Genomic DNA, 54,275 nt, shown 5'->3' on the forward strand with positions numbered 1-54,275 from the left:
TGTCCATGTGTGCGTGTGCGTGTGTGTATGCATACACTGCTGTTATAGGCAGGTAGTCCCAAAGCCCACAAAGGAGAGAGCCTGGCAAGAAAAAGCTGGTGAAGATGTGTGTGAGGTTTTCAAAGGCTCTTTCAGGTGATTAGCTCTTTGGGGCAGAGAGGAATTTGCTGCTGTTTGGAAAGTGCCCGGTGCACTGTGGGCAGCAGTGCTGTGTCTGTGTGTGTGTTGTACAATTGATGTTATAGGCAAATAAAACTAAAGTGTGTGAAAGAAAGACTGGCAGGAAAAGCTAGTGAAGATCCTCCTCTACACTATGCAGTGCCATTCTGAACAGTCAAAGCGAGGCTACACTTGTCAGAGCACAGTATGTGATGCACCAGCTGCGCTTTTCTTTATTGCTTATCTATCAGCTGGCATATTTCCATCACTGGCATTAGGTTGCCCCAGTAATTGCTGGGAATTAGTAATACCTAGCTCTTATATAGCGAAATTCTACTGCAAATCACCATCACTGAGCTATACAATCCCCTTGCATAGAATCATAGAATATCAGGGTTGGCAGAGACCTCAGGAGGTCATCTCGTCCAATCCCCTGCTCAAAGCAGGACCAATCCCCAACTAAATCATCCCAGCCAGGGCTTTGTCAAGCTTGACCTTAAGATTCCACCACCTCCCTAGGTAACGCATTCCAGTGTTTCACCACCCTCCTAGTGAAAAGTTTATCCTAACGTCCAACCTAAACCTCCCCCACTGCAACTTGAGACCATTACTCCTCGTTCTGTCATCTGGTACCACTGAGAACAGTCTAGATCCATGCTCTTTGGAATCCCCTTTCAGGGAGTTGAAAGCAGCTATTATGAGGTTTCCTCATGCTCTGAGCATCTCCTACCTGATAAGGAGTCCTCGGGGGCAACATGTTAATGGAGCTGATGCAGCTGAACCCAGTTTTCACCAGTCCCTCCCACAGCAAAGTTTCTATGTGAGCAATGTTTTGTTCTGGTGGTGGTTTCTCTCAGACCTGCAGTGAACCACATGAATGGGCATTAGGTCATGAGTCTCCAGACTGTGTTGTCATTGCAGCTAATGCCAAGCAGTGTTCCCAGGGAGAGCAATCCAAAGGCAGGCCGGTTGGATGGTGCTGTGTATGAGGTAGTGGCAGTGTGTTCCTTGGCTGCTGAGGTACATCCGAGGCTTGTCACATGGGTGGGTGGGGGTTGGTAGCAGTTTGGGCAGCTCTGGGCACGTTGGGAGCTGGGAGAGAGCTAAGCCCTGGACAGGGGCAGTAGCTGGAACCTGGGGGAGGTGAGTTTGGCACATCTCCAGGGAACTGAGAGACTTTTCATCAGCTCAGGATGGATTTCATGCGTCAGTTTATGCCAGCATGGGTGGGTGGGGCTCTGAGGCAGGGAGCTGTCTGCAGACTCCATCATGCTCTAGGTCTCTTGTTTTCTCCCCTCATTGGCCAGAGAGGGCAGAGCTGGGACCGGATTTGCTCTCCCAGGAGTTTACAAAACCCCCTTTCACAGGGTGAGAAATGTTCCCAGAAATATCCCTTAGCTTCCTACTGATTATCTTGGAACCAAGCTGCAAAAGGCTCTTGTGCCCTTCTCATCCACATGGGTGGGACTGGCCCCTACAGGCAAGGCTAGTTTGAAGGCTGTTCCCTGAGCAGGCATAGGACACAAGTGAGGACAAGCTAGTCAGGGAAAGGCAACCAGGAGGCTACTCAGTCACTGACAATTTAGATGTTGGGTCAGGTTCTCTCTGAAACTTTCACACACAAAAATCCCCATTGACCAGGACTGAAGCTGAGGCTCTGCAGGCACCAAGGGACTGTGCTGGGAGGGTGAAATGGGGGTGTAAAGTGGGGTCTAGATATACAGCTCTGGTTGTCCTGGGTAGGGAGTGGCAGCTGCACACTCACCACAACACCGTGTCTCTCAGGAGTTACAATACATACATTTTTACAGGCAAGTTCCCAGAAAGTTCCTATACCTGGGAGCTGGTCAATCCCATGATCCTCTCTGCCCCAGCATTCCTGAATGAATCAACTGAAATTCAAGCCTGCTCCAAATCCCCAAGGCCTGCCTGTGGTCCTGGGAAAGGGAGCAGAGCAAGAGCACAGGGAATTTAGGGCTGTCCTCAAGAGCACCATTGGGTGTGAAACCCAAGGCAGTCGTGGGTCTGCATCTCTTTGATGGGACTAGTGACAGGGGACATGTCTGCTGCTGTGTGAAAGATGCAAGCCAGAGGACATGTTTTCAAACAGCAGCCTTTTGCCTCCTGGCCCCCTGTCTAGGAGCTGGACCTTCTTCCGGGGCACAGGACAGTCAGGGAGCCTGCCTTAGCGCTGCTGACCAGGAGCTGCCCGAGGTAAGCACATGCCCCTGCCCCAGCCCTGAGCCCATCCCAACCCAGAGCCCCTTCCTGAACCCCAAGCTCCTCATCCCTGGCCCCACCCCAGAGCCTCACCCCCCCCCTGCACCCCAGCTCAGAGCTCCTTCCATGCCCTGAACTCCTCATCCCTGGGCCCAGCCCAGAGCCTGCACCCCAAGCCCAGAGCCCACCTCCTGCACCCCAACCCCCTGCCTCAACCCACAGACCCCTCCTACACTCCGAATCCCTCAGCCCCACCCCCCAGCCTGGAGCCCTCCCACACCCTGAACCCCTCATTTCTGGCCTCACCCCGGAGCCCGCACCCCCAGTTGGAGCCCTCACCCCCTCCTGTGCCCGAACCTCTTGCCCCAGCCCAGTGAAATGAGTGAGGGTGGGGGAGGGCGAGCCATTGAGGGAGGGGGAATGTGGTGAGTAGGGGTGGGGCCATGGGAAGGGGCGGGGCAGGGGATGGTGCTTCGGGAAGAGGCGGTGCTAGAGTGTTCAGTTGTGTGCAATTAGAAAGTTGGCAACCGTAGCACTGTAGCCAAGTGGCAACTCTTCAAAATGGGACCTAATGCAACCTCCCCACCCCCTGCTTCAGCCCCTACCCCCAGCAGCACCCACCCCTGACAGCAGCAAAGCCAATTTGTGTGTGGGCTGGGTTGGGCTGGGCTGGGCTGAGCGGCCTTTCTCTGGCCCTAGTGAACTTGAGACCTGTATAATGGGAAAACCCCCTCTGATTGGCTGCCTGCCCTACCCTCCCACCTCCTGGGGCACAGCAACCAATCAGAGCTGCTGCAGGAACAGCTCTCTCCCTGCCTCCCTCCCTCTCCCCAGCAGTGCAAAGATACTCTCGTGGGGGGCGGGGGGCAGGAGGAGCAGAGCTTCCCCAGGCTGCTGGGCTCTTTAGCTTCATCCTCCCCCCACCCCTCCCACAAACATGGGTTTGGGTTGCTGAGGGGTGAGGAGGCTAAAGATCCCAGTAGCCCAGGGTGGCTCCACTCCTCCTCCCCTCTCCCCTCCTGTGGACAATAGGGACAAGTTGATGTGTCTGCTCCCTTCCGCCTCCTGCAACAGCCAGCGGGGAAGGGGCATAGGAGGGATGGGGGGGCTGATCTGAAGGGGATGTGGAGGTTGGGGGCAGAATTACTTGCTGGGCAGGGGCTAGGCAGATGGAGGGTGTGAGCTCCAGCAGTGGGGACAGAACTGCCTGCCCCAGTACATTTGGGAGCATTGGCAACACTTATTGTTTCGCACACACACAGTGGGTGAGGTAGTTTGGAAATCAAAAGACCAAAAAACACAATATAATTCAGATAAATTCTCATGATTTGTTGGGGGCTGACTCATGGGTTTTGATCTGTCGAGGCTGGCAATACAGAACAGCCCCCCTCACGCGGGACAGCTCCCAGATATCCACGTCCTGCCTCACTCACACAGAGTCAACCTCTCCTGCACCTGGGGGCCTGGCCAGCCCACCCTGCTGTGCTGGGAATCATGGTGGGCGGGCAGGGGGAGGAGGGGAAGATGGGGGTCGGCCTGAGTATGCCCTCCCTCTAGTAGGGCTGGGCTCTTTCTGCACGGGATATGTGTGTGTGTGTGTGTGTGTGTGTGTGTGTGTGGGTGGGTGGGTGTGGGGTGGGGGGGCTCTGAGTCCCCTAGGCCCGTATGAACTGCTCAGCTCACCAATATGGAGCATTTGCTTGTCATTGCCTAGGAGGCTCATGTGGAAATTGAGTCACTGACATGGGAAGGGATGCACATTGTCACGCTGCAGCTCAGGCACAGAGCCAGGGAAAGAAGTCAGGAGTCCGGGCTCCCAGCTCCATCCCCCTCGCTGTCACCCCTAAGCCCCACTCCTGCTGGGGCCCAATGTGGCTGGGAACCCATGTCACTCACAAACCCATTTTGCAGTCAGGCTCAGCTGGTGGCTTCCATTCCCAACTGGACCCAGTGCAGTTCATTCCCCTGCAAGGTGCCCACAGGGAGTTTCTGCACTCAGTGAGTCCCATGGTGGGGAGGGGAACTGTGCTGACACCATCTCCCCACTCTGGAAGAGTGCAGCTGCCCTATGGCCCTTGCTGGCCCCCATCCCATGCAGCCTGAGCCATAGCCCAGGGCTGGGGCAATGCAGGAAGGTGCTACTCTTCTGCAACTCTCCATCCACACCTAGTACTGTCAATGGGCCATTTAACCCCAGGGACACCATGGACTGAGTGCTCTGCACGTGCAGCCCATGCCTGAGCCCAGGGATGGAGGCACAAGGAGAGTCCACTGGGACAGAGAGAGTAAAATGCATCCTGCACTGAGCCTACAGCCCACTTCTTGCAGCACAGGTCCCTACTGCGGCACTGGGGCATTGGGGTCAGTGCTGACTGTCAAGGGAGAGCGCTCTCCACTGAGTACTATTTTGCTCCCTTGTGTGTGTGTGTATGCACGTGTGGGTGTGTAAGTGTGTGGGTGGTGAGGAGAAGTCAGGGTGGCATCAGGGATGGTTCATGGCAGTGGATGACATGGGTAGCACAAAAAGATCAGGCTGGCAGGTGGGACTTGGGGAAGGATCCTGGCAGTGAGAGACCCTCCTTGATTCAAACTAGATCTGCCTCCCCAGTATCCAATTCCCCTAATTCCAGGGCCATGGCAGCTCCATGAAACCCAGCTGCCCAGTTCCCTGTGCCTCTTCTCCCTGCTGCTGGAGCCCCCAGATTTGCACTCCCCAGCCCATGCTCCAGTGGTCAGAATCCTGGATATTAAGGTGCTGTCTGGGCCGTAGGAGATGGGTGGGATGAGTTCTTGGGCAGCAGGATGCTGATTCACATTGCACTCTGTCATCTGGCTGGTGGTGGGGGTGGGACCCTGCCTCGCACGTTTGGGAAGGGGGCCAGCAGATTCCAAAGCGATGGCATAGAGAAAAATGACCTCACAGTACAACTGGCCTGTGCAGCTGGCAGCAGCAACTGAGAGCCCTACCTATGCTTGGGAGCTGGGTGAGCACATGGCCCCAGCCCCACTTTCATGGGAACAGAGTAGCCGCCCCCATCCTGCACCACTGTCTGGCACAGCTTGGCCTCCTGCTGGGACTGGGCAGGGGTGCTGACAGGTCAGAGGTATATTAATAGTAGGAGAAGGGAGAGGGATCTCCCACACCCTAGCTTCAGGCTCCAAGCAGGCTGGTGCTCTCTGGAAGGGGGGAGCAAATGCAGCCCACCCAGCAGAGCTGGGCATCATGGGACCATAGCGCCTGTGCAGAACTGCCAACAGTGTTATTCTATCCAAATTCTAATAGCCTATTTGCATATATGTAAATAGCTTACATATTACCATAAACTTCACCTTAAAAATAGTTTTAGTGCTGGTGAAAGGCATCAGCATGAGAGTCCTGGTAAACAGAGCCCCGTTTGTATGCAGGAAAACCGTCCCCACATACAGCTCTGCCAGCTGCTCTCAGCATTGGTGTGGTGTGGGGCTGCTGTCACTGGGGTGCACCGGAGCAGCTCGTTCTCTCTAGCCCAGGCAGTTCCTGGTATCTCTGCTGAGTTTGCTTGTTTGTGCAGAGCGAGGATGGGGGTGAATTTGTGAAAAGGGAGCTGAAGATGAGACCCACCAAACAAATTTCACACAGGGGCTACTAATTGGCCATTAGCTGGGAACAGCTGTTAGTGCTGTTGTACGGGGCTAGATTCACACTGGGGAATAGCAGATGAGAGGCTCTGTAGCCTGTTAGAGATGTCCTGGGGCAGTAAGTCCCAGCCGTTGCTAATGTTGCACCTGCCAGAGAGAAGCAGATTTCTGTTTTAAGGGGCAGAGTTAAGGTTCTCCAGCTAACTGAAAATCTTTTCCTAGCCTTTGAGTATTTGACTTTGCAACCTTAATGTTCTTGTAATGTTGTTTATTTGTGTGCAATTTCCTAGGTTCCTTTTGTATACAAAGGTAAACACAAATTCTATTAAATGTAACTATAATGACTTCTTCATTATGCATCATCAGCAGGGTTTGAACACTGAGCCTTCTGCATTGACTGCTATGCTTAAGCTACAGCATTGAGTACATTTACTGGTAGCTGAAGAAGGCTGGGCAGGGGGAACCAGGTGCTGGATCTGGGAGGTTGTTTCGGGGGACGTCCAGCTCAGCTATATCCGCCCTCATATAGTGGCAGTTCCCGGTTGTTCCTGGTGCAGTATCGGTTGCTGCTGCTGCTTTTGCAGTATAGCTGCTTGTCTGGCTCTCGAGAATGTCCATGTTCAGTTATTATTTTTGTAGCGGTTGCTTTTCTGACGAGGAGGTCCTTAAAGGACATTCGGTCACCAATTTCATGATATTTGTTGTTCCTTCAAACATAACAGGAGACCACATGAAGGTTGTCATCTCCTCCCCCAATGCATGGAAGGTGTCAATGTCTCCTCCACAAATGGAAAATTAAAGAATCACTAAATTGTGATTGTGGTGAAGTACAAACTATCCAACACATTATGGACAACTGCCCCATTTGTACTTAGAGTGGTGGCATAAGGGGATCCACGTAGCAACCCCAGAAGTATTAGAATGCCTTTCGAATGCCATAAGAAAGATGATTTTGGTCGCTGCCTATGCTTCCTGAGGAAGGCATGCAAGAGAAGGAAAATGGCGATAGTTAACATGTTATATCTTAGCCAAACACAGCAGAATTTCACAGGGCAAAGAAGAGGCAATGTTGTGGCTCAAGGACTTTTCTGCTGCAGAATATCAAAGCTCAGCAGCACCAAAAAGCAGTAGTAGCAGTGGGGGGACGGACGTGAGAGCTTCTCAAAGAAAGGAATTTTTTATAATGGAAAACTTTTGGCAACCTAAATATAAGGGACACTAACAAACCCCCTATAGTATAATTCCTGCCCTGCCCATGGGCTATCAGCAGGGTTTGAGTGCAGGACCTGTAGATCTATCGCATAGGAGCAATGGCTGGTGAATTGCTGTTATCCAGCCATAGAGGAAGACACAGCACCCACTTTGCTAGTGGGATAGACAACTCTGTGAGACGCCAGAGGAATGTTGGCTGTTAGGATTCCTGGGTTATGCTCCAGAGTAAACAGGCTTCAGAGTGGTAGCCGTGTTAGTCTGTATCAGCAAAAAGAACGAGGAGTACTTGTGGCATCTTAGAGACTAATAAATTAATTTGAGCATGCCCACGAAAGCTTATGCTCAAATAAATTTGTTAGTCTCTAAGGTGCCACAAGTCCTCCTCCTTTCTTTTTGGGTTATGTTCATGATTCTCGGTGCAAAGTGTGGTCTATTGGTTAGAGACAGCATAGTTAAGTACATAGTTTGGACCATTCCTTCTGAAAGGCAGCATGACACACTGGCTGAGACTTGGCTTTGCCGTATCAGAAACCTGGGTTCGTTCTCCAGCTCTGCCTGTACTGACTGTGTCCAATCTCCCAGTTACCTGAGTGGTGAAATGGGTGCATGACAGGACAGGTAGATGTGTGAGGCCTTAGTTGGTGATAACGGTTGTGAAAGCGCACAAATGCTGATTGCAGTCAATAGAAGAACAGGGGCTAAATCTCCCAGCCTGCATCTCAGTGCCTCAGCCCCCAAATACAGCACATGATGTTTCCTCTGAGCTCCGGGAACGCGTGACAAACCCGCTGCATGTATGAATGTCATATGAGATGTATATCATTCAGCAACTCTGCCCCTGGCTGCCACACGCTGGATCACTGCCCTGCCCCTCAGCTTGCCTGGCAGTGCAATGGCAGCTCCATGGAAAGAGGAGGACGTGGGAAAGGAGGGTGAATGGCACCGGGGGTGGGTGCAGAGGCCTCACAGAGCTCCTGATGGACGCTGGAGTGGAGCCCCATCTGACATGGCTTGAAGCACCAAATGAAAATCCCCTCCTTGCTCCCCACTGACAGCATTGCTTGCCCACCAGCCCAGCCCACCGAGCGTGGATCCCGGCTGCTCCGGTCCCAGAGTCCTTGCTGTTTCCCTGCAACCTGGAGTCCCATACAAATCTACCTATCCATCTATCATCTCTTTGTCCATCACTATGGTAGCTGAGCGAGTAATAGGACCCTTTGCAGACAGGCCAAGGACCAAACATGGAAACTGAAGAGTGACTCTAAAGCAGGTACCTCCAGGTGTGGGGAGTGGTGTGCAGAGGGTTTTGTGCCCCCTGCCCTGGAACACACCAGGGTACATTCTCCAGGAGCTGCTGAGCTGGGGTCTCCCCTGCTCTGAGTGGCACCAGCATTGGGCTGGAGCAGTGCATTCCCCATGAGAGTTCCTCTGCTGGTGGGAGCCCTCTGGCCATCAGCCCCAGTGCGCCATGCTTGCACCCAGCCCAAAGTCATGGCTGCAGTGGGCTTTGCAGTACAGAATGCCCTGCATCCAGCTCTGCCCCGCAGTACAGTGACGCTCCCCACCCTGGGTCTGAGTGGGTTGACTGGGGCTGCTTCCCCTCCACAGAAATTGCCAGGAAAGGATTAGCAGTGGGCTGGGTCCCTGCAAGTGGAGGGGATCCTTCAGCCATGGCGGTTGAAGCCAGAGGAAGCTGCTTGTTGGTGGGACATAGACCCAGATGAGGCTATGGCAGCTGCCTTGTCCCTGAGCCAAACACAAAGCGAGAGTCACAGTCTTGATGGGAAGGGAGCAGGACACGGGAAAGCAGGTTGTTAGAAAGTCAGTTATGAAACTGAGAGTCAGGATACCTGGGTTCCAGCTGCAGCTTTGGGAGGGAAGTGGTCTCTAGTGGTTAGAGCAGGAGGCTTGGGAGGCAGGACTGTTCTGTCCCCAGCACTGGGAAGGGACTATTGTTTAGTCGTTAGGGCACCCAGGGGTGGGTGGGAGGGGAAGAGGAGGGGTCAGGACTGCTGGGCTCTATTGCTGGCTTTGTCCCTTAATCTCTGTGTGACTTTGAACAAGTACCCAAGGCCAGTGTTCAACAGTGGCCTCTGATTTGCATCATAAAAATGGAGGCATCCACAATCAGAAGCCACATTGTTCTTAGCCTCTCTGTGCCTCAGTTTCCCCATGTGTATATGATGACTGAGTTGTTAGGGGGCTGGCAGGGCCTGTGTACAATGGGATCATGCAGCCCTAGCAGGGCACCTCCCTATCAGCTACCCCAGCATGTGGCTCTCAGACACCCATCCAGCCAGGCCCAGGATCCCCATCTTTCTGCTGTGGTTGCTCAGGTCCCACCAGCACAGGGGCTCCCTACTTTCCACATTGAAGGCCTTTCCCCATCACATGGGTGGGCCCAGGCAGCCTTCAGGCATGGGATGTGGAGGGGGAGCTGCTCTCATCAGCCCCAGCTGCCACGGGATCTTTGTTGCATCAGCCACCCAATCACAACACCCAGAGCCCTTCTCTTGCCCAGGTGCAGGGGCAAAGCCCTGATCCTGATGGACTGTGCTCCTTTTGCCCTCTGCTCTCCTGACCTGCCTGTGAGGCACAGGGGATGAGGCTGGTTCCCCAAGGGATTGTGGGTCTGTAACAGGCCAGGTGGGTCTCTCCTCACTGCCTTCCCATCAGGCAGGGCACCCAGTGACAGGCCCTTGGTGAAATATCCCTCCCTCTGGGCAGCACACAGAAGGGCTGAGTCCCTGTGCTGGAGAAGAGCAGCCCCAGAGCCCCGGGCACTTGTGCTTGCAGAGGCCACACGGCTCTCCACGGTGAGGGACAGCCTCTGTCTTTCTCCACTGCCCCTTGTCAGTCCCCCAGACAGCGCTGCCTTCCCAGGGATCCCAGAGCAGTGGCAGTGAGAGCTGAGCATGGGCACGTCACCTGTGCTGCTCTGGTCACGTAGAACAGGGAGCAGAGCACTCAACTGCCATGCGAGAGCCACAGGACTTATCCCCATGCCAGAGACGCAGCTGCACATACACAGGCCTCACAGTCACCAGCTAAACAGCACGCAAGCGGCACGGACCATCTGCTCCAAAACACAGGCCCCTGCTCCACGGTCACGTGCTGTGATCTGGGTCACGTCAGTGTCATCACTGGGAGCAGACTCTCTCTCTTCCCACAAGTCCATGATGAGGAGAAAACAGCTAAGTCCCGGCCAAGGAGACAACCTCTACACAGGGGTCAGCTGGCTGCAGCTATGGGGCATACCCCTGGGTAGGTCAGTGCAGCTGCCATTGTGGATTTTCATCTTCCCCTGTGGCACCAGCAGATGCAACGGTCACTGTGAATTGGCTGGGCCCACGAGGCCCCACTGTGATAGAATCGTAGAATCACAGAATATCAGGGTTGGAAGGGACCTCAGGAGGTCATCTAGTCCAACCCCCTGCTCAAAGCAGGACCAATCCCCAACTAAATCATCCCAGCCAGGGCTTTGTCAAGCCTGACCTTAAAAATATCTAAGGAAGGAGATTCCACCACCTCCCTAGGTAACGCATTCCAGTGTTTCACCATCCTCCTAGTGAAAAAGTTTTTCCTAATATCCAACCTAAACCTCCCCCACTGCAACTTAAGACCATTGCTCCTTGTTCTGTCATCAGCTACCACTGAGAAAAGGCCCCTGCCACTTTCAGCCCCTGGGGCTCCCCAAGGCAGATAACTGTAACTGAAGGGACTTTTGCTGCTCAGCAGCCATGGTGCCGTTCTGGAGAGTGGTGCTGTGCTCTTCCACAGGGGGTGTGGCTCCAGAAGGCCCCTTCCTTGGGCACTGTCCCACTGATCACTGCCTCTGCAAGCATCACTGAGGGCAGGGGGCAGGGCAGGGTGGGGGTTTGAGGAGCTGAGGCGGTGCTGATGGGAGCTGATGTGGTGTCCAGTGATTACTCAGGCCTGGTCTAACTACACAGTTAGGTCAGTTTAACTACATCACTCAGGGCCCTGAAAAATTTCACGCCCTGGGTGATGTAATTAAGCCAACCTGAGCCCTGGTGTAGACACCACTTTGCTGACCGAAAGAATTCTTCCATTGACTTAGCTACTGCCTCTCGGAGAGGTGGATTTACTACAGCGAGGGAAGAATCCCTCCTGTCTCTGTAATAAGTGTCCCCATTACTGGGCTACAACGGTGCCTGTAAGAGCTCTGCTTTGTTCTGTGTCAGGTTCCAACTTGCAACTGGCTGTGCACAGCAAGCGCTTCACAGCGCCTTGCCAGGAAAGCTCAACCCTTAAAGGCACAGTCCCCAATTCCACTGATCGAGCCCCAAACCCCAGGTACCCTCCCAACCCTGAGCATCCCTGAGGTTCATGGGATTAAGACTCCGTGGGCAGCAGTAGCCCCATTCCAAGCACTGTGAGGGCAGAGGACCCAGTATCACCCTCCTTTGCATGTGCCCTATCAGATAGATAACACACCAGGCACCTCCCCTCTGCTGTCACCTTCAAAGCAGAAGCAGCAAGTCCCCCAGGGCCAGAAATATGGGGAGGGGGCGGAGCGTCACGCTCAGCCCCGTAATGCCTGAAAGCCCCTCCAGCTGCACAGCGCAGACTGAGCTGAACCCTGCAGCAGCAACAGGAGAAGCAGGACAGCCTGCAGCAGTCAATCCTGAGCTGCTGGAGAAGGTGAGAGCCTTGGGGCAGGCGGGGGAGTGGGGGTCATGCAGTCCAGTCACTGTCAAAGAGAAAGGATAGGCACACAAAGAGGCATGACTAGGTATCCCCAAAACCAGCACCAGAAAGCAGGGGTAATGCACGGCACAACATGGAGCCCAGCACTTCCAGACATCTAGCAGCCAGTGCCATCTGATCAACAGTGAGACTGTTACACAGTTCTGCTTGGTGAGATTGTTACGTGGCTTTATCCGGTGAGATCACTATGCAGTTCTGCCTGGTGAGATAATTTAACAGCTCTGTCCTGGTGAAATTGTTATACAGTTCTGTCCTGGAGAGATCGTTAGATAGTTTTGTCGGGTAAGATTGTTACATAGTTTTATCCGGTGAGATTGTTATACTGCTCTGTCTGGGTGAAAATGTTACACAGCTTTGTCCCAGTGAGATCATTACATGGTTCTGCCCAGGGAGATTAAGAACTGGTTCGCTGACTGATCTTAAAAAACCAAAGACAGATTATTAGGCCAGAAGAGACCACTGTGATCATTTAGTCAGATCCCCCTAGAACTTCCCTGAATTAGTTCCTGTTTGAACTACAGCATGTCTTTGAAAAAATCTTTCAATCTTGATTTTAAAATTTCTAGTGTTGGAGAATCCACCATGACCCTTCTGAAATTATTCCAGTGATTAACTACCCTCATTTTTAAAAAAGTACACCTTATTTTGAGTCCGAATTTGTTGGATCTTTTTATGCCTTTGTCAGCTAAATTGAAGAACTCATTATCAAATAGGTTTCAGAGTAACAGCCGTGTTAGTCTGTATTCGCAAAAAGAAAAGGAGTACTTGTGGCACCTTAGAGACTAACCAATTTATTTGAGCATCAAATAGTTCACCATTGAGGGACTTACAGCCTATAATTAAGTCACCCTTAACTTTCTCTTTGATAAACTAAATAGACTGAGTTCTTTAAGTATATCACTATAAGGCATGTATTCTAATCCTTTTATTATCGTCGATCTTCTCTGAGCCCTCTACAATATATCAGCATACTTCTTGAACTGTGGACACCAGAACTGGAAATGGTAGCCCAGTAGCGGTCAGCCCTGTGCCAAACACAGAAGTAATATAGCCTCTCTACTCTGCTCTAGATTCCCTTGTTTATACAGCCAAGGACTGAATTAGCCCTTTAGGGCACAGTGTTGCACTGGGAGCTCATGTTCAGTTGATTATCCACCATGACCCCTAAGTTTTTTTCAGAGTCACTGTTTCCCAGGATAGAGTCCCCCATCCTGTAAGTATGACCTACATTCTTCATTCCTAGATGTATGACTTTACATTTGGCCATATTAAAACACTTATTGTTTGCTTGTTTACCAAGCGATCCAGATCACTCTGTTTCACTGACCTGTCTTTTCATTTACCACTCCCCCAATCTTTGGGTCATCTGCAATCTTTATCAGTAATACTTTGAAGTTTTCTTGCAGGTCACTGATAAAAATGATAAATAGCATAAGGTCAAGAAGTGATCCTTACAGGATCTCACTGCAAATGACCCTCTCGATAATGACTCCCCCTTTATTATTATTTTTTGAGACATATCAGTTAGCCAGTTTTTAATCCATTTAATGTGTGCCATATTGAATTTGTATCAATGTCATGTTGAATTTGTATGAATAGTTATCAGTGGGGAACCATCATGGAATGGGGGTGTTTCTAGTAGGGTTCCACCGGAATTGGTACTCGGCCTGACACTATTCAATATTTTTATCAATGATCTGGAAGTAAATATAAAATCACTGCTAATAAAATTTGTGAGTGACACAAGGATTGGCAGAGTGATAAATAAAGACAAGCACAGGGCAGTGATTACAGAGCAATCTGAATGGCTTGATAAGTTGGGCCAATTCAAACAAAATGTTTTTTAATATAGAGCTGGGCAAAACAATTTTGGTGAGTGGTACATTCACCAAAAAAAAAAATGCATTTTGGGGACATCAAAACTATTTGGGAATTTAGGTTGAAGTTGGCCAGAAAAGAAAATTTTTCATTTTGATGTTTCATTCTGAAACAGCATTTTCTTTTAAATTTAGCTATTTAAAAAACACCACCAAAAAGGATGAAACACCTCTAAAAATGATCCATAACAAAATGAAAAAAAATCACTTTGGGTCAAAATAAATGTTTAGCTCAAATGAAAATGATTTTTTTTCATTTATTTTTGTTTTGATGGGAAAAACCAAAAACTCCTCAGTTTTGGTTCAAACTGAACAGATAGTTTTTTAGGATTTTCACAGTTTGGCTCCTGAACCCCAGAATTAATTATTCACTCAGCTCCATTTTAATGCAGCCAAATGCAAAGTTATACACCTAGGAACAAGGAATGCAGGCCATACCTACAGAATTGGGGAGTGTATCCTGAAAAGCAGTGACTCTTAAAATGATTTAGGGGATCATAATGGACAAGTAACTCAGCATGAGCTCCCAATGCAATGCTGTCGGAGAAAGGGCTAATGAAATCCTTGGATGTATAAATAAGGCAGTAGGGTGTAGGAATAGGGAGGTGACTTGTATCTGGCATTGGTGAGACCAATACAGAAATACTGTGTCCAATTCTGGTTTCAACATTTTAAAAAGGATGTTGAAAAACTGGAGAGGGTAAAAGAGCCACAAAAATGATTTGTGGACTGGAGAAAATGCCTTAGACCTGCTCTACACTAGAAAATTAGGTTGGTTTAACTATGTTGGTCAGTGGTGTGAAAAATCCACACCCCTGAGTGGCATTGTTAAGCCGACCTAAGTCCCTATATAGACAGTGCTAGGTCAATGGAAGAAATCTTCTCTCAACCTAGCTGTTGCCTCTCTGGGAGGTGGATTATGTAAATTAATGGGAGAGCCTCCCCTGTCAGCTTTGGTAGTGTCTACAGCTGTACTGTTTTAAGTGTAGATAAGCCTTTAGAGTGAAAGACTTAAAGAACCCAATCTGTTTAATTTATCAAAAGGAAGACCAGGAAGAGAGTTGATTACAGTGTACAAACACCTTCATGGAGAGAAAACATAGGATACTAAAGGATTTGTTAATCTAGCATAGAAAGGCATCACAAGAACTAGCTCCTGGAAGCTGAAGCCAGACAAATTTAAACTGGAAATAAGACACAATTTTTTAACAGTGAGGGTGATTAACTATTGGACCAAACAACAAAGGGAAGTGGTGGAGTCTCCATCTCTTGAAGTCTTTAGATCAAGACTGTACACATTTCTGGACAAACGCACCATATCACCTGTGGGTGAACACTTTTCACAAAAGGATCACTCCATATCTGATCTTTTGGTCCTTGTCCTCAAAGGAAACCTGCACAACACCTTCACAAGATGAGCCTGGGAACTTAAATTCATAACTTTGTTAGACACTAAAAATCATGATTTTAATAAAGACACTGGATTTATGGCTCATTACAACAGTGGATTTATGCCCCTCTCCTTTTTTGTCATATTACTGCAGGAGTGTTTAATGGGCCCCTTTACCTTGAATGGTCCTTTAGAATACGTGTTAACTACTTATGCTAAACAATTTGTTCCACTTTGTATATAGCTGTAACACTCTGAGGCCTGGTCTACACCATAAAATTAGGTTGTTTTAACTATGTTGCATAGGGCTGAAAAGCCACACCCCATGGCAGTGTGGTTAAGCCAACCTAACCCTCACTGTAGACCACACTAGGCTGACAGAAAAATTTGTCCTTTGACCTAGCTACCACCTCTTGGGGAGGTGGATTATTTGTGTTGATGGGAGAGCCCCGCCCCTCCATTGGCATGGGTGGCGTCTACACTGAAGTGCTACAGTGGTGTGGCTGCAGCTGTGTCGCTGTAGCATTTTAAGTTTAGACCTAGACAGTGTACCTTTCCCAGACCTGAAGGAGAGCTTTTTGTGCCTCAAAACCTTGTCTCTCTGATCAGCAGAAGTTGGTCCAACAACAGATATTACCTTACCCACCTTGTCTCTCTGGAAGATATGCTTTAGCCAGACAAGTTATAGAGCTCGATACACAGGTAACTGTGTGAAAGTGTGAAATTCTATGGCCTGTGTCAAGGTTCCTCCCCCACTCTGAACTCTAGGGTACAGATGTGGGGACCTGCATGAAAACCTCCTAAGCTTACTTTTACCAGCTTAGGTTAAAACTTCCCCAAGGTACAAATTAATTTTATCTTTTGTCCTTGGAATATCCACTGCCACCACCAAACTCTAACTGGGTTTACTGGGAAGCGTAGTTTGGACACGTCTTTCCCCCCAAAATCCTCCCAACCCTTGCACCCCACTTTCTGGGAAAGGTTTGGTAAAAATCCTCACCAATTTGCATAGGTTACCACAGACCCAAACCCTTGGATCTGAGAACAATGAAAAAGCATTCAGTTTTCTTACAAGAAGACTTTTAATAGAAATAGAAGTAAATAGGAGTAAAGGAATCACCTCTGTAAAATCAGGATGGTAGATACCTTACAGGGTAATTAGATTCAAAACATAGAGAATCCCTCTAGGCAAAACCTTAAGTTACAAAAAAGACACACAGACAGGAATAGTCATTCTATTCAGCACAATTCTTTTCTCAGCCATTTAAAGAAATCATAATCTAACACATACCTAGCTAGATTACTTACTAAAGTTCTAAGACTCCATTCCTGGTCTATCCGCGGCAAAAGCAGCATACCGACAGACACAGACCCTTTGTTTCTCTCCCTCCTCCCAGCTTTTGAAAGTATCTTGTCTCCTCATTGGTCATTTTGGTCAGGTGCCGGCGAGGTTACCTTTAGCTTCTTAACCCTTTACAGGTGAGAGGATTTTTCCTCTGGCCAGGAGGGATTTTAAAGGGGTTTACCCTTCCCTTTATATTTATGACATGCGGCCCAAATCTCAGCCAGAGTGAAACACTGGCTGGGATTTCTCCCTGGAGCTCTAGGAAAAACAGAGTTAATAAGACAAATGCATCTCTAAATATACTACCAAGTACATAAAGACTAACAATATTTTCCACATCTCAAGGACGATTTGAACCAATTGATTCTGGGAAACCTTCACGGGAGAGTGCATCAGCCACTCTGTTAGAAGCTCCTGAGATGTCAAAATCAAAATCTTGGAGAGCTAAACTCCACCGAAGAAGTTTTTTGTTATTTTCTTTGATGGTGTGAAGCCACTTCAGTGCAGCATGGTCGGTTTACAGGTGGAAATGCGGTCCCCAAACATATGGGCGTAACTGTTCCAGAGCGTAGACAATGGCGTAACATTCTTTTTTATTGACTGACCAGTTGCTTTCCCTCTCAGACAGTTTTTTTGCTGAGAAACACTACAGGGTGGAATTCTTGATCAGGTCCTTTCTGCATTAAAACTGCTCCCACACCACGCTTGGAACATCTGTGGTTACTAGGAACGGTTTGTCAAAGTCTGGGGCCCTTAGTACAGGGTCAGACATGAGTGTCGCTTTAAGCTTGTTAAAGGCCTTCTGACACTTTTCGGTCCACTGAATGGCATTTGGCTGTTTCTTTTTGGTTAGGTCTGTCAGTGGGGCTGTGATTTGGCTGTATTGCGGTACAAATTGTCTGTAATAACCGGACAAGCCTAAGAAGGATTGAACCTGTTTCTTTGACTTTGGGACAGGCGACTTTTGGATAGCATCCACTTTGGCCTGTAGGGGGCTGATAGTTCCTTGAACCACCTGGTGTCCAAGGTAAGTCACTCTGTTTAGGCCTATTTGACACTTCTTAGCCTTAACAGTTAGTCCTGCCTCCCTTATGCGCTCAAGGACTTTTTTTAGATGTTCCAGGTGTTCTGCCCAGGAATCCAAAAATATGGCCACATCATCAAGGTAGGCGACTGCATATTCTCCAAATCCTGCTAGGAGACCATCTACAAGTCTTTGGAAGGTGGCGGGGGCATTTTGCAGCCCAAAAGGGAGGACATTAAATTCATACAGCCCGAGATGTGTGGTGAAGGCTGACCTATCCTTGGCAGATTCATCTAGCGGTACCTGCCAGTACCCCTTGGTTAAGTCCAAGGTAGAAATGAACTGGGCCCGTCCCAGTTTCTCTAATAATTCATCTGTGCGTGGCATTGGATAGTTGGCTGGGCGAGTTACAGCATTTAGCTTATGGTAGTCCATGCAAAAACGTATCTCCCCATCTGGTTTGGGAACTAGAACCACTGGAGATGCCCATGCACTTTCAGAGGGGCGGATTACACCCATCTGTAACATATCCTGGATCTCCCGTTCTATAGCAGTTTTAGCTTGAGGAGACACCCCGTAAGGTTGGGCTTTAATTGGGCGAGCATTACCTGTGTCAATGGAGTGGTATGCCCGTTCAGTCAGTCCTGGGGTGGCTGAGAACGTTGGCGCGTAGCTAGTGCACAGCTCCTGGATCTGCTGTCGCTGCATACGTCCAAGGGTCATGGAGAGGTTCACCTCTTCCACACCACCAGCACTTTTCCCTTCATAGTAGACACCTTCAGGCCACTCAGCGTCGTCTCCTCCCTGGGCTGTAAACTGACAAACCTTTAATTCTCTGGAATAAAAGGGCTTTAGAGAATTAATATGGTACACCTTAGGCTTTCGGTTGGAGGTGGGGAATGCTATGAGATAATTAACAGCTCCCAGGAGCTCCTGGACCATTAATGGCCCTTCCCACGATGCTTCCATTTTATCGGCCTGGAGCGCCTTTAAGACCATGACCTGGTCTCCTACTTTGAAGGAACGCTCTCTGGCATGTTTATCATACCAGGCTTTTTGCTCTTTTCGAGCATCCTGTAGATTTTATTTAGCAAGGGCTAAAGAGGTTCAGAGGGTGTTTTGTTGGTTGGTTACAAAGTCCAGAATGTTAGTTCCTGGAGAAGGTGTAAATCCCTCCCATTGCTGCTTCACCAACTGTAATGGCCCCTTAACCTCATGGCCATATACAAGTTCAAATGGGGAAATCCCTAAACTGGGGTGTGGTACAGCTCTGTAGGCAAAGAGCAACTGCTGCAACACTAGGTCCCAATCATTGGAGTGCTCATTTATGAATTTACATATCATGGCCCCCAAAGTTCCATTAAACTTCTCCACCATGCCATTTGTTTGATGGTGGTAAGGAGTGGCAACCAAGTGATTTACCCCCATGAGCTTCCCAAAAGTTTTCCATGGTTTCTGCCAGGAAGTTAGTCCCTGCATCTGTGAGGATGTCGGAGGGCCAACCTACCCTGGCAAAAATGTCTGCTAGTGCCTGGCACACACTTTTAGCCCTGGTGTTGCTTAGAGCTACTGCTTCTGGCCATCGGATGGCAGTCAGTATGTACTGCTTTTCTCTGGGTGTCTTTTTCGGAAGAGGACCCAGAATATCCACAGCTACTTGCTGAAATGGAACTTCAATGATGGGGAGTGGCTGGAGAGGGGCTTTGACCTGGTCTTGGGGTTTTCCCACTCTTTGGCATATTTCAGAAGACCGGACATAGGTAGAAACATCCTTGCCCATTCCCTCCCAGTGGAATGACTCCCCCAAACGGTCTTTGGTCCTGTTCACCCTAGCATGGCCACTAGGGTGATCGTGGGCTAAGCTCAAGAGCTTGGCCCGGTATTTAGTTGGAACCACCAACTGTCTCTGAGGATGCCAGTCTTCCTGGTGTCCACCAGAAAGAGTGTCCTTGTATAAAAGTCCTCTTTCTACAACAAACCTGGATTGATTAGAAGAGCTGAGAGGCGGTGGGTTGCTCCGTGCTGCCATCCAAGCTCTCTGGAGGCTTTCATCTGCTTCCTGTTCGGTCTGGAACTGTTCCCTTGATGCTGGAGACATCAGTTCCTTATTGGATTGTGGACCTATGCTTGGTCCCTCTGGAAGTGATGTAGGGGATGGGGCTGTTTCCGTTGACTGTGAACCGCTTTCCGCTGGTGCACTATGTTGGGATTCAGGCTCCGGCTGAGCCTCTTGTGTAGGGTTATGGGCTGCTGCCGGTTCTGGTTCGGTGGGGCCCTCTGGTGTTGGGGTTGCAAGTACTGGATTCAGTGCTGGCAATGGGTGCTGGTTGTTCCGCTGGTTCCGGTTCTGGGACTGGTTCCATCTGGGTCTCTGGGACTGGATCCACTACTGCTGTTGCAGACCTTGGACTGGGATCCAGGTCCATCACCTCTGACAGGGTCCTGATAGAAGTTTCCGGAACAGAGCTAGGCCTCATGGCTTGTTTAGCCTGGCTACGGGTGACTATTCCCACCCTCTTGGCCCACTTCACATGATTGGCCAAGTCTTCCCCCGACAGCATGGGGATGGGATAATCATCATAGACTGCAAAAGTCCACGTTCCTGACCAGCCCTGGTACTGGACAGGCAACTTGGCTGTAAGCAAATTGAAAGAGTTGGACTTGAAGGGTTGAATCGTCACTTGGATCTCTGGGTTGATTAAATTGGGGTCCACCAAGGAAGCATGGATAGCTGACACTTGTGCTCCAGTGTCCCTCCACGCAGTGACCTTCTTCCCGCCCACACTCACAGTTTCCCTCCGCTCCAAGGGTATCTGGGAGGTATCTGGGCCTGCGGACCTCTGGTGTGATCCCGGTGCAATGAACTGTAATCTGTTGGGGTTCTTGGGGCAGTTGGCCTTTACATGCCCCAGCTCGTTACATTTAAAACATCGTCCAGCTGACGGGTGCCTGGGGTGAGGTGGGTTGCTGGAGAACGGGGTGGTGGGACGATAAGGTGTCTGGAGGGTTCTTTGGGAGGTAGTTGGGGCCTTGGGTGGCCCCCGGTAATGGGGTGTGGTCTGGGGTTGTCTCTTCTGGTCTCCGCTCCAACTGCGACCAGTTTTCTTCTTCTCTGCCACCTCCACCCATCTGGCTCCAATCTCTCCTGCCTCGATTACAGTTTTGGGCTTCCCATCTAGGATGTATCTTTCTATTTCCTCAGGAACACCCTCTAAGAATTGTTCCATTTGCATTAGGAAGGGCAAATTTACTGGAGATTCAACACTTGCTCCTGATATCCAGGCATCCCAATGTTTCACAATGTGGTAGGCGTGTCGGGTAAATGACACATCTGGTTTCCACCTTAGGGCTCTGAACCTCCGACGAGAATGCTCGGGTGTAATCCCCATTCTGACTCTTTCCTTGGATTTAAAGAGTTCATACTTGTTCATGTGTTCTTTAGACATTTCAGCTGCCACCTCAGGTAAGGGTCCACTGAGCTGTGGCCTCAGCTCTACCATGTATTGGTCAATAGAGATGTTGTACCCAAGGCAGGCCCTTTCGAAGTTTTCTAAGAAGACCTCAGTATTATCGCCTGCCTTGTAGGTGGGGAATTTCTGGGATGGGGAGTGGTACCTGGAGAAGGATTGCTAGGGTTTGTTGGTATATTCTGCTGAGCCTTTACTTTCTCCATCTCCAATGCATGCTTCCTCTCTTTTTCCCTTTTCTCCTCCACATGCTTCCTCTCTTTTTCCTTTTCCTCCTTCTCCAGCCGCATAAGTTCTATCTGTCTTTCATGTTCCCTTTGTTTTTCCTCAGCCTGAAATCTGGGTAATTCCAGCTTTTGTCAAGCCGTAGATTTTGTCATCCTAACCTCTCTGTTTTTAACTAACTTTACAAGCGAGGTTTAGAAATAAACAAACAAAACTTGGCTGTAAAATTTTGCTGTGCTGGAATAGAATACCTATTCTCTGATAGTGATTGTCAGCCTACAGAAAAAGACAATTCCCATTGTCTCTGGTCTGGCCCCAAATCAAAGCAAAAAACCTCCAACTACTTGGAAACCTGCTTACCAGCAGCCTAAAGGAAAAAAAATTCCTTTTCAAACCAGTGCTCCTTGTAAAAAATTCAAAATCCTAAAAAAAAAAAAAAAGCCCCTGCCACTTTTGTCTCCAGGCAAATGGGTAGAACACCCCCTATTTACTTTTAGGGGGAAAAAAAACTTCTGGTTTACCAAGACTGTGAATTTCCCTGCAGAAGGTTAAGTACCCTGCCTCCAGGCAAAGAAAACCTGCAATTCACAAAGATAATCCCCTTTTATCTCTGCTCTGGCCCCAAAGCAGAGAAAAAACAAGCTGCTTTCCAGCAGCTCCAAAGGAAAAAAAAATTTCCTTTTTAAAATCTGTATTTCTAGTTCAAAAAAATCTCAAATTGATCTCAAAATGACTTCAGGTTAATCCCACCACTCTGCCACCATGTCAAGGTTCCTCCCCCACTCTGAACTCTAGGGTACAGATGTGGGGACCTGCATTAAAACCTCCTAAGCTTACTTTTACCAGCTTAGGTTAAAACTTCCCCAAGGTACAAATTAATTTTATCCTTTGTCCTTGGAATATCCACTGCCACCACCAAACTCTAACTGGGTTTACTGGGAAGCGTAGTTTGGACACGTCTTTCCCCCCAAAATCCTCCCAACCCTTGCACCCCACTTCCTGGGAAAGGTTTGGTAAAAATCCTCACCAATTTGCATAGGTTACCACAGACCCAAACCCTTGGATCTGAGAACCATGAAAAAGCATTCAGTTTTCTTACAAGAAGACTTTTAATAGAAATAGAAGTAAATAGAAGTAAAGGAATCACCTCCGTAAAATCAGGATGGTAGATACCTTATAGGGTAATTAGATTTAAAACATAGAGAATCCCTCTAGGCAAAACCTTAAGTTACAAAAAAGACACACAGGCAGAAATAGTCATTCTATTCAGCACAATTCTTTTCTCAGCCATTTAAAGAAATCATAATCTAACACATACCTAGCTAGATTACTTACTAAAGTTCTAAGACTCCATTCCTGGTCTATCCCCAGCAAAAGCAGCATACAGACAGACACAGATCCTTTGTTTCTCTCCCTCCTCCCAGCTTTTGAAAGTATCTTGTCTCCTCATTGGTCATTTTGGTCAGGTGCCAGCGAGGTTACCTTTAGCTTCTTAACCCTTTACAGGTTTGAGGATTTTTCCTCTGGCCAGGAGGAATTTTAAAGGGGTTTACCCTTCCCTTTATATTTATGACAGCCTGTGATACACAGGAAGTTAGACTACATGGACCCTTCTGGCTTTAAAATCTATGGGTCTATGAATGTACGGTTACATAATTCTGTCTCAGTGAGATCATTACATGGCTCTGTCTAACTTTGGCTCCTGGAATGCATGGAGTGCCCCTTTTTTGACACTCATGTGCCAATCAGCTTAGTAAAAGTACCAGTTATCAACCCAGGAGACAATGTTACCCACCCAGGAGTAGATCCCTCTGGTGATAACTGTGGGATGAGGATGCTGGCTGAGACTTTGTACTCCCATGGCCTCTCTCCTCTGCACAGATGTTCAGGAGCATTTTCTAAGAATGGGGGATTTTCCTGGAGGGACCTTGGCTTGCATTTTATGTCCTCCCTCTTCTTCCCAACCACTGCTACACCAGCTGGTGCTCTCCAGAAAAGTCTGGCACCAAACACATGTGTGGGCCCCCATGGGGAATGATTGTAAAAGACAGGAGGGGAGGTCGGTCCCCGGAGCAAGGCAGGGGCCGGGGCAAGCACAACGGAGCAGGAGGGGGTGGACAGGATCGTCCCCAGGGCGGCACATAACCGGTACCTACCTCTGTCTGCTGGAGCTGGGTCTTTGGGAGCCAGTTCTCTCTCTCTCCAGCTGAGCTGCAGCTCCTCCAGGCAGCAGCAACTGCTCTTCCTACCCTCCTGACGGGGAGGCTGACTGCGGTTACTCCTGTAGTCAGATTTTTAGTGTCTGGTCAGCAGTACTGTCAGGACATTGCCAGGTCTGCTTTTTGACTGGACTTTCCAGGCGAAAATCAGACACCTGGCAACAGGGGCACCAGAAAGTGGGTGGGGCAGGGGGCCATGGCCCCATCACTTTTAGCCCTCCCACTTTTTTCCTGCCGTAAGGATGCAATGCGGGGCCGGAGAAGAGAGAGCGGTGGGCAGGGCCTTGGGGGAAGAGGCCAAGCGAGGGCCAGGCTTTAGGGCGGAGTGGGGGTGGAGCATAGGCAGGGCCACAGGGAGTGGAATGGAGCAGGGGGATGGGGCCACAGTCTGGGCGCGGGTGGTCCCCCCAACTTTGAGGGAGCTTCCAGTGCTGCTGCCTGGCAACCATAATGGGCCCCTTCAACGGTGCCATTGGTGCTACTGTAAACCTGGTGCTGCTCTCCAAATAAGTCAGAGGTGTAGATCTGTAGGTGCATGGAGTGTGGGATGTACTCAGGACCTACAGTAACTAACAATAACCAATAATAATCATTCATCCTACAGCACCTGTTTTTTGTTCAGGAAGGAGCTGAATTGCAGCTGCCTATCAGGTGATTCAGCATATGCAGTTACTGCATTTAATACAGTTCCAAGGACAACACAGCCAGACCATCTCCTATCCTCATGTACTACCTCAACCCCTAACCTGCCCAAGGAAGAGAGGTGGGCTAGATCGCAGGAGTGTGGTTCCCAAACACCCTGTTCTAACCCACTAGATCACACTCCTCTCCCAAAGCTGGGGATAGGAGCCTGACTCCCAGCTCTTGTGCTCTAATCACACAGCCTTCCAGGTAAGCATTAGCTGTATTGCCGATAACAATAATAGCATTGATAGTAATCAGCTGAAAAGAGAGAGATGCAGTGTATGGGCAGGAAAGGGCACGTGACCTGCCAGGCTGTGGGGAAAGCAGACTGTTCTACCCCAGAGGCATGCGGAGGGCAGGGAGAAGCAGAGGGGCAGTGTCATCTCCTGTGTGGGAGGTGGGTGCACCAGGGATATGGATGACTTATGTTCCCTGATCGATCCATTTTCCAGAGATGATCATAATCATTTTAATTCCCACACTCTGCACCCAGCCCCTATGCCCATCCTCACCAATGGGCTCAGACCTGTCAGTGAGGGCTCCTCACCTGGGCAAGGGCTGCAGCTGACCCTGAAAGCAAGCGGTGCTGAGTCTCAGCCCATATGACAGGCTTTGGTGGGTTCTGGGAGTCTTGGCTCCTTCTCTCAATTCTGGGTAAATGCGGGGTAGGGGGGATATGAGTTTTTTGCACTCCTGACTGGGGCCAGGTTTCCAGAGATTCCCTTATCTGTGCTCACTGAGAAGCTAGCCCCAACTGGGGAGGCTGAGCCCCATCACATCTGGCCCTGAGCACTTGTGCAAATCTGGTCCTTAGAGCTTTCCCTAGCTGTAGCAATTTCATGGCTAAATCACTAGATTCCAGAGTTCTGGTCTAATTTAGCAACAGCAGAGGGTGCGGGGAGGAAGGAGGAGGCACAAGCTTTGGCTTCTGATTTAGATGAAGCGATGTAAACCCAAGGGAAAAGGCTACAAACCTGTTATTCTTGCTCATTCTCCCAACGCTGCACCTGCCTGTATAGCAGCATGATGCCGCTCACTCAATAGAGTCAGAGTTTTTCAGGGCAAAGGTCCTAGCAGGCCCGTGGGGCTCTGACCTCTTGTGTCTGGCTTAGACACTTGGGGCAAGGTGTTCTGACCTACCAGTCCAGTGTGTACCACAGTCCAGCCAAGTGACTAGTGCTGCTACCTAAGGCTGGGACCCTGTTAGCTCGAGCTATAGAGGATGGTCTGTGCTGCTGACTCAGGAACGTTGCCCACTGAGGTGCTGTGACTGGGGGTCATTATAGAGACCAGAGGGTGCTCTGGGCTGGGCTGTAGGGGACAGAGGGACTGGATCCTGCCCCCAGAGCTCTGTGGATGGTGAGCAGCTTAGAAGCACTGAAATCCCAGGATAGAGCAGGATCAGAGCGAGGGGCCTGACAGGAAAGCAGAGCCTAGAGACAATCGCCACAAACCGCATAGGGCAGACTCAGGCCCCATGGCACTGCACCAGCTCCCGAGAGAGGACTTGGAGCAGGGGAGGGAGGAAGGGGGTAGAGTCACACACAGCTCTACACCCAATGTGCCCGGAACCAGCTGTGTGTCCAGCTCTCTGGGAAACTTGGCATGAGAGTGAGTTGCGTCACTTAACCCTCTGATGTCATTTGACACTGGATAGCTAGCTAGATAAGATTAGATTAGATGATAGATCGGTGAAGAGCATCTAATCACTATACAATGATATCCAAACTTCAGATCACACAAGTCAGAAATAATCAGTTGAGAGTTTGGTTTCAATGGACTTGAGGGGCTAGGCTCTGTCCTGATTCCCACCACTGTAAATCCAGAATGACCCCATCCACCCAGTGTGGTTTGCCCTAGTGTCACTATGAGTCTGGCTGCTGGCATCAGGCTGGCAGAAACCAGTGAAGTTCAGGGTGACAGCATGGGACAGATAGACGCTGTAGGGGCCCTAGGGTAGAGCAGAACCAGGGCTTAGCTGCGATGACTAAAAAGAGGGAGCTGGACATGGACAGACCCAATGGCTCTCTGGAACCTGCCCTGCTCAATGTTGCCACCTGGGCCTCCCCATAGGGCCTGGCCAGGCTAAGCAGTACCAGGTGAAGGCACCCCTAATCAAAAGGGATCAATTTCTGGTCTCTGAGAGTGGGAGGGTCTAATGAGTTGGGCATTGCCCCCTAACCCCACCCCCACTCCCTGTAAAATGTGTCTGAGATGCTCAGGCTCCAGGGGACCTTGCCAGGCTCTGAGTCAGAAGGAAAGTGCAGTGCTTCTAAGTGCGCTCTGCCCGCTCCAAGCCTGGAGGCACCAGGGACCCTGAATGGCGCAGCTGGCAGGGAGGGACGAGTGTGGAGCTGCAGGTCAGGGTGGTGCCACGACCGTCCCAGCTGGGCAGGAGGGTGCTCTGTTCAGTGCACAGATGGGGCTGGCTGCCTGGGGATGTTTGGAGCTGCCGCGCCCAGCCAGTGTCCCCAGGAGAGCTGGGGGACATTTTTGTACCAAAAACTTTTTCAGCGAAAAATGCAGATTCAGCGACACTGAAACATTTTGCGAATTCATGTCAGTTTCACCGAGTTCTTTGTTTTGAAAAAACAAACAAAAAAACCTGAACAAATGTAAATGTTTCGATTTTTCTTTGAGTTTGAAATTGCCAGCGACCCAAAAAACATCACTTCTTCCCCCAGCACTAGTCCCAGGCACCCCTGAGTGTGTCCTGAGCAGCAAGGGAGCAGTCACTGGATCCAAGTGCGGATGCCTCAGGAGCCATGTCAGGGCAGGCGGCCAAGCCTCACAGCCAGAGGCTGTGCAGTGGCAAGGGTTTACAGATTTCTCAGGTGTACTGAGGAGTCAGGCCTTGCCCCTTTACACACTGCGCCTCTGGCAGGATCCCTGCAGGGCTTGGGCTGGCAGCACATGAGAGGCACTGTGTAGGGCTGGTGTGCCTTTGGCTCTTACACAGCATCTGCAATAGGAAGGATCCACATGGGCAGGGTTTGGGGTATTTTTCCCAAATACTATACACAGCATGCAAGATCTAGCCACATCCACACACTGCTGCTCTGGTGGGGGTTTGGTGGCTTCTGAACACAGAACACAGTGAGTGCCCTCTCCATGGGATAATCTGTCCACTCCCCCATTAGGTGGGATCTGGTCTCTCCAGAAGCACTTAGAAGGGCTGCTGGAAGGGCTTTAACTCAGCTCCAAGCCTTATTCTGAGCCAGAGGGACCCTGCATCTGGGATGGGGAATGAGGCTGGCACATTTGAGCCTCTTGCCATGTGCAGCGGTGATGGCCCAGACCTCACAAGGAGCTGATCCTGGCCCCCACCCACCGAGTTGGGCTGGGGAGGCTTGGGAGGGCTGTTCCTGGCAGCAGTCCCTCCTCCCACTCGAGGCAGCATCTCATTGGCCTGTATGAGATGAATGGGAGTCTCAGCTGCGTTCCCTCTGGACAGTGCCATTCCACCCCGCACTAACCAGCCCCTCGCCCAGGACAAACAAAGGCGGATCAGGTCACCAAGCCAGTTCTCCCCTCGCCTGTCACTTTGTGCCTGCAGTGCAGGAGGCTGCTGGGCAGACAGGGCACCATCACCTGGGTGCTGGGCTAGGCACCCTTCTCAGCAAGCCCCCATGCTCCTGTAGAGCACTTAGGGATGGGGCGGTGTATAGGGTGCCAGGTCTGGCTCTCTCTGTCCAGTGAGAGCTGCCCCTGGCTCAGCCTGTGGTGTCTCTGCAGGACTCAGTGATGGCCCAGTGCCCAGGAGCAGCGGCATTGGCCATGCTGGATGAGATGCTGGAGATCACGGCCCAGAGCCTGGTGCACGCCGAGGTGGCTGAGCACTACCAGGTCATCCGGGAGCTGGGCAGGGGCAAGTATGGCCATGTGGTGCTGGTGAAACACAGGCAGAGAGGTAAGGAGCTGCCCTCACCTTGGACCTGCACACCACCTCACCTCTGCTCCCCCCGCCCCTCAGCTCCTCTCTCCCACTGCCCCGGGTCAGGCCAATGGTCCCATCTCACCTGGAATCCTCCCTCTAACTGCCCCGGATTAGATCAAATGGGTCCATCTAGTCTGGTATCCCCCACCCCCTGCTGTCCCAGGTCAGACCCTGCCCACCCAGCATGCAGCTGGCTGGCCCAATCTCAGGATGGCTAGGAATGGCCATTCCTCTTAACCAGCTCCTACAGTGCACCCCTGCCCTCAGGATCTGGCTAGAGATCCCCCTGTGGCAGTGAGTTCCACAGTTCCATGTCCCGTGTCTGCCCAATGCCCTGCCTGTCTGTCTGGCCATGGTGTGAGCTGCTTTTCAAGGGGAACCTAACCTCTCTCCCGCATCCTCAGGGACCCCCATGGCTCTCAAGCTGCTGCCCAAAGCTCACACCAAGCTGCACACCTTCCTGTATGAGTACTGTGTGGCACTCTCCCTCGCCACCCACCCTGCTATCATCGGCATGTTTGGCATTGCCATTGAGTCCAGCCAATACTACGGCTTTCTCTACGAGCCAGCGCTGCACAGAGACCTCATCTCCATCATCAAACCACGGGTGAGTGCCACCGTGTGGGAACAGGAACTGGGACTCAGCAGCAATCCAGATCCAGGAATGGGAATGAGACATGGGGCCTTCTCCTGTTGGAGGTACTCGCACCCATCTGGCCAATCTGTGGGAGACAAGCTGGCTTAGGAGGTGTCAGGATAGGGCTTTCCCCATTAGGGGACACCAGCTCTGATCCAGCCCCAGCTTCTGGGACTGGCTGGCGGAGGGGGGCAGGGAATGGGCCCTGCTCAGGGACTGGGCATTGCCCTGCCAGGGGCACCATCTCCTCTCCAGCTGCAGGTTGTGGGGAATGACTGTACCCTGAGAAACCCCATCTCCAGCATTCGAAGTGCCAGAGTCTCCCCTACATGCAAAGCTGGCTGGTGCAAGTTCGGCTGGGGGGGCTGCCATGGTGCTGTGGGTTGCAACATCTCCTCTCTCTGTCCCTGCCCAGGATGGGATCCCTGAGCCAGCTGCCAAGCAGTGTGCCAAGCAGCTGGTGAGTGCCCTGGAGTTCATCCACAGCCGGGGGCTGGTGTATCGAGATGTCAAGCCTGAGAACGTGCTGCTCTTTGACCCGGAGTGCCGGCGCATCAAGCTGACCGACTTCGGGCTCACCCGGCCCAAGGGCACCCGGCTCAAGTTGGTGGCTGGGGTGATCCCCTACACTGCTCCAGAGCTGAGCAACACCACCAGTGCCCAGGGCCTGCCCATTGATGCCAGCCTGGATGCCTGGGCCTTTGGTGTGATGCTCTTCTGCCTGCTGACCGGCTACTTCCCCTGGGAGCAAAGCCTGCCAGCTGACCCCTTCTTTGAGGACTTCATGCAGTGGCAGGAGTCGGGCCTGGATGAGGACCTGCCACGCCATTGGAGGCGCCTGACTGCTGAGGCCACCCGCATGCTGCGGAGCCTGTTGGTCCTGGATCCTTCCCAGCGCAGCCCTGTCAGTGGGGCCCTGCACTACGTCAATTGCCCCTGGAGAGTGGAGAACTGGCCTGGTGAGGAACAGGCTGTGGGGTCCTAGAGAACCTCCTTTGGGGGAATGGAGGCCATCTCCTTGTGGGGCCTGTCTATAGAATGATCAGGATCCAATGCCCCACAACGTGCCTCCAGCAGGACAGGAATACATTGAAAGGGGCTGTCAAAATAACAGCCATGGCAAGATCTGTTCCAAGGAACTGAGCTCCAGTTCCTGCCAGGCACCAATTCTCTTCTGGGTGCCAAATCCCCCACGGGTGCCAGTTCCCACTGGGCACTGATTCCCCAGTAGACACCAATTCCCCCTGGGTACTGATGCCCACTGGGTACCAAATCCACCCTGGCCACTGATTCCCCAATTGGTGCCACTTCCTCCCACCCGGGTGTTGATCCCCTCCAGGCACCAGTTCTCCCCCAGGCACTGATTCAGCAATGGGAGCCAATCCCCGCCCCCCCCCCCAACTACCACACCCCCTCCCTGACAAAGGCAGGTCTAGTTGCTATGGGGAGCACATCCCCCTGGAGCAGTTTCTGCCCACCGCAGCAATTGAATTGTTACAGAAATAGAAATTTATTCATCAATAAATTCTCATCTGTGGCTCTTTTTCACCTGTAATAAAATCTCCAAGCGGGGGCCTGTATAGTGTGTGAGAACGGGTTACAATGGGCTCTCTCCCTGCTTGGGGGATCCACCCAGGGTCCACTGCAGGGTGCCAGTAAGTAGCTGGGGGACAGGTGCTGGGGAGCCAAGGGGCTGGAAGGAGGCAGCTAGAGGATAGGTTCCAGGTCTGGCAGGAAGCGGGTAGATGGGTATTGGGGGCGGGAAGGAGTTAGAGGGGGGCTGAGGGGCTAGCATGTGGTTGTCATGGGATAGGTGCCAGGTCTTGCTGGAATGGGGTAGCTGGGGACTTGGTGTTGGGATGTAGTTCTGTAGTGTCCTGTCTCTCACTCTCTGTCTCTAGCTAATAAGTGTCCAGCTCAACTGCCAAGACCCCTTGCAGCAGTGCTGGGAACGTGGGAGCCGAGAGGAGGCTGAAGCAGGGCCTTAAATAGCCCCACACCGGCACAAGTCTGCCAGGTTTGGCTGTGGGTGCTCGAAGCCTGAGCTGGGTCTGGGATTTCCAGCAGTGACCTACCAGCGAGAGTTAGTGCCAGACACACACACTGCATTCTCTCACCCCTCCTGGGCCAGTTTGTTTCATTTTGTCTTAAATGGACCACGGTCAGACTCCAGCAACAACAACCACAGCCGCTCCAGCCCATCTCCAAACGCACAGTTAATACCAGCCAAACAGATGGCCTGGCAGGGGCTTCCCCTGGAAAAGCCTCTCCAGCCAATGGGAAAGGGCTAAGGGGATTGTTCCAATGGAAGCCACACAGAGTGCTGTCCCTCCCAGTGCTATCACTGTTTCTTCCCCTTTGCTGTGTGTTTGATAATGGGCTGATAGGGTGGTTGTTACAATGGGAGCCTCCAGGGCTGGCTTTGCACAAACCGCAACCACCATTACCTTCCCGATGTTGGAACAATGATCATTAAGGCTTTCATTACTATTGTCGCCCTTTAGCAACACAAGAACTGGCACAAACTGGCTGGGACAGTCAGTGCAGGGGGGTGCTTGCTCACAGTGGGTGGGTGTGAATGAAGCAGGCATGACAAGACAGGGGCAGAGCACCATGTGAGATGTGGGGCACCTGGCAGTCTGGGGCGTGCCATTAGCCTAAGGGTCACTGAGATATATTGGCAGGGATTGGCTTTGCTAACCAGAGTAGGGGTCAAACCCTGCAGTATGAGTAGCTCAATATCTCTACGAGCGACATCAGGCCTTTCCCATCCCACAGGAAGAGTGTCTCACCTCATAGTCAGTCAGTGTGGAGAAAGCTCAGTGTTATGTCACCAGCCCTACACCAGGATCAGGCCCCACAATACAGAGACCAGCTTCAAAATCATGAGATTTACACAATAATCCATGTGGGGTCTTTTGGGGTTGGAGCCTTTAGAGGGCCTTATTTGTTAGCTTTTCTCCCCACCCCAAGGGTAAGAAACAGAGTTTGTTTTGGAAGCTGAGATTGTCCTATAATCTCATGACTCCAGGTGCTGGGGATTTATAGGAAACACCAGACATACTGAGAATTGGCAGCACTGCAGTGTTGGATGCTGGGACAGAGTTAAATTGGTGAAGTCAGAGCTCCAAGTGAAAGGTGGTATTTTCAGAGGGGGCCCAAGTGCACTCAGCACTCAGCTCCCACTAATGCTATGTGATCTAGGTATTGAGTCTACTCTGAAAACCCCAGGCTCAGTGTACAGGAACCACATTTTGAAAAGGGGCCTCTGGTTTAGGGTGTCTCAAACCAGAGGCCTCCTGTAAAAAATTGGCCCAAGTTTCTCTCAAGTCAAGATCTGAAGGAATGAGCTTCTATAACATCTAAAGGGACAGCTACAGTCACAGCGATCAGGGGAAACAGCCCTTACTTTTCTAATGGGTTTTCTTTGTGCATTTCCCCATGACCTGTGCAGTTGCACTGGGAATTCATGTTCAGTTGATTATCCACCATGACCCCTAAGTTGTTTTCAGAGTCACTGGTTCCCAGGATAGACTCCCCCATCCTGTTAAGTAGGGCTACATTCTTCATTCCTAGATGTATGACTTTACATTTGGCCATATTAAAACACATATTGTTTGCTTGTACCCAGCTTACCAAGCAATCCAGATAGCTCTGTATCAGTGACCGGTCTGCTTCATTATTTACCATTTTCCCAATCTTTGTGTCATCTGTAAACTTTATCAGCGATGATATTATTTTTTCTTCTTTATCATTAATAAAAACATTAAATAGCATAGCACCAAGAACTGATCCTTGCAAGACCCCACAGAAACACACCTGCTCATAACCTTGGAATAATGAGGAAATTGCAGACTACTGGAAGAATGCAAATGTCATGCTGATATTCAAAAAGGGCAAGCCGGTAACCCAGGCAGGCAACTATAGGCTGGTTATCAATCTCGAGCGAAATAATGAAAATGCTGATCCAATATTCAACTGACAACAAATTAAAGGATGGGAACATAATTAATTAACATGGTTTTATGGGAAATAGATCCTGTCAAACAGACCTGATTTCAGTCTTTGATGAGATTACAAATTTGGTTGATAATGTACACAGACCTTTGCAAGGCATTTGTCTTAGTACCACATGACAACCTAATTAAAAATAGCACTATATAATATCAATAAAAACACATGAGGTAGATTACAAACTAGTAAACTGACAGATCTCAAAGAGTAGTTGCCCTTGAATGGGGTGTTTCTAGTGCATTTCCTTAGGCCGGATGCTAGTCAACCTTTTTACCAATGAGCTGGAAGTGAATCTAAAATCACTGCTGCTAAACTTTGCAGATGACACAAAGATTGGTGGGGCGGTAACTAATGAAGAGAACAGGGCAGTCAGACATAGTGATATGGATCACTTGGTAAGCTGAGCCCATTCAAACAAAATTTGAATGCAGTTGCGCATCTAGGAACAAGGATGCAGACTATATGTATAGAATGGGGGACTGTATCTTGGAAAGCAGTGATGCTGAAAAGGATTTAGGGGTCATAATGGACAAGCGACTCAGCATGAGCTCCCAGTGTGATTCTGTGGCAAAAAGGGCTAATGTGATCCTTGTATGCATAGGGGAAGGAGGAGGAAGAGGGAGGTGATTTTTACCTCTGTATCTAGCATTACTGGTGAGACCAATACTGGAATAAAGCATACAGTTCTGGTGTCTATGTTATAAAAGCATGCTGAAAAATTGGAGAAGGTGCAGAAGAGAGCCACAGAAATTATTCGAAGAGAGCCACAGAAATGATTCAAGGACTGGAAAAAATGTCTTAGAGTGGAAGACTTGAAGAGCCCGATCTGTTTAGTTTATCAAAAAGAATATCAAGAGATGATTTGATTATAGTGTATAATGACCTCTACGTCAAGCAGGGCTGCCCCACTGGCCCAGTGCGGGGTTGGTACACCCTGACACACAGTCATTGGGAGTCCCTGTGGGATCAGGTAATTGCAACAAGGAGGGCTCAGGACCTTGGCCAGGTCAAGCAAACAATCAGTTCGCAGCCCCCACAGGGCAGAACAATCAGTCTGTCTGTATTCCCTGGGTGGGGCAGAGCAAACAAATAGTGGCCATACCTACTGGCAAACTGGTGATGTGAAGGGGAACCCAGGCCCACCCTTCTCCACCGGGTTCTGACCCAGGGCCCTACGAAGTTGGGAAATTCCCCATTAAGTGTTTAAGCATCAGCTTTTACTATATTCCAAAGGTCACTTCCTACCACAAAGTGCATCTCAGACATCTTCCCAGCTGGCAGCAGCTGTGTTACCAGCTTTGCCCATTACTTTGGGGTACTCTCATTTATTAGGGTTACTCTTCTGGGGGGGTGGTATTCTGTACTTCTATCAATGTACTGCTTGTGTCACTTGTGTTTTCATATGGAGCTCTACTTCTCCCTGCTGCAAGTCCCCTCCCAATGGAGCTGTCCTGCAGGACCTAGGTTCCCCAGGGCTGGTTCCTCCAGCCCCAGAATCAGATGAACACACACACAAACATTAACAGAGAGTGTCTGAGAGGAGCGCTGACCAAGCTGACCCCTTCTATGTCCCTGACTCAGCAGGCTGGGTGGAGCAGCACCGCCAAGCTGCCACCCTCATAGGCCGTGGGCACTGCACCGGAATAGAGCGCACCTGATCAGGCTGGGTCAAGCAGCACTTTCAGTCTGCCCCCCTCATATGCCCCTGGACTCTGCAGGCTGGGTTGAGCAGCACTTCCAAGCTGCCACCCTCATAGGTTCCAGGTTCAGCACATCCCTCTCCCCACTTCCACATTACAATTGTTCTGGTAGTAACCCACTTGAGGAGCAAACCCCACAGGCTTTTTGGGCGCTGCAGGGATCTTTTATCTTAGGTGCAAGGAGCGTTGCTGCAGAGTGAATGAGGAAACCAAAAAACACTCATGGGGAGGGGGGAGAGAGAGAAGTAACCAGCTTAATCATTAAAGTTATTTATGGCCAGGTAAAAATCACAGGAGAGTGAAACAAACAAAACAGCTATAATATTAAATCTAACTTAAATTTGATTATAAAAGTCAGGTTTAGAAAACTATAACTGATCACACAAGTCAAGGTCAGAAGGCTATACCGAGAGAGAGAGAGAGAGAGCGAGCGAGCGAGCGAGCTGGGTTCTCACCACTCTGTGAAGCTGGAATCAATTGGGGATTCCAGGTGGTAGCTGAGGGTCCGGAGTGCTGGAGACACGCAGAGTCAGGAGAAGATGAAGTCCCCATGGTATAGAGGCAGATTTTGGATCCAGGCATCAGAACACTTACTTGAGCACGGGTAGGGGTTTTTGTAGGGAAAGAACAATGGTTCAAGGGAGAACACTAGATTTGTTTATGTGTAAACTGATGGCTCAAGGGAGTATACCAGAGTTGTTTGGTTCAATGGGAGCTGATCATTCCTGGCTATGTGCGTTGTTTCTTGGAGGGAGCTCACAATGCAATTAGGGAGTTTCACTATTTTGGATACCAATAAGGATTTATTACTAGAATTGGTCTGATAACTATTGAGTTGGGTATGTGCAGGTGTGGATTTATTAACATCTGAAGCAGAGACCCCCCATCATGCAGTGCTTCCCTGCTATTCTGGTCCTAGAGTTCCATGCGGTTCTTGCCTTGGAATCTCTGTTCTCCATTCTGTATGCTAATGGAGATGCCTCCTTGTCCTATCTTCAATGCAAATGAGCCTAGGGGAGTTTCCTTAATCCTGTCACCCTTATCCCAGGGGTTTAGGTGTGTCTCCTGCTGCCTTTTCATTGCTTTTTGTAAGTCTTTCTTCTGATGCAGATTTGGTTCAAGCAAAGGCTGGGGGCAGGTCTGTGTGTGTCAGACAGGCTGGGTACTGCGCCCTGGTTCCCCAAGAACACAGAACTGCTAGGTAACGGCTCGGTGACCCAGTCAGTCTCCACAGGTCGGAAGGTTGTCCTCTGTGTAGTCCGGGCCCATGGTTCCCATTGCTTGGAGAGCCGCAGGAGCCTCTGCAGGAGCCTGTAGCACACATCCTTCCTCCTCCTCAGCCAGCCCAGACTGAGCTAGGCGGTCTCCTTTTATCTGTCCCTACCACCTGGAGCATGTGCAGCAGGGGTGAGGGGGCGTGGTCTCCTGGGTCCACAGTGATTGGTCCAGTCCTGGTGGCCCAGTGCAGGGTTGGTACACCCTGCCACAGGGAGAAAAAACAGGGTACGAATGGGCTCTTTAATCTAACAAAGAAAGGTAAAAGAAGAACAAATGTCTGGAAGCTGAAGCCAGACAAATTCACACTGGAAATGAAGCACTTTTTTTATTTTTTAACCAGTGAGGGTAATTAACCATTGGACCACACTATTAAGAAAGCAGTGAAATCTCCATCTCTTGGTTTCTTCGGTGTTATGCTCTGTGTGCTGAGTCACAACATGAAAGGACTTCACGACTGCAAAACTAAACTGGCTCTTTTTTAAAAAGAACTATTTACAGAGATGATGCAGAGAGATAGCTTTCTAGCCAGGTGCACAGAACGACTTTCTGGTGCCTCCTCCAAACTCTTCCTTCCTGCAACCTGTCTCCATCTTCCTTACAGGTTGCTATATCTTTCCTTTTAATAATTGTTGCTATTGTTTTTGTCTTTGTGCAATGTGCAAGCGTTTGCTGACTTGCTGGGACCAGAGGTTATGAGTACATAGCACACTCCAGGGACGTGGCCTTCACCATCCCATTGTAGTCCGCTCAGCCTCATAGTCCTTCAAGTGTGCTGGTCTTCAAACCAGTCTCCCATTTGTCATTTGTGTTATTGCTGTTTGTAGGACACTTACTCCACCCTGTTGCTGGTCTGCTCTTTCTGTTGGGTGCTGTCCTGTTGGTCCCCTGTGTTGCTCATATACCTAGTTTCTGACTGTCCTAAATCAGATCAGCTGATGGCAGAGGCTCTTTCTATGTTCTCCTGGTCCTGGCCTTCGGCCTGTCTGCATGAGCCAATTGTCTGCCACTACTCCACAGTTGTCTTCAGTTTCATCACCACTGCTGTCCTGAGTCTGTAAGTACCTCATATGAACTGATCACAATTCTTGCCTGAATGTCGTCCTGATAATCCACCTCCTAGAAGTTGGAGCAGTGACCTACTGTGACCATGTAGTTCCTGTCATTAAAAGTGAACAGGTCTGTTTTGACCTTTTCCCAGGGACGGGCAGGGATTTCATGAGGCTGCATAGTCTCCTTCTGTTGTTGATCCCCATGGGAGGAGCATCTAAAAAGCTTGGGGAGGCTAAACCTCCTCAAAATAAAAAAGGTTGGCTATGCAGGGGGCAAATGTCAGATGCGGGTCACTTCCGTTTGGAGGTGTGCTGGCCCGCCACCTTTGCACCCTGGGAGCAGGAATGCTGGAAGCTCCCTAGAAGAGTGGGGGCCACCAGCACCCAGACCATGGCCCTGCTCTGCCGCTCCCCTTAAGGGCAAGCCATGGGTTGGAGGGGGTAGACAGGAGCACGCAGTGGGTGGGGCCTTGGGGGAAGAGGGAGAGGGGGTGGGAAGAGGTGGAGCAAGGGCAGGGCCTTGGGGGAAGAGGCCGAGTGTGAGCAGGGCCTCGGGACGGGGCCACAATAGCCCCCCCACACTTCTTGGGAGCTTCTGGTGCTCTTGGGAGTAGCATCCCCAAACAAAAGACTGACACACTACCTACGTCGATCACTATACTATTTGTACACCTCACACTGTTTCATGTGTGCTCACAAATGGGCATTCATGCCTGACCAGTAGATTCCCTGGCTGGTCTCGGGTATGGCTTTATACCCAGGTGCGAGCTGTGTATCTATCTCATGATGTCAGCTCCTAAATCTGATGGGGTTACTGCTCAATCTGCTTTAAACAAAATCCCACCTTGCACACAAAGCTCATCCCTCACCTGGTAGTAAGGCTAACCTCCTGTGGCACTTGCTTCTTGTGATCTGGCCAAACCTGGAGTATCAATCATTCTACTGCCTGTAGCAACGATCCTGTCTGGTGTTTTGTTAGATTGCCCGGAGCATCCCATCAGAGATGTGAAGGGATTGTAGCATTAGTAGATACTGTCTCCTGTTCCAGAGTCATCTGTGTTCTAGTCTGGAAGCTACGCCCTGCTCACTGTATGTGCCACCAGTTGTGACTCTTCTGGGCAGGAATTTACCCTAACATCATAGTGCTGGATTCTCAGTAACACGTGCTGTAGTCACTTGGGTGCACTCAGCAGTGGATTTTTCATGATGCTTTCTAATGGCATGTAATCAGACTGCACATCCATGTTGTGCTCAACAGTGAACTGGAATCGTCCCATTCCAAAGACCACAGCTTGTAGTTCCTTTTCTACCTGAGTAAAGCCCCTTTCTGTGTCTGTCAGAGCTCTGCTAGCAAATGCTATAGGCTGCTGGCTTTGCATCAGTGCTGCTTCTAGACTTCCTTTTGAGCATCCCATTGTAGCTGTTCCATAGAGTTGTAGCACTTTAGGACTGGTGCGTTGCTTATGATTTTCTTTACTCTTTCAAATGCTTGTTCTTAGGTCTCTGACCTTCCCCATACTGCATCATTGTGTGTCAACTGCTGGAGTTGAAGGGCTCACAGGTTTCTGATAGGGACTCTATCAGTGGGTGGTACTGCTGTGTCAACTGTGCTAAACTCCAAGCGATAACGTTTCTTGTTCTGTGAGTTTCTTATTGACAGCCCATCACAAGCACTTGGCCACATTTCTCCACATTTCTTTGTCTCATCTAATGTTGCTGCTTACCACTGTTGCTGGGATTATATTGCAGCTGGCTCCACAATCCATCTGGAATCAAATTGCTTGTTGATCTAATAGCATAGTTACAAATATGGCAGTTGAATGACTGGCAGCCTTCTTCTGCACTGCATGTACACAGAGCCTTTGGATCTGCTAAAGCAGGGGTCAGCAACCTTCAGCACGCAGCCCATTAGGGCAGTCCACTGGCAGGCCATGAGACATTTTGTTTACATTGACCGTCCGCAGGCACAGCCCCCCACAGCTCCCAGTGGCCGCAGTTCATCGTTCCCGCAGCTCCCATTGGCCGGGCACGGCAAACTGTGTCCACTGGGAGCTGTGGGGGGGCTATGCCTGCAGGCGGTCAATGTAAACAAAATGTCTCTTGGCCTGCCAGCGGATTACCCTGATGGGCCGCGTGCTGAAGGTTGCCGACCCCTGTGCTAAAGTCACATTGCAAGTACTCTCCTCTTTGCTGGAAGTCTGTGTCCTCAATCACAGCATGTACTGCTGCCTTTTTCTTTCTAGAGTAGCTGTGGCATTGGGACATAGGAATGGTTCTATTTCTCATCCACCCCTTCCATTGTTGCCCATAGGCTGGGCTTTTTTCTTTCTGCCTTTCGGATTGCTTTCACTAATAGATATACATGTAACCCTTCTGCCCGTCAGAATTGGCAGCAACAAGGGCCGGGTTCAATATCTAGGGGATCCATTCCAATAACACAATGCAAACCGGCTCGAGCCCCCACCCAGTGACCTGGGACAAATATATACCACCCCCGCTGGGCGCCTCCAAGAGGCAATACTTCCCCTCTCGCAAGCACATCGTCTGAGTGTAGCAAAAAGCCTTTTAATAACAGAGAGAAACAATGTGGCATTATGTTGCGGAAACACCACCAACAGGATTCATAACACAACCCATGAGCAAAAAACCCACCCCAAGCAAATTGGGGCATGCCCTTTCCCTTTGGTTCTTGAGTCCAGCAACTCCAAATCACCCAAAGTCCCAAAAGACCAATGACCCCAAAGTCTATGTCCCTGGTCAGGGCAGCCCCAGAGTTCAAAAGTTTATCTGCAGAGCTTTATCTCCCAACCTGGGTGGAGATGGCGGGGGGGGGCGGGGGTGAGAGAGAGGTAAGGGGACACCTTACATGATCTGAAGCTGACCGCCCCACAGCTCCATAGGCCTTCGCTCCGCTCCGCCAGCCGCCCCACAAACTGCTTTGCTCGGCTCCGCAGCCCACAAGCAGCTCCCGCCGTCCCACGAACTGCTCCGTGCTTCACAAGTAGTTCCCACCGTCCTATGAACTGCTCCACCAGCCTGTCCACAAGACACTCCAGCCATCCCGCAAACTGCTCCACAATATATCTTCAGGCTCCCCCACTACTTAACACAACGCTCAGTGATTTCAGCTCTTAGGTGATTTCAGCTTGTAGTAGGGGAGCCTCAGTGCTGGTGCACCATTAGCCCAAAGTGAGCTTAGCAGCCTGTAACTAGACTCCTAAGAGAATCAAAATTAGCTCTGATATTCTACAGTGGAGGAAATGCAATTAGCATGTAAGGCCCTCACTAAGGAGCCCATGTCACCAAGCATTAATACCTACCCCCAACCTCCCTCAATTCACAGAGTTTTGGAACCCATGACCCTTGCCTAGCGAGTGCTACTTAGTTGATGGTGAGTCCCTCCATCATAACAAAAGGCCAAGTACCGTTCCAAGCACAGTTCCCATAATCAGGGTAATAACAATTTATTCTTCCTGCCCCAATAACAGAGACACTGGGGATCCTACAGCAGCCAACATGACCATTTGGGCAGCTATGGCCTCATTCTAGGCGGGGTGGGTGTGCCTATGCAAATGAGATCGGCCCCAGAAGTTCTTTTCCACAACTTGCCACACCTCACCACCAGATGTCAGGGTGAAGCTCATCCTGACACTGCTTACATCCAGAATCATGATGCCTTCATTCTTGGTCAGCCTGTCTCTGGGTTTCTTTAGCTGGAGCCTGTTTACTTGTTCTGCACTGGTGGCTGTTACTGTTTTGATCTTTCCCTGGAGAGTTCAGCTGCCCTTGCTATTTGGAGGCATTTCTCTAGGGTTAGATCTGTATCTCTCAACAATCTCTCCTGTAAGGTGGAATCACGTGTCCCACAAATGATGCTGTCTCTAATAGGAAACCTTTAATGTCTCCAAAGTTATATGTGGATGCCAGAGTTCTCAGTTCTGTAACCTAATATATATTCCCACTTCTGCTTCTTGGCTTTGGGTAAATGACAGCTTGTCTACAGCCTCATTCTGTCTGGGATCGAAGTAGTCATCTAACATCTTTATCAGCAGGTCCAGTGTTTTGGGCATTATTCCTGGCAATATTGTCTCGCTCACTTCTCGTCTTTTTTCCCCAGTGAGATATTAAAAAAGCTTTACCTTCATTTTCTCATCTTTACCCCATGGTCAGCTCTGTGTACAGATTCAGTTCTTGCTTGCATGACTGTGCGAGATTTTTTTGTTGAAATCCAGTATTCCCAGTGGTCTGAGTCCCTCCATGCTGCCTCTGCTGTGTTTCTAGGTGCTCTGCTTTGTTTGCCTGTTAATAACACTCTGTTTCTTGCTGTGGGTCTCACTACACTGGCTGGGTCAATGGCCACCATGTTTCGTGCACTGCATACAGAGTAACAACATGACAGGACCACGGTACTGGCTCTAAACTAAACTGGCCCTTATTAAGAGGACTATTTACACAGGTGCTGCAACAGCAGCTGCCATTCTAACCATATGCACATAGAGTGACTTCCTGGTGCCTCATCCAAACTCTTCCCTCCTGCAACCTGTGCTCCTCCTTCTAAGTCCCCAGCAGGTTGCTACCTTGTCAAATCCAGGACTGGATGCCTTTCTGCAAATTATGCATTAGCCAAACACAGATTGCGCTTCAGTCAAACAAGTTATTGGGCTTAGTACGGGGTAACTGGATGAAATGTAATGGTGTGTGGTACACAGGAGGTCAGGCCAGATGATCGAATTGTCCCTTCCGGCTTTAAACTCTAAGGAGTTAATGGTTAGAGTAGTGGCTGTTGGGAGTCAAGACTAGAGCCGGTCGGAAAAAAATTGATGTAACTCTTCGTTGGAAATTGTCAGTTAGTCAAAATTAAAGTCTCCTGGAGACCACTCAGTTTTGATGAAATTCCGCTGGAAGCCAGGTAGATTTCCAATGAAACCTGCCTGGTTTCCTGCTAGCTGATTACCTGGCTCCTCAGCAGGCCACCTGACAGGTTACTAGGGAGCGTGGGCTTTCAGGCTCCTGGCTCCGTGGGGCCCTAGGGTACCTGTTTCTGGAGCAGCCTGCCAGGCGGACTGTCCTGAAGCCAGGGCTCCCAGTGGAGCTGGGCAGAGAAAAGTAATTCCATTTCACAGAATATTTTGAATTGTTTGGTTTTCATTCTAAATCAGAACAAAACCAAATTTCAAAATCTCAAAATCCTTCATAAAATGGAATCACTGGTCTCCACCCAGCCTTCGTCCAGGCTTACCCTTCGTGTGGTGCAGTCTCCACATCTGTCAGTGGGGTGCAGTGATTCTGAGCCACCCCAGAGGGGTTGCAAGGCGAAGTGTGCAGCTATGGCAGTGCCCAGGATTGTCTGTCACTGTTCTGCATGTCTCCTTTAACTCAAAGAGTCCTGTCCCTTTGGACAGGCAGGATCTCTGCCTCCAGGGAGCTCCGTCTGGTGCACAGCTCAAGGTCAGACCCAGCACTCTGACTGCACCACACCTTTGGTGTTGGTGAAACCAGCATAAAGACAGTGCCCCTGGCTTCCTCACAGGTTGGGCTCAGAGGCACAAGTGCCTGGGGAGGCTGGGCCGGATGCTCTGCACCTGCCCCTGCGCTGGGCTCCCTTTCCCTGGGGCCTCGTGCTCACAATCAGGTTTCTTAAATCAACTAATAAGCAGGCATGTTGAAGTCTTTCTCTGGGGGGGCTGGAAATGGATCTTCTCACCCTTGTCACCCCTGCAGCAGCTGCTGAGAGAAGCCAAACGGAACAGCTCTGTGTGCAAACATGCCAGCCCTTTGCATTCTCATCCACCCACGGCTGGGTGGAGGGGGGCAGGGGGCTGGCCAGGTGCCGGGCACAGTAAAGGGCAACACTTCAGCTAATGCAGCCATGGGGTGGATCTGGTGACATCCCTGAGGCGGTATCGAGTGGCTGAAAAGGGGAGGAAAGAACCCAGCACTTATCTCCTCCCTGAAATGGAATGAAGAGAGAAACGGGAGGGGGCAGGGTAAGTACAGAGCCCACTGCACTGTGTGAATCCTGGCACTAACGCCCTGGTGCCCAGAACCCACTGAGCCCATAGGCCAGGGATGTGAATATCGAGAGGCTCGGGCTTGGGAGTTAGGATTCCAGGATTGACATCATGGTGTCTGGACCCTTCTGCACCCAGGACAGGGCTATTCTGCACTCAGGACAGTTTTTAGTCATGCACTGAGTGCTCTGCTTGGCTGTGTGGGCAGTTGCTTTTTCACGGATTCATAGATTCCAAGGCCAGAAGGGACCATTGTGATCATCCAGTCAGACCTCCTGTATAGCACAGGCCATAGAACTTCCCCAAACTAATTCCTAGAACACAGTTAACAGCCAACCTTGAATTAACAATTGTCAGCGATGGAGAATCCACCACAGCTAAGATTGCCAATCCTCCAGGATTGTCCTGGAGTCTCCAGGAATTAAAAATTAATCTTCAATTAAAGATAATGTCATGTGATGAAACTTCCAGGAATATGTCCAACCAAAACTGGCAACCCTAACCACAACCTCTTGGTAAGTTGTTCTAGTGGTTAATTCTCTCACTGCTTAAAATTTACACCCTATTTCCTGTCTGAATTTGTCTAGATCCAACTTCCAGCCTTGCATCATATTTTACCTTTCTCTGCTAGACTGAAGAGCCCATTATCAAATATGTGTTCCCCATGTAGATACTTCTGTAACAGCATGTGGGCTGTGATGCAGACAGAGCTAGGCAGGTGAGGACAGGGCAGGAGCAGGGTGGAGAAGGGCAGGGCCAGGATATGTTTCCAGGGCCAGATGATGCTTGGAGCTGGGAGTTCTTCAGCCGGTGCCCTGCAGTGCAGCTCAGCGCAGTTCCCCATGCCACAATAGTTAGAAAGCAGATGAATGGTGGCATTTGGGGGATGGAAGCAGCATGGCAGTGGCTGGGAGCCCACCTGGCCAGACCAGCCTGGGAGCAAGTGGAGTGGGGGGCTGAGGGGGCAAAGAAGCCAGCATAGATGGGGAAACCACGAGAGGGCTCTAGGCACAGAACTGGTGCAGGGTGATAATTGTGGGCAGCTGAAGGGGGGATTAGCTGGGGAGGTGATAACGGTTGGGCAGCAAACCAGCCACCGCCAGGAATTAAAGGGGAGAGTCCTGCAGAGAGGGCTCAGGCAGCGTACTGGGGTTCTTACCCAGAACTCCAGCACCCCAATACTCTGGGCTGTCCCACAACCAGGCCCTTTGCACTGGCTGGATGCAGGCCCCACAGTACAGGGACAGGCTGGGCACTAGGTTTGGCCCATCTCCCCTCCAGCTCCAGGAGGATGCAGGGCTGGAGTGGGACGTGCTGTCAAACAGGGGGCTCAGCCACTGACATTGCACAGCATGGAGGCTGCCTGTGGCCCCACTTGGGCCAGGCCCTGGAGTTCTTTCCAGAGGCTGGTGGTGCAGGGAGATAATCTAAAGCATCCAGCAACAACTGGGGGTACCTTCTCTGTCACCTTCCTGGTCTCATCTAATCTTGAACAACACTTCCATGGCACTGGCCAGCTCTGTCCCATGCTGGCGGTGCCTCACAGTCCCCAATGCCAGGCTGCCTCCCATAGGTCCTGGAACTAGAGGTGCTGGGGGTGCTGCCTGGCTTGAAGTGGTTCCCATCATATACAGGGTTTACAGTTTGGTTCAATGGCTCTCAGCAACCCCACTATACAAATTGTTCCAGCACCACTGTTGCCTCCCTCTCCCTCTTGGACCCCTGCCCAGCCCTGCTGATCTCCCCCTGCTGCCTGGGAACCCACAAATCATCACGAGGGCTGGGAGATTCCCAGAGCAGAGGCAATGTGCTCAGAAAGGGCGTGGCCCTAAATATTCCCGAATGCCACCATGTCAGGCTTGATGGTGCAAGGAGACCCTTGCAGCCATGTAGAGCCCTACTCACTACAGGTTTAAGTGACAGAGTGGCAGATGCTATTGCAGGAGTAGGGCCAGCAACTGAAGGCTTTTTTTTTTTTTTTCAGTGCGGGGAGAGCTGGTATTCCTGCATGTGCTGACAGGCTGGAATGGGGCTGCACAGGGCCACAATGCTGCACCCCTCCCAGGTTCCCTTCTTCATCAGAATCTCGGTTTACATTTCAAAGGAAAGCCAGCCTTTAGCCCTTACACTTACTGCAAAACGTGACAGGGAGGAGAGAGGCAGGAGTTGGGGAATATTTTGAGTTGGAGCTTGCAAGCTGTTTAGCACCCATCACAACCAGAATAACTGACACAGTGCTGCCTGCCTGAGTCTGCAGAGAGCCTGAGACAATAGCTCTGAAATGGTCCATAACTATCACTGGCTGAGGAGTCATGACAACATCAGATGACCTTATTGCAGCCCAAAGGGACTGAGACCTCTCGGCTCAGAGCCAGATGGGCTGGAGAAGCTGTACAGGAGAGACGTGCTCTTGGGAGGAAAACGTGTAGACAGGAATGCAGTGTCTTGTGGTGCTGCAGCCCAGGCCCCTGCATCACTGGCTCATGCAGCCCAGAGGGCAGGTGCAGTGTGAGACAGAGGGAAATGCCTTATTTTGCGGGGGCCCAAAGTAACTGGCCTGATGTCTTCCATGCCTGGTGGAGCAGCTTGGAGAGTGCCTGGGCCCCTTGAGCTGGGGAGAAGTGGGGTGGACTGTGTAACATAATCCCATGCTGACCTGGAGAGATCCAGGGATTCGATTCCAGGCCTTCTGCTCCTAGTTCTGTGCTGGAGCACTGAGGTGTGCAATGGCTGTGAGGAGAGTGCCCCTTTTCAAGCTCCCACTTTGCACCCTGGGTTTCCTGGGTTGTCTTTCACACAAGGCCTGGCCCTGTGGCTGTGGGGAGCTGTGGGCATTCAGGGCTGCCTGTTGCTCTGGGGGCATGTGTTTCCTTCCCCTGGCAGCTGGGCATATTTACAAGACTCATGTACTGACTCGATTGTGTGTGGGAGAGAGGGAACCGGGGGGGTTGGCTAGGCCCAAGGTGGTGACAGGAGGCTCTCATAATTGTCACATGGGCTAACTGCACCACTGACTCTACAGGTCTCTCCGAGTGCGGTCTCTTGAGGTGGAATCAGATAATTTTCCCACTCTCGGACTGGGTGCTGGGTTGCAGTCTACTGTGTATCCACTGTGATTACTTCATGAGGTCTGACTTAGACTCAGACCCTGCAGTTCTGTTCCCTCTAGGGAAATGACAGCAATGCAAGGGATTATTTATTTAGAATAAAAGCACTTCAAAGAAAATGTGTCTTAAAAACAATAAAACAGCCTCTGTGCATGCCTGCTTACAAAGTGCCTAACCACGTTCCATGGGCAACTCTGGACAGACTGATTCCCTATGGACTCCTCCACGCTCAGTGTCAACTTTTCTGCCCCTCAGACTTTATTGACACTTCCTGACAACTCACTCCCCTTTGCATGTGTAACCCTTCTGCCTGTCAGAGTTGGCAGCAATAAGGGCCAAGTTCAGTATCTAGGGGCTCCATTCCAATAACACAATGCAAAACCGGCTCGAGCCCCCACCCAGTGACCTGGGACAAATATATACCACCCCCACTGGGCGCCTCCAAGAGGCAATACTTCCCCTCTCACAAGCAGAGTCTGAGTGTAGCAAAAGACTTTTAATAACAGAGAGAAACAATGTGGCATTATGTTGGGGAAACACCACCAACAGGATTCATAACACAACCCATGAGCAAAAACCCACCCCAAGCAAATTGGGACTTGTCCTTTTCTTTTGGTTCTTGAGTCCAGCAACCCAAAGTCCCAAAAGTCCAATAACCCCAAAGTCTCTGTCCCTGGTCAGTGCAGCCCCAGAGTTCGAAAGTTTATCTGCAGTTTTACCTCCCAACCTGGGTGGAGATGAGGGGGGCGGGGTTTTAAGGGGCACCTTATGTGGTCCAAAGCCGATTGCCCCAACTCTCCATGGGGCTCTGCTCCACTCCACCAGCTGCTCTGCTCTGCCAGCCATCCCATGAGCCGCTCCAGCCGTCCCGCGAACTGCTCTGCTCCAAGAGCCGCTCTGTTCTGCCAGCCGTCCTGCAAACTGCTCCGCAATATATCTTCAGGTTTCAGAGTAATAGCCGTGTTAGTCTGTATTCGCAAAAAGAAAAGGAGTACTTGTGGCACCAGTATGCATCCGATGAAGTGAGCTGTAGCTCACAAAAGCTTATGCTCAAATAAATTGGTTAGTCTCTAAGGTGCCACAAGTACTCCTTTTCTTTTTGTGAATATATCTTCAGGCACCCCCACTACTTAACACAACACTCAGTGATTTCAGCTCTTAGTAAGTTTAGCTCTTTTGTGATTTCAGCTTGTAGTAGGGGAGCCTCAGTGCTGGTGCACCATTGGCCCAAAGTGAATTCAGTTCAGCAGCCTGTAACTAGACTCCTAATAGAATCAAAATTAGCTCTGATATTCCACAGTTGAGAGAGGAGGAAGTGCAATTAGCATATAAGGCCTTCACCACCGGGAGCCATGCCACCAAGTATTAATACCTGTCCCCAGCCTCTCTCAATTCACAGAGTTTTGAAACCCATGTCCCTTGCCTACTTAGTTGATGGCAAGTCCCTCCATCATAACAAAAGGCCAAGTACAGTTCCACTGTCCTTGATTCACATAATTGGGATAAAAAAAAAAGGAGTACTTGTGGCACCTTAGAGATTAACAAATTTATTTGAGCATAAACTTTTGTGAGCTACAGCTCACTTCATCGGATGCTATAGCTCACGAAAGCTTATGCTCAAATAAATTGGTTAGTCTCTAAGGTGCCACAAGTACTCCTTTTCTTTTTGCGGATACAGACTAACATGGCTGCTACTCTGAAACATAATCAGGATAATAACAATTTATTCTTCCTGCCCCAATAACAGAGAAACTGGGGATCCCACAGCAGCCAAAGTGACCGTTTGGGCAGCTATGGGCTCATGCTAGGCGGGGTGGGTGTGCCTATGCAAATGAGATCAGCCCCTGAAGTTCTTTTCCACAACTTACCGCCAGATGTCAGGGTGGAGCTCATCCTGACTCTGCTTACACATGATTCAAAATACTGATTAATTGTTCATAGTGCCCTTTGATCTGTTGTTGCTGGTTTTAAAGAGTAAAGCATTTTGAAGAGTTTGAAGCCATGGTTCAATCTCCTTTGCTTGAAGGTGCACACCCACAATTGGTCATAGAATCATAGAATCTCAGGGTTGGAAGGGACCTCAGTAGATCATCTAGTCCAACCCCCTGCTCACAGCAGGACCAATCCCCAATTTTTGCCCCAGATCCCTAAATGGCCCCCTCAAGGATTGAACTCACAACCCTGGGTTTAGCAGGTCAATGCTCAAACCACTGAGCTATCCCTCCCCACTCCTGTCAATTCAGTCTGTAGTCCAGGGGTATGTCTACACTATGAAATTACTCCGATTTTAAGGAAGTCAATTTTTGGGAACAGATTGTATAAAGTCGAGTGCATGCGTCCACACTAAGCACATTAATTCGGCGGTGTGCGTCCACAGTACAGTGGCAAGTATCGACATTCCAAGCAGTGCACTGTGGGTAACTATCCCACAGTTCCCACAATCCCTGCTGCCCATTGGAATTCTGGGCTGAGCTCAAAGTGCCTGATGGGGCCAAAAATTTGTTGTGGGTGGTTATGGGTAAATGTCGTCAGTCAACCATCCCTCCGTGAAAGCAACAGCAGACAATCATTTCACGCCCTTTACCCGGGATTGCCCAAGCAGACACCATAGCATGGCAAGCATGGAGCCCGTTCAGCTCACTGCAGCAGTTATGACCATTGTAAACACCTTGCGCATTATGGTGTAGTTTATGCAGAACCAGAACCTGAAAAACCAGGTGAGGAGGTGACGGCAGCGCAGTGACGAGAGTGATGAGGACATGGACACAGATTTCTCTAAAACTGCGGTCCCTGGCAATTAGGAGATCATGGTGTTAATGGGGCAGGCTCATGCCGTGGAACACTGATTCTGGGCCCGGGAAACAAGCACAGACTGGTGGGACTGCATAATGTTGCAGGTTTGGGATGATTCCCAGTGGCTCCGAAACTTTTGCATGCATAAGGGCACTTTCATGGAACTTTGTGACTTGCTTTCCCCTGCCCTGAAGCGCAGGAATACCAAGATGAAAGCAGCCCTCACAGTTGAGATGTGAGTGGCAATGGCCCTGTGGAAGCTTGCAACGCCAGACAGCTACCGGTCAGTCGGTAATCAATTTGGAGTGGGCAAATCTACTGTGGGGGTGCTGTGATGCAAGTAGCCAACACATTCATTGAGCTGCTGCTATCAAAGGTAGTGACTCTGGGAAATGTGCAGGTCATCGTAGATGGCTTTGCTGCAAAGGGATTCCCTAACTGTGGTGGGGCTATACACGGAACACATATCCCTATCTTGGGACCGGACCACCAGGGCAGCCAGTACATAAACCGCAAGGGGTACTTTTCAATGGAGCTGCAAGCACTGGTGGATCACAAGGGACGTTTCACCAACACCAATGTGGGAGGGCCGGGAAAGGTTCATGACGCGCGCGTCTTCAGGAACTCTGGTCTGTTTAAATGGCTGCAGGAAGGGATTTACTTCCCAGACAAGAAAATAACTGTTGGGGCTGTTGAAATGCCTATAGTTATCCTTGGGGACCCCGCCTACTTCTTAATGCCCTGGCTCATGAAGCTGTACACAGGCACCCTGGATAGTAATAAGGAGCTGTTCAACTATAGGCTGAGCAAGGGCAGAATGGTGGTAGAATGTGCATTTGGATGTTTAAAGGGTCACTGGCGCAGTTTACTGACTCACTCAGACCTCAGCGAAACCAATATTCCCATTGTTATTGCTGCTTGCTGTGTGCTCCACAATATCTGTGAGAGTAAGTGGGAGACGTTTATGGTAGGGTGGGAGGTTGAGGCAAATCGCCTGGCCTCTGAATACGCGCAGCCAGACACCAGGGCAATTAGAAGAGCACAGCAGGAAGCGCTGTGCATCAGAGAAGCTTTGAAAACCAGTTTCATGACTGGCCAGGGTACTGTGTGACACTTCTGTTTGTTTCTCCTTGATGAAAACCTGTCCTCTTGGTTGCCTCTAAATTCCCTGTAAGCCACCCGCCCTCCCTCCTTCGATCACAGCTTGTTGCAAAGGAAATAAAGTCACTATTATTTAAAAACCATGTATTGATTAATTGATTATAAAAATAGGGAGATAACTCACAAGATAGACCGGGTGGGGTGTGAGAGGGGGGTAGGAGGGAAGGAAAAGGCCACTTCAAAACTTGTTGAATGACAGCCTTCTGTTGCTTGGGCTGTCCACTGGGGTGGAGTGGTTGGGTGTCCGGAGTCTCCCCCCCACCCCTGCCCCGCGTTCTTGGGCGTCTGGGTGAGGAGGCTATGGAACTTGGGGAGGAGGGAGGGTGGTTAAACAGGGGCTGCAGCGGCAGTCTGTGATCCTGCTGCCGTTCATGAACCTCCACCAGACGCCGAAGCATGTCCGTTTGATCCCGCAGTAGCCCCAGCGTTGCATCCTTCCTCCTCTGATCTTCCTGCCGCCACCTCAGTCATCCCTCCTGTCCTCACGTTCATTGGCTGCTTTCCTGTACTGTGCTACTGTGTCCCTCCACACATTCTGCTGAGCTCTGTCAGTGCTGGACAACTGCATGAGCTCAGAGAACTTTTCATCAAGCGTGCGTTTTTTTCGCCGCCTTATCTGAGATAGCCTTTGGGACGGACGAGGGAGGCTTGAAACATTTGCAGCTGTGGGAGGAAAAAAAAGGGAATGAAGTATTTAAAAAGATACATTTTACAGAACAATGGCTATACTCTTTCATGGTGAACACTATTCACATTACATAGCACATGTGATTTTGGTACAAGGTCGCATTTTGCATCTTATATTGAGTGCTTGTGGCTTTGGTGTTAGAGATCACACACGCAGTGCCGAGCAACAGAATTTGGCTTGCAGGCGGCCATGGTAAGCCATAGTCTTTCGGTTTCTGCAACCTTCATAACAGCAGCGCCCTTCTTTCCCATACCAAGCAAAGCCTGTTGAGTTGGCCATTTAGTCCTGTGGTTTTTGTGTTAACGTGCAGCAGCAGAAACCAAACTAACCCTCCGCTCCATCCACTTCTCTGGGATGATCACTTTACCCCTCCCCCACCATGTGACTGGTATCAGAGAAGATCCCTGCTAGCCAAACGCGAACAGCTCAGTGCCAATGGTCCCCTCCTCCACTGAGTGGCTAACTGTGGGGAGGATTTCTTTTCAGCCACAGGGAAACAGCCCAGTAGGAACGGCCATCTCTGAATGTCTCCTTAATTAACTTCCCATATGTCGACCAGGTTACCATGAACGATATCACTCTCATGAGGATAACACAGAGAGATAAAGAACGGATGTTGCTTGAATGTCAGCAAACACCGGGACCATACACTGCCAGGCTTTGTCATGCAATGATACCAGATTACTTGCTACTAGCATGGTGTGGTAAAGTGTCCTACCATGGAGAACAGAATAAGGCTGCTCTCCCCAGAAACCTTCTGCAAAGGCTTTTAGAGTACCTCCAGGAGAGCTTCAAGGAGATGTCCCTGGAGGATTTCTGTTCCATACCCAGACACGTTAACAGACTTTTCCAGTAGCTGTACTGGCCACGAATGCATCCCAAATCCTCAGGGAAAATTAATCATTAAAAAACACTTTCTTGTAAAACATGTATTATATTTTAAAAGGTACACTCACCAAAGGTCCCTTCTCCGGCTTGGTTGGGTTGGGAGGGTATTTCAGTCAGGGTGATAAAAAGATCCTGGCTGTCGGGGAGAATGGTGTGCTGTGTGCTCTCCTCAAGCTCATCCTCCTCCTCCTCATCTTCCCTGTCCGCAAAATCCTCAGGCATGGCGGAGAGTACCCCATCATTGGAGTCCATGGACAGGGGTGGGGTAGTGGTGGCGGCCCCCCCTAGAATTGCATGCAGCTCAGCATAGAAGCGGCATGTCTGGGGCTCTGTCCCAGAGTGTCCATTTGATTCTTTGGTTTTCTGGTATGCTTGTCTGAGCTCCTTAAGTTTCACGCGGCACTGTGTTGCATCCCTGCTGTAGCTTCTGTCGCTCATGGCCTCCAAGATTTTTTGAAATGTTTTGGCATTTTGTCTTTTGGAACGTAATTCTGGTAGCATGGATTCCTCTCCCCATACAGCGATCAGATCCAGTACCTTCCGTTTGGTCCATGCTGGAGCTCTTTTGCTATTCTGGGACTGCATGGTCACCTGTGCTGATGAGCTCGCCTGGCCAAACAAGAAATGAGATTCAAAAGTTCCCGGGGCTTTTCTTGTTCACCTGGCCAGTGCATCTGAGTTCAGAGTGCTGTCCAGAGTAGTCACAATGCTGCACTGTGGGATAACTCCTAGAGGCCAATACCATTGAATTGCGTCCACACTAATCCTAATTCGAAACGGCAATGACAATTTCAGCACTGATCCCCTCATTGGGGAGGAGTACAGAAATTGGTTTTCAGAGCCCTTTATGTAAAAAAAAAAAGGCTTTGTTGTGTGGACGGGTGCAGGGTTAATTCGATTTAACTCTGCTAAATCTAACCTAAACTCGTAGTGTAGACCAGGCCTAGGAGTGCTCTTGGCTTCCTTGCTAACGCTGAGCTCCATTAGCAGCATCTGTGAGTAATGCTTTCCATCATGTCCAGTTGGCTAGGAGACTCCGTCCCATCCTGGCAAATGAAGACCTGGCCACAGTTATTCATGCCCCTTCGTCACCTCTCAGCTGGATTACAGCAATGCAATATAGCTGGGCAGGAAGGAATCTAGCACTTAGGAATTTCCAGCTAGTACAAAACACTGCAGCATGTCTCCTCAGCAACACAGACTACTGGGAGCACATGAAACCTGGGCTCCACTCTCTGCAATGGCTTTCCATAGAATTTCAAATCAAGTTCAAGGTCTCAGTCCTTATCTTCAGACTGCTCCATGGCCTGAGCCCAAGATACCTAAAAGACTATCTAAAGCTCTGGGACGAAGACCATGGTCAACAACTCTGCTCCTCTCTCACAATGGAGCTCTCGACAATAAAAATAAAGCTCATCTGCGCAGGAGACAAAACTTTCTCCGGTGGTGATCCAGGACTGTGGAATGAACTCCCCTAGGACCATCACAAACTTCACCACCTTCCACTCTAAGTGCAATTTCTTTGGCCTTACCTTCTCTCTTGTCAACTCATAGCAACAAGTACATTTTAAAAAATCCCTGCCAAAGCAAGACATTCCATTGCACATGTTTCTCCCCCTGGGGAGAGGATGAGAGAACAAACAACTTGAGGCAGATGTTAGTTATGCTGCTTAATGTGCTACTGGAAGACGCCCCGATTGTATGGTGAGGAGCATGGACAGCGGGTGGACCCCTCCTTCAGCGAGGCTAGCCCCTGGCCCTGCCCTTTCAGCATGAGGCCCCGCCCCCCGGCCAGAACCCTGAGCCCCTCTGGCCTCCCTGTGGCGGGAGAAGCCCCCCGGGGCTGGCCAGAACCCTGAGACCTTGCAGCCTCCCCTCTCGCAGCCAGAGAAGCCCCCCTGAGCTGGCTGAAACCCCAAAACCCCCATGGGACCAGAGGGACACACGGACCCCTCCTAAAGATAAGGTCAGGGTAACAGGGTGTTGGATTAGAGATGTTTTGATCGAACCAACAAGTATAAGGTAAAGGGTGGTAACTAACCATGTCAGAGGGGCAATAGGTTACTTGTTTGTAACAGTGTATAAAAGAGGGGTCACAGAGGCGGTGTCTTTGTCTGGCCGAGGGGGGAAACAGAAACCATGTTAGTGTACCTTTAATCATTGAGCCGGGGCACTAGGATCATGCTTCATTGACAATAAACCTGGCTGAGTGCCTTCGCTACTGAACCCAGTCTGTGGTCTGCATGTGTGTTCTCTTTATGTGCTGCACCAGCTCCGGCCAGGTAGCCAGTACAGCAGGCTCCCATCGAACTGCCCGAAGCTTTAGGCCTCATACCAGGCCCCTTATAGCAAGCCTCATGTCTCAGGCTCTCTCTTTCGACGTGTCTACAGGCAAAACAAGGTTTACAACAGGAGACAGGATTTTTGAAGCCAGCAGCCTGTCCTGTTGTCTTTCAAGTGTCTGGTTTGGTGTTTTTATGTGGGAAGCCATTTTGTCACCTTCCCTAGACATTGGAAGTATATAATAAACATTCTACTACCCCCACTGTAACCTAGATCAATATAGTCACATAGGGAATTCTAATAACTCAATGTACAATCACTTCCCCTCTCTGATCCAGTTTTCATAAAATGGTTACAGCTCAGTACTCATAACATGACTTACATCCATGCCTGTCACAGAGGCACTTTCATCTTTATTGAGCCATATTCAGGGATCCAAATGGCCCAGCTGGCATGTGACCTGCCTGGGCAGTGAGCTTCACTGTCCGCATGAGGGTGGGGAATGCCACACAGCCCCAACAGGCTTGGGAAGAAGAATTATATACCCCTCACCCTATG

The 54,275-nt window shown here is 50.2% G+C and overlaps 1 protein-coding gene across 1 annotated transcript; it reads left to right on the forward strand.

Moving 5' to 3' along the window:
• The first annotated feature begins 11,766 nt into the window (after positions 1-11,766).
• On the forward strand, positions 11,767-29,730 carry LOC144260521 (serine/threonine-protein kinase SBK2-like). The gene is made up of 4 exons (XM_077809174.1): positions 11,767-11,874; positions 27,907-28,081; positions 28,513-28,715; positions 29,161-29,730. The coding sequence occupies exons 1-4, from the start codon at positions 11,767-11,769 to the stop codon at positions 29,728-29,730; spliced, it is 1,056 nt and encodes a 351-aa protein (XP_077665300.1).
• The last annotated feature ends 24,545 nt before the right edge of the window (positions 29,731-54,275 follow it).

Source organism: Eretmochelys imbricata, chromosome 2 (genome assembly GCF_965152235.1).
Source record: "Eretmochelys imbricata isolate rEreImb1 chromosome 2, rEreImb1.hap1, whole genome shotgun sequence".
NCBI classification, from domain to species: Eukaryota; Metazoa; Chordata; order Testudines; family Cheloniidae; genus Eretmochelys; species Eretmochelys imbricata.

Bases quoted from the DNA above. Each gene is read 5' to 3' on its own strand.
- LOC144260521 (XM_077809174.1), top strand. From the start codon at position 11,767: ATGCCTGAAAGCCCCTCCAGCTGCACAGCGCAGACTGAGCTGAACCCT. The intron at 11,875-27,906 runs GTGAGAGCCTTG...GTGTCTCTGCAG, and splicing joins ATCCTGAGCTGCTGGAGAAG to GACTCAGTGATGGCCCAGTG. The intron at 28,082-28,512 runs GTAAGGAGCTGC...CCGCATCCTCAG, and splicing joins GGTGAAACACAGGCAGAGAG to GGACCCCCATGGCTCTCAAG.